This window comes from Microtus pennsylvanicus, chromosome 3 (assembly GCF_037038515.1).
Source record: "Microtus pennsylvanicus isolate mMicPen1 chromosome 3, mMicPen1.hap1, whole genome shotgun sequence".
In the NCBI taxonomy this organism is placed as follows: domain Eukaryota; kingdom Metazoa; phylum Chordata; class Mammalia; order Rodentia; family Cricetidae; genus Microtus; species Microtus pennsylvanicus.
Window position 1 is genome coordinate 82,165,857 of NC_134581.1, and position 72,089 is coordinate 82,237,945.

Genomic DNA, 72,089 nt, shown 5'->3' on the forward strand with positions numbered 1-72,089 from the left:
TGTGCTACCACACCTTGAAGTCACAGAGTTCAATCTCCCTCTGCCTTCCAAGTGTTGGGATTAAAGGTGTGTACACACAACAACTCTCTTCCTTTTCTTTTTTACTTTAAGAACTTTAACTTTTAGCTTGCATATATTTTTAACACACAGTAAATCATTTAAAATTTTTCTTTGTCTTTGACGCTCTCTTTACTGTATCTCTCTCTGTTTTTCTGACCACATGAGTCTTTAATTTACCAAGCAATATCAGTAGGACTAAAGGCTTGGCTTTGCCGGCTGGATCCTTAGCTTTCCAGCCTCACGGCTGAGGTACTGGCTGTAGCCATGTTTATAGCATTTCAAGGTCCCTGCCAACCAGCAAGCTACAACAGACAACACTCAAGTCCTCTCTCTGTAGCCGTCCCTCCTGCCTCAAACAGTCAGAGTTTGCCCTGGCAGGATGGCCCAGAAAGCCGGCATTTTTAAACGCGCAGCTTTTTTCCTGCTACGGCTGAAAACCGAAAAGCATGTGTTCAGCTTTTCGTCAACACCGTTTAAGTGTTTCGTGGCAGGACCTCTTAATGAGCTGCAGGTTTTGCAGCTGAAGCTGAGTCAGGAAGCCTCTCTTAGATGAGAGCGCTTGCTTGCCTCTAGCAAGCAGAGTAGACCCAAGAAATCGCTACTATCAATAAAACATGCTTTACTCTTTCCCAAGCTTTTTCGGGCTTTCTGTGGATTCAGTTGGCCCCTCGTCTGGGCGTCATTTGTAGTAGTAGGGAGCGGTGGCGGGGCTGCGTCCCCAAGACCCCAGCCACCTGGCTCCGGCTAGCTTATGGCCCGAAATAATTACACGGACACTGTATTCTTTTAAACACTGCTCTGGCCCATTTCTAATAATCTATGTAGCGCCCCTAGGTGCGCTTACCGGAAGATTCTAGCCTAAGTCCATCCTGGGTCGGAGCTGGGGCATGGTGTGCGTCTTCCCTGGAGCAGGTAGCATGGCGTCTCTCCTGCGTCTCTCTGAAGGCATCTGCTCCGGAGAGCAGAGCTGTGGAGTCTGAGCTCACTTCCTCTTCCTCCCAGCCTTCCCTTCTGTTTACTCCACCCACCTAAGGGTGGGCCTATCAAATGGGCCTAGCAGTTTCTTTATTGCTTAAACAATGAAATCAACAGATTGATATATGACACTCCCACATCAGGTCTGTACTCCATTTTTTATTGGAATTATTTGTTCTTTTGAGACAAATTTGAGTTCTTTGTAATTTTGGAGATCATACCTCGTCTGATATGGGTTTAGTAAAGATTATTTCTCATTTTGTAGACTGTCTTTTTTTCCTGTTGACTGTGTACTTTGCTTTACAGAAGCTTTACAGTTTCAAGGGGTCCCATTTATTAATTGTTTCTCTCAGTGTCTGTGCTATGGGGGTTATGCATAATTAAAGCAAAATCAAATTAAATAAAATTTCTGTGTAATTTAATGGATTATTTTCCAAACTGACATATCTTATTTGATATGTCTTCTATCTGTTGATATGTTTGCTTAACTAGAAACATTTTTAAAGACTTCAGATATATCTTTTATTCAGAGAAATCAGCTATTATTTAATACAATAATCATGCGAATATGTAGGCACAAAAGACATACTCCCTTTAAAACAAAAAAACAATAGTATATTTTAACATATGTTGAAGCTACAACACACCTAAGCTCAATTTACAAATCATGAAGAACCAAGGCCAGACTAGACAAAAACTACAAAAGCTATTCTTTTTCTTTAATGAAATGACATTAATAATACAAAGTAGGCATTAATACAGAAAAAATATGATAGATATGAAAGAATAATGTTATTTTTAACATGATGGTCATTGAAAAATCATGTGTCATTATGTAAACTATAAATTAAGCTGAGTTTCAACACATTATTTGTTTTAGAAATATATTTTAAAAATACAACTGAGCTCATTTAAATTCAAATTAAATGGCAAACCTGGAGTGTTGGAAATATTCAAAACTCAAATGATGATTGTGACTATACCTCCACAAAGATCTATGAGCAAAATATTAATGATAGAATCAATGAAGAAATATTCGGTTTATACATACATACATACATACTAAAATTAGGAAAGTGAAATGATTGGAGGAAAAACAGTGTATGCATAAGAAAAAATAAAACAAATGTACAAACCTAGATCACTAGGTTTGTGCACTATGGTCAAACATCAAGCACAAAGATTTAAGGTTAATACCTGCTCAAAAAATTCTGCTCAAAGTATTTCTAAGTGCAACTTTAACATCTTTGTTTCTCAAGCTGTAGATTAAAGGGTTCATCATGGGAACAACAGTGGGATAAAAGATTGAAAAGATTTTTCCCTCTTCCAGAGATCCTGTTCTGGAAGGCTTAAGATACATAAAAGCACAAGATCCAAAGAACAATAAGACAGCAAGTATGTGTGAACTGCAGGTGCTGAAAGCTTTATACCTACTTTCAGTGGAATTTAGTTGGAAGATGCTGAAGAGGACAAAACCATATGAGGTAAAGATGATGGCAGTAGGAAAAAATATGTCTTTTGTCCCTACAATGAAAACTTCTATCTCATTGACATATGTACTAGTACAGGAGAGCTGGAACAGAGGAAGGAGATCACAGAAATAATGGGTAATGATGTTTCTGTTGCAGAAAAATAATCTCAGAACACATCCTGTATGAATCATGGCATCAGAAAATGCTGTCAAATATGACCCAAGCAAAAGATAAGAGCACACCTTAGGAGACATGGCAACATTATACAAGAGTGGATTGCAGATAGCCACATAGCGATCATAGGCCATTGATGTTAGAAGATAACATTCAGAAATGGCAAAGAAACAAAAGAAGTAGAGCTGAGTCATACATCCCATATAGGAGATAATGTTCTTCTCTAATATGAAGTTCATCAGCATTTTGGGCGTAAAAACAGAAGAGTAACAGAGGTCAATGAAGGACAAGTTAAAGAGGAAAAAGTACATGGGGGTGTGGAGGTGAGAATTGAGCACAATTAGAATGATCAAAGCTAAATTCGCCAGTGAAGTTATAATATATGATGCTAGGAAGAGTATGAAAAGGGGTGTTTGTAACTCAGGTTTGACTGTTAACCCCAAGAGAACAAATTCAGTTACTATAGAGTTATTTGTCAGAGCCATTTTCTTTTTTAAGATATCTGAAGAAATGAAAAACTGTATGGTAAAATTTGAGGAACACACAGAGCATCTAATGATTATTTTCATCTATAAACATGAAGAACATGATGAGAATGTCTAGAAATAACCCACGTGAAATCAGTGACTCTGTTTCTGTTTTTTTGATGATATGGAGTTAAAATGTTTCCTCCATATTGGAGTCTATGGCCTACAAATATGCGAAGAATATCATAGACTTGTTTGTGGGTGTAATCTGATAGATTTACATCCCAGCAGGGATCCTTAACAACTGGACATGGGGAATTGTCCTGGCCAGGACATACTTTTTTCTCTTACCCTTTCTTTATTGCTCCATCCTTGGGTGAACACAGAGAAAAGCAAGACAAATGTCTTAAGAAAATTGATATGTGTAGAAGAATTGGAGATCTGTCCATGAAGAGGCAGCTTTTGTTGAAATCTGATGTCCAGTGACTCTGAACATTTCCTGCCCGATTTTATAGTGCATTCTCCTGACAAATGCAATCAAGTTAGTATAGAACACACCGTGGAGAAAAAAATCATATTATGAATCCTAATATTCACATCAATGTGACGTCACTCTGCAGTCAGAAAGCAGCAGTATTAAGTTGTACACCTTCATTATTTCTCGTAAGTTATAATAAGATATATGCAGCATGAGCAGGCAAACAGGATATCAGTTGGTGTAATTTATGAGAAAGTACATCAAGTGATGCTGTCAAAGGTGAAGAAGAAAATCCTGCTGTTTCCTCAACATAGTTATTCACTCTTATCCTGAATGTGAACTCCAGGCTCCAAATATTTTTTCTTTGATCCTATGAAATGTTTTTGTGCAAGGTTGTTTTCTCACATCACTCAGCCATATCTCCGAACTCTTCTGTATAGACTGAAATGCTGTTCCTTACTCCAAAATCTTTTCTTTTTATCATACTGGGCAATTATGTGATATCAGAAGTTTCAAATTAGTTTAATTTTATGATGCACTTGGAGAATAGAAGTCTCTAACTTCTCAAAGTGAGCAGAGCTTAAATATGAAAAGGCAATTAGTGTTCATATGCAGGCTAGAACATGATTCGTCCTTATTTTCATGTCCTTCTCTTTGGGGATCAAACAGCCTTTCTTCTTAAGGTAATATTGAACTTCTATCACTTAATCATCTTCATCTCTTCAGGGAAATCAATTATGTATGTGCTTACCTATCCTATTCCACCACTTAAATGGTGCAATACTGTGGAAATTACCTTTAGGTTTTCTAACTGGTTTATCAAAAATTGTTCAAGTAGCTAAGCAACATACCTCAGATATTAATGTCTGTTGATGTCTCTACAACCATTACAAATCATTATATGTTATTCTGAGAAGCAATCCCAAGATATTACATACATTGTGTCAGTATTCTAGCCCCTACACAAATTTCTCCATCTCACCCCAAATTTCTTCTGATGGGTGGCATCTCATCTATGTTTTTCCATTGCATGATACTATTTTTATGATTTTAAACTTAAAAATGGCATGGTTAGCAATAGGTTTTTCATATGCTTGCCATAGGAAAAAAAGAAACAAAAGTGCTGGAGAGTATTTGTTTTTGTTTTTTATCTCTTCAACACACTTCCCTAATATGAGAGTTTGGAAAAGTTATTTAATATGTAGGCACCTAGATTATTCTTTGTAAAATAACTATTATAAGTTAAGCATATATTTATTGGATTCTCTTTGTGTATGGAAAAAGAAAAGAGTTACCCCAAGATATTTTATGTTATTTGTGGCTATCGTGAAAGGTGATGCCTCTCTGATTTCCCTCTCTGATTTTTTATCCTTTGTGTATAGGATGGCTACTGATTTTTTTGACTTGATCTTGTATCCTGCCACTTCACTGAAGGTATTTATCAGCTGTAGGAGTTCTCTGGTATAGTTTTTGGGGCCACTTATGTGCACTATCTTATCATCTGCAAATAACAAAAGTTTGACTTCTTCCTTTCCAATTTGAATCCCCTTGATCTCCTTATGTTGTCTTATTGCTATTGCTAGAACTTCAAGCACTATATTGAAGAGATATGGAGAGAGTGGCCAGCCTTGTCTTGTTCCTGATTTTAGTGCTATCGCTTTGAGTTTCTGTCCATTTAATTTGATGTTAGCTCTTGGCTTGCTGTATATTGCTTTTATTAAATTTATATATGATTCTTATATCCAAAATCTCTAATGTCTTTATTATGAAGGAGTGTTGAATTTTGTCAAATGATTTTTTAACCTCTAATGAAATGATCATATATTTTTTCTTTCAGTTTATTTATATGATAGAACATTGATAGATTTTCATATGCTGAACCAGCCCAGCATCTCTGGGATGAAGCCTACATGATTGGTTCAAACTCCTTACCTACCAGGGAAATGCAAATAAAAACAACTTTGAGATACTATCTTACACTTTTCAGAATGTCTAAAATCAAAAAATACTAATGATAGCTTATGATGGATTGGATGGGGAGTAAGGGGAACATGTATACATTGCTGAACAAAATACAAACTTGTGCAATCATTTTGGAAATTAGTCTGGCAGTTTCTCTTAAAATTGGGAGTCAACCAACCTCAGGATTCAGCAATACCACTCTTGGGAATGTACCCAAAAGTTGCTCCATTATACTATTAAAAGCACTGGAGCACTGGACTGAGTTCCCAAGGTCCATTTGAAGAGTGGAAGGAGGGAGAGTATGAACAAGGAAGTCAAGTCCAAGAGGAATTCACTCACTGAGACAATGTGCTTGAGCTGGACTGGGAATGAATTAGTGTGGGATCAAACTAGTCCTTCAGAATGTGGTTGACATTTGAGTCAGACTGAGAGACAAATGACAATGGCACTGGGATTTGTCTCTACTGCATGTACTGGCTTTTTGGGATCCTATTCTTTTTGGATGTATACCTTGCTCAACCTAGATGTAGTAGGGAGGGCCTTGCACTTTCCACAGAACAGGGTGTCTTGCCATGTCTTAAGATTGGAGGGGACATGGGAAAGGGTTTGTGGAGGGAGTGGGGGGAAGTGGGAGAAAGGGAGGAAGTGGGACTTTGGATTCGTATTTTTTAAAGTAATAAAATAAAATAATAATGAATTCATTATATACATACATGAAATTATAAAACAAATCACTTTGTTCATTATGACAAAAAATACATGCTTTTTACAAGGAATCAGATAACAAATTTTTTTCATGGATGTTGCCATGAAAAAATTATTTAATTTTTTAATATTTATTGGGATGGAAATATTTTGGTGATAATATTATTAGTAGTACCAAATAAAAATAATTAAATTCATGTTTCTAACCCCCCAAATATACTTTGGTTTTAGGGACTCAGAGATCAGTAATATAGATATTTTGCAGAAAAGAATTTATGTGACTAGGGAAAATTTCCAATTTCCAAGGGGAAAAAGTTATAAAAATAAGAAAAAAAGAAAAATATGATTAGCACTTGCTTGATGACCTCTCTGTATTCAACACTAAATATTCCTTTCAAACATTCCACAGACATATCCCACTACTTCAAATTCCTGTCACTGTACCATACCATGTAAATTCACAGTGGCTTTGTAAACTGTTTATGGAAATTTCAATCTGAAGAATATTTTTTGTGAACTAGTTCAAAGTTTACACTTCAGAAGAGCAATAATGCAGTGTGACAACAGTTTGGGTTTTGCATTATTAAAATAGACTCCATCATAATTTATGGTTTAAGCTACCAGGTAATTAAAATGATAGGGCTTTTTGCAGCTGCAATAATAGAGAGAGACCTCAGCTTGGGCACTTGGGAGCCCCTCTAGGGTCAAGTCTCCTGCCCACCCTAAAGTGGGTCCCTTAACTAAGAATTGTGGTTCCGTGCTCCCCTATCCAACCTTCCTTTATCCTGATCCTCCTGTTTCCCCAAGTCCCCCCTCCTTCCCTTCTACCTTTTCTCTCCCCATCTCCCCTAACCCCCATCCCACCCCACCCCCAAGATCCCACTTTTCTCCCCGGCAATTTTGTCTACTTCCCTTATCCAAGAGGATAACTATATGTTTTTCCTTGGGTTCACCTTCTTACGTAGCTTCTTTAGATTCGCCTATTGTAGACTCCGTGAGCCCTATTTATGGCTAGAAACCAATTATGAGTGAGTACATCCCATGTTCATCTTTTTGGGTCTGGGATACCTCACTCAGGATAGTGTTTTCTATTTCCATCCATTTGCATGCAAAATTCGAGAAGTCATTGTTTTTTACCGCAGCGTAGTACTCTAGTGTGTATATATTCCATACTTTCTTCATCCATTCTTCCATTGAAGGGCATCTAGGTTGTTTCCAGGTTCTGGCTATTACAAATAATACTGCTATGAACATAGTTGAACAAATGCTTTTGACATGTGATAGAACATCTCTTGGCTCCCAGGTGCCCAAGCTGAGGTCCCCAGTTAGTTCCCTGGGCAGCTGAGGATAGGGAACCTGAAATGACCCTACCCTAGAGCAATATTGACGAATATATTGCATATCATCCTAGAACTTGCATCTGGCGATGGATGGAGATAGAGACAGAGACCCACACTGGAGCACTGGACTGAGCTCCCAAGGTCCCAATGAGGAGCAGAAAGAGTGAGAACATGAGCAAAGATGTCGGGACCACGAGGAGTGCACCCACCCACTGAGACAGTGGAGATGATCTACTGGGAGCTCACCAAGGCCAGCTGGACTGTTACCAGAAAAAGCATGGGATAAAACTGGACTCTCTGAACACGGCGAACAATGAAGGCTAATGAGACGCCAAGGACATTGGCACGCGGTTTTGATCCTACGCAATGTGCTGGCTTGGTGGGAGCCTAGCCAGTCTGGATGTTCACCTTCCTAGATATGGATGGAGGGGGGAGGACCTAGGACTTACCACAGGGCAGGGAACCCTGACAGCTCTTTGGACTGGAAAGGGAGGGGGAGAGGAGTGGGGGGAAGGGGAGAGGGGTGGGAGGAGGGGGAGAAGAGTGGGAGGAGGGGGAGAAGTGTGGGAGGAGGGGGAGGGAAATGGGAGGCTGGTGGGAGGAGGTGGAAATTTGTTTTTTTTTTTCTTTTCTTTATCCTCCTTTTATCAATAAAAAAATTAAAAAAAATAATAGAGAGAGAGAGAGAGAGAGAGAGAGAGAGTCATAGTACACTAATACAAGGGCAATAAGAATATACATAAAGTCAGGTATAAAATTGTTAATAAGAAACTGAACCACAATAAAACACATCTTGAGAATGATGAAGTGGATGACACAGCACACTTACTCTTTTAAAAACTGTATGACCAAGAAATCTCCCAGAAGTAAGAATATTATCATCTCATTTGTTCTTTGAGAGTTGTGTATATTGTGTTTTAGATTAATGAACATACATTGTTATTGAACCACACATTGTTCTCACCTCCTCTTCTTTCCTTCCCCTTTCCATTCTACCCTATTCTATGATCCCCATGTTTCCAATTTACTCAGAAGATCTTGTCCTTTTTGCATCCCATGTAGATTAAACCCCTGTATGTCTCTCTTAGGGTCCTTTTTGTTCTCTAGGTTCTCTGGAACTGTGAATTATAGGCTGTTTTTTCTTTGCTTTATGTCAAAAAGCCACTTATAAATGAGTTCATGTCATATTTGTCTTTCTGGGTCTGTGTCACCGCACTCTATATGCTGTTTTCTAGATCTATGAATTTGCTCGCAAATTTCAAGTTATCATTATTTTTTTCTGATATGTAGTAATCCATCGTGTAAATGTACCACATTTTCTTTATCCATTCTTCAGTAAATGGACTTTCAGTTTGTTTTCAGGTTCTGGCTATTACAAATAATGCTATTATGGACATGTCTGGCCACATGTCTTTGTGGTATGAATTAGCTTCCCTTGGATATAAATCGAAAAGTGGTATTTCTGGGTCTTGAAGTAGATTGTTTCCTAACTCTCTGAGAAATCGCCATGCTAATTTCCAAAGCACTCCTACCAGCAATGGAGGAGTGTTCACTTTGCCACACATCCTTCCAGTGTAACCTGTCATAAGTGTTTTTGATCTTGGCCATTCTGACATGTGTAAGATGCAATCTCAAAGTTGTTTTGATTTGTATTTCTCTTGTTGCTAAGGATGTCGAGCATTTCCTTCAATGCTGTTCAGCCATTTGAGATTTGTCTGTTGAGAGTTCTTTTTTAGACTTTATATATATTTTCTATGCTTATGAAGACACTCAGAGGAACAAAAAATTTTTCTCCACACTCTATCAGGTGAAAAAATGTATTTGAAATATCTGTATTAGTGATATGTCTAAGAACCATTGAACTCTTATTTAGGAAGGAGACTAAGCCATTCACACTGAGTTAAATTTCAGTGCTTTAATATGTGGTTTTATGAAAAGTGTGGCAAATAAATCTGGTCTGGATTTTAGTATCCAGCTTACCTACAACCAAATATCACAGTGCTTGAGACAAAGACGGAATATATCTGACTCATAAAATAAAATGACAAGTTAGTTTCCTTGTTGAATATTATTGCAGTATAGTGATTCTTCAGAAAAAAATTTAACAAGGCCTTAGAGGTGTTCATGTGTATGTTTTATGACATGAAAATTAACATATATGTCTTTTTGTGTTCTGATTTATGATTGTGACTTACTATTGCTAGAATTTGTTAGCAAATGTTACAAGATGCTAAAGTAGTATAATTTTTCTATATTGCATATAGATGGGTGATCAAATATGCAAATATGTACGTGAATCAAAATACATCTTCTCATGTAATAATCAACAAATATCTCCTGCAGATCTCAGAAACTGACAATGAACTTCATGGAATGTGTTCATAAGACACAAGGTGATATCACATGGAAGTGATATTAGACAAAAATTTCACAAATGCATACAGATTAAAAACATGTGTATATGTTCGCTGTATTTGAACTGTAACATTGGAAGTCACGCCAATTAGTGAAGAAGAATAAATCCTACAAAGTTCAGATTCAGGAATAAGAACACAAAATACATCCTTTTTTACATAGATGCAGACACTTTTACATCTATCTACATAGAGATTTAATTAATTGATTAAATAAATTAATACATGCTATATATATATATATATATATATATATATATATATATATATATATATATATATAATTTCACCAAAGCAAAACTGGAGTAAATTTCTACTTTCTTTTTAGACTAGTCATTTTTCTTTATAAACTAAAATTTGTTTCAAAGGTTCAGTATCTGAGTGAATATGATCTTGAAAAAGAAAAATCTCACAGATTTTTGTCACCTGAGTCTAGCAATCTGAATTCTATTACTGGGACCCTTGGAGAGGAGAAGAGTACTGGCAACAGATAGTATTCTAAGTTTATAATAAAATCACACAGAGAGGGAGAGAGAGATAGAAAAAATGAAAGAAGAAAACATACAATCTAATATAAATATATATACTATGAAAATGAATATATAAACAAAAATAATTCAAATTTATATCCCCCAATAAGACAAATAATAAGAATCCTGAAACAAAATATGCAAAACACAGAAAAACTCTATGTCATCTAACTACAGGTATATAAAATTTATATTTCTGATTAAAGAATTGTACTTCTTAGGAATTTTCTCAGAGCTACTTTAACATATTTTTCCTCAAGCTGTAGATAAATGGGTCACCATGGGAACCCCAGGAGTATAAAATATGGGTTATATTTTCCACTCATTCATAGAACCTGCTAAAGAGGTTTTGAGATACATAAATTCACTTGATCCAAAGAACAGAGAAAGTGCAAGTATATGGGATGTGCAGGTAATGAAGGCTTTGTATCTGCTTTCAGTGGGCTTCATTTGATGGATCCTGGATAAGTTGAAACCATGAGAAGTAAAATGAGAACAGTGGGTACAATAATGTCTTTTTCTCCTGCAATCAACAGCTCTAATTCATTGACACAGGGCTGGTGCAGGAGAACTGAAGCAACGGGAGAGGTCACAGAAATTAGTTATTGAAACTCCTACTCAGAAGGTCAGTCTCAGCGTGCTTCCAGAATAAATCAAGGCACCAGTAAATCCCATCAGATATTAGATATGCATAAAGTATAAGATATATACACAATGAGGGAGACCTGACAGTCTTATACAAAAAGGGATTGCAATATAGCCACATAGTGACCATAGCTCATTGATGTTAGCATATAAAATTCAGAAATGGCAAAAAGAGAAAAGAAGTTGTCGTCGGTCATGTATCTCATATAAGAAATAATGTTTCTTTTTAGGAAGAAGATCAGCATTTTTGGTATAATCACAGAAGAAAAGCAGAAAAATATAAATGACAAATTAGAGAGGAATAAGTACATAGGGATGTGAAGGTATGAATTAAGGACAGTTAGAGTGATCAAAGTCAAATTCCCCAATGTAATTATCATGTACATTATTTAGAAGAGTAAAATCATGGGTATTTGGAGACTAGGCTGTTCTGTTATACCCATGAGAACAAATTCAGTTACTAATGAGCCATTTACCAGAGACATTTTTCTGTGTGATGATCTGTAGAGAGAAAATAAATTCATGAATTTAGAGAAGAATACAGAATATTCAACAATTCCTGTCATACACAAACTTGAAAAATACACTGGGAATGTCTTTACTTGGACAAAGTGAAACTTTCCATTTTTCCACAAATAAAATTCTTTCCCACATATTAAAGTCCTATCGCCTTTATCTAAAAATGAACAATATCAACATCTTAGAAATATGAGATTAGGGCTCTCATAGACTAGCATGATTGCTAGAAAACTAAGAAGAAAAAATTTCAAATAGGATGAACCAGTACACATTGCTCACTTCTCTTCTTGTTCATCTCTGCATTGCTTCATATTCTCCGTGATACAGGGGTAAGCTATAGTACCTGTGTCATCCTCTCATACATATTGGATTGCAATAGTTTTTTTTTTTAATGAACACTATTTCTGATAAAAAACAAACAAACAAAACCACAAAGTTTATGAGTGTTTTGAATAATGTCACTGTCTCAGGAAAATTCATATATATTTTCAGAAGAATTGGCAGTTTCTTATTGGGAAAGCAATTATCCTTCTCTTGGAGACTTGGAATATTCCTTCATATTTTTCTAAAGTATCTTGTGAATGTTAGGATTCTACAAAGTGAAGACAAAATTGTCACATTAATGGATTCTAAGATTCCTCTCAATGTGAGGCTACTATACAAGTATGTAAAGTTATACGCTTAAGAAGGAATTACTGTATAATCTCACTGTATGTAAAATTTATGAAGCATTAATATATACATTGAAGATAAACACTAAAAAGAAATCCCACACTACCTCAGAATTGAATATAATAAAGCATTATTTAATTAGGGATAGACTCACAGATCACAGTTCTTTGTATGAACCAGGAACAGGAACTGAATCCAGCAGCAGAAGAGAGAGTGACTGCATGTTTTAAGTCGGCGTTTATAACATAAGAGGCCACACCAAAGTGGGTTTGTATCTTAAAAACTATTGACTAAAGGAGTTCCGACAATGCCTACCATTTTGTTTAAATAAGGGAGTTCTAAGCCTAATATGAAATTATATCAATAAGAAAAAATATCAAGTATAAAACTTAGAATCACAATCAGCATAAACAATATCAAGCAAAAACATATGATAAATGTTTCAATAATTATCCTATCCTAAGGAGTCTAAGTATTGTACTAGAAATAACTTGGTCAAGTCATAAGAGAAAAGCAACTATGATTATCTAGTCTTCAGCCCCGTTGAAGACATGAGATGGGAAATAATATTACTTGAATAAAGAGGAAGTGCAATCAAGCAACTTCCAAATTGTGCAACAAATGACAGAGACAACTGGCTACCTGGGCAAACACCCATAATCTCATTTGCACCATTGGAGAAGCCATTTTGACAAGGTCTAGAGTAACTTACAGACCATTTTCAGAGGCAACAAATTTTTCAAAACTATCTTAACCTATCTTGGCAAGATTTGACAATTTTTTTTCTGGTATCTTGCTTGTCCTGTCTGAACACTTTGTATTTGGTCAGTGGTTGAGACATGGTTATTTCCTTGCCCAATGGCCAATATTGCCAAGAAGCAAATAATCTCCAAGTGGAGTGTCTTCATTGTTCAACATTCCCTTGGGTGAAGATTTGTGCTGCCAGGAACAATTGTGTCTCATGTCAACAGAACCCGAAGTTATGTAAATGCCGTGTTCTACAGCTCTTTGAAGTTTTTGAAGATTATCTATCTATGCAGAATATAATCTCTATGTATCTAAGGAACCTGATTAATCTAATTATAAGTATGACAAACATGGATAACTATTGGTCTATAATTCTTAATACATATTTAGCTTAATAACTAAGACTTCACATTAGAATATTAAACAATCTTTAAACAAATATGCAACAAATGAGGACTATGACCTCAAAATGTAAACAATGTCTACGTATCTTTATCAGATATAGAAATGTATAGTGCAATATTATAGCTAAAATTGTATCAGTATACAAAATGTCATAAGCAGAGGTAGAAGCATGCATGAGTACAATATGACAAAATAAATTTGCATAGGTGTACAAATATTGTAAACAGAAATAGGAGCATATTCACTATAACAAATAAAATTTTAATTTGTATCAATATACAAGAATCTGTACTAATGTATACTGCCTATAAATAGTTTTATTACTCACTATCATTATTAGTGTAAGCTCACAATAATCCTCCTAATATCCCCATTCAATTTCTCTTTTTTCTTTTGCTTTTTTTCAAAGAGATTCCTGAGCCTACATAAATTCCACCCTAATCCCCAACCTTATACCAGTTATAATCAACTGCTAATTGATGTCCCTAATCCTGATGAAAAACTTTTTTGGGAGAGAGGTCATCATCTTAAGAATTGCTTTCAAGTATCATGGTGAAAATATTCTTTCTATGGGATCCTATGAAAGTAAAATGATGGTTAAGTTTCAAGATTACTGTCTGGTATAATTGCACAGAATCTCTGAGAATTTGGTAGGGTTTCTCTGAGTTCCTATTTAGAGTGCTGGCCAGAACTTGTCAAAAGGTGGACCATTTCAGCTAATCAAGCGGGAATCATTTTGAGCAGCTGCTACTCAAATCTGGTCTCATAGTGGTTCTATCAGCATCATGACATCATGTCAACCAGGTGGAGTTGTTTTGTGGGGCCACATTTTCTTTCTGGAAACTTAAAAAAAAATATTGCAGGAAAATTCATTGTTCATTGTGGAAAACTTAAACATTATTTATCTGTAGGGCCCTGGTCTCCCTTATTCCTGTGGTGCATTTGTGGGGACAGTTTATAATCTACCAGCTAAGCTTCCTGCGTGTTTCTGTGCTATGCCTGCCCCGCCTGGTGGTTAGCTGCAGGGCATTCACTCCATTGATAATATGGTAATTTCCCACCTGCCTGGGCGGAGATCCTTGTGCTGCAGTCAGGTAGATAAAAACTCCCCCAACGCTGAATAAAGTGGCATTCGGCTGATCTCCTTCCGAATGACCCTGGTCTCTCTGTGTCTTCTTTTCAATCTCCAGGCCCTTGCCCGACTCGCGTTCGGTACAGTGGCGCGCGAACTGTACCGAGGGTGTAACACCAAATCGGGTGTTACAATTGGAGGCACCGCTGGGATGATCATCGGCAACTAGACCCATCTGCGAGATCGGGAAGTAGGGTCCCTGAGAGGTCGCCCTCGGGAAGGCTGGCCAGCAGGTAAGAAATTGTGTGGCGAGGGTGTATTGGTTATGGGTGCAAGTTATTCTGTTCCTGTGTTAAAGGGCCGGTTAACAGGCCAGTTGTTAGGTCTTTTGGAAAATAAAGGCACCGGTATTAAAGTTGAGACAGCACAAGAGATCATTAAGACAGTTTTAGAGTTTAGTCCCTGGTTCGTACATGCAGGGGGTTTTAATATTACTGATTGGGAGCAGGTAAAGGCTGATCTTCAAAATGCACTGAAATCGCGAGGGCCACAAGAATTTCCCATGACGATATTTTCAACTATGGCGCTTGGTCAGAGATGCTCTTCTCAGTGATGATGTTAAAGTGAAAGAGCAATTAGAGAGTTTAAACAAAACCCTTGAGGAGATTCAGGAAATAGAGTCTGTGAGTTCTATTAAGAGTTTTGAGGAACAGAAAGTTACAGGAACAGGAAGTAATAGAAAGGATATAGAAGAAGAAGAAGAAATTTTAGAAAAGGAGATCGCACTGATAAAAAAGAAGTTAGAAAAAGAGGAAAGGAAGGAAGCAAACGGAGATGTCTCCATGAGACCGCCTCCGCATAATCCTTGCACTACTGCTTCTGCCCCTATGGACTTAGAGGCAGAAATCCGAGAGATCCGGGACAGGTTAAATTATCTAAGTGGAGAGAAGCAGATTTATCCTGTTGTGGAAAAGATTGATCAACAGGGACAGAGGACCAGGCAACATAACCCTCTGGCTTTTAAGGATATTAAGCAGTTAAAAGAAGCAGTTGTAGACTATGGAGCTCATGCTCCTTTCACTGTAGCTTTATTGGAATCCTTTGCAGACCTCAACCTTATACCAAATGACTGGATGCAGCTTTGCAGGGCTTGTCTTTCAGGGGGAGATTATTTGTTATGGAGAGGTGAAATGCAGGAAAATTGCAAAAAGACTACAGGCAAAAATGCTGAAGCAGGTTTCCCCCAGAATAACCTTGACATGTTAACTGGTGAAGGACAATATGCTAGCTTAGAAGCACAGATTGCTTATGATCCTGCTATTTATGCTCAGATAGCTGCAGCGGCCGTTAAAGCTTGGAAAACTTTACCTAACAAAGGATCACGAGAACAGCTTTCAAAGATCCTTCAAGGATCTTCAGAACCTTATTCTGAGTTCATTGACCGCCTTCTACAGGTGGGAAGCCTCATTTTTGGGGATGTGGATTCAGCTATGCCAGTCGTTAGACATTTGGCCTTCGAAAATGCAAACAAGTTCTGTCAACAAGTCTTACGCCCCCATAGAGATGGAGATTTGAATGATTTTATCAGATTATGCAGAGACATTGATGGCACCCATGTGATGGGCCAGGTCATTGTTTCTGCCCTCAAGGAAGGTCAGGGTGGAGCTAGGCCTAGAAATTGTTTTCAATGCAAAAGGTCAGGACACCTCAAAAGGAACTGCCCTGCTGGTAAAGGAGCAATTAATCAGCCCAGAAGATATCCAGGTGTTTGTCCAATATGCCATAAGGGAGTTCACTGGGCCAACGCCTGTCACTCTAAGACGGACAGTCAAGGAAATCTTATCCCCAGGTCAAAAAACGGGGGGAGGGGCCTGCCCCGGGCCCCCAATACACAAGTGTACGGGGCCATGAGCGGAGCAGCGGCTCCCATCAGATTCATTCCTCAGAGAAATGCCTCACTGTCAGCGACCTTGTACGAGGCACCTCAGGAAGTGCAGGACTAGATCTCTGTACCTCCGCCCGAGTAGTGTTGACCCCACAAATGGGTGTGCAAGCCTTGGGGACTGGAGTATTTGGACCTATCCCAGAGGGTTCAGTAGGTATAGTTTTGGGTAGAAGTAGTTCTGCGCTCAAAGGAATCAAAATTTTACCAGAAATTATAGACTGTGATTTTACTGGAGAAATTAAAATTATGATTGAAGCTGGTATGGGAGTCCTTGTCATCCCTCAAGGAGCGAGAATAGCTCAATTAGTGCTTTTGCCCATGTTTCGCTCTACTAATCCTTTCTTTAAACAAGAACGAGGGGACAAGGGATTTGGCTCCACAGGATCCCCTGGAGCTTATTGGGTTTCTAGTTTAGAGAATCGCCCCACTCTTACTTTAATAGTCAATGGGAAAAGGTTCCAAGGCCTTCCTGATACAGGGGCTGATTCTTCAGTGATTGCTAAAAGGCACTGGCCTGCAGCCTGGCCTCTACAGCCAGCCTCTACTACCTTGCAGGGAGTAGGAACGGCCAGTTCTCCAGAGTGCAGTACTCAATATTTAGATTGGGAGGACGAAGAAGGCCATAAGGACATTTTTAAACCATTTGTCCTGGAACACCTTCCTCTTAATTTGTGGGGAAGAGATGTTTTGCAAGCTATGGGAGCAGTTCTGACCACTGAACCTGTGCAGCGTATGCTATTGAAGCAGGGCTTTGTCCCTGGTCAGGGTTTGGGCAAAAATCTGCAGGGGGATGTGCAGATTTTAGCAGACAAGAAAATAATACAACAGTCACCTGGACAGCGTGCAGGGTTAGGAAATTTTTCCTAGGGGCCATTGCAGAGCAGCCAGAAAGCATTCCTATAAAATGGAAAACTGAAAAACCTGTTTGGATAGCGCAATGGCCCCTGAGTAAAGAAAAATTACAGGCTGCTCGTACTCTAGTCCAGGAACAGCTAGAAGCAGGACACATAGTGCCATCCACTTCTCCCTGGAATACCCCTATCTTTGTTATTAAGAAAAAGTCTGGTAAATGGAGGTTATTGCAAGATCTTAGAGCAGTAAATGATTGCATGGAAATTATGGGGGCAACTCAACCTGGGTTGCCTCAGCCTGTGGGTATTCCTGCAGGATATTATCTTTTAGTTATTGACCTGAAGGATTGTTTTTTCACCATTCCCTTGCATCCAAAAGACTCTGATAAATTTGCTTTCAGTGTACCTTCTATAAATTTCAAAGAACCTTACAAGCGCTACCAATGGGTAACATTGCCCCAGGGTATGGCCAATAGTTCTGTAATTTGCCAAATGTTTGTGGCACGGGTTATTGCCCCTATTAGGTATAAATATTCTCAACTGTATATAAGTCATTATTTGGATGACATCCTATTAGCTGGACAGAACCCAAAAGTAGTCCTTGAGGCTTTTGCTGACTTGCGAGAATGCCTAGCACATGCGGGGTTAGTTATTGCTTCTGAAAAGGTACAACAACAGTTTCCATATCAATACTTGGGGCATCAGCTGTTGCAGACAGGAGTAAAACCGCAGAAGGTTACTCTTCGCCTAGATAAACTACAAACTTTGACTAGCTCTGGCTTTGCCAAATTTTGTTCTGAGTTTTCAATTTCTCACAAAACGGGTATACCTTATAATCCTCAAGGACAAGCTATAGTGGAGCGAGCGCATCGTACGCTCAAAGCCTATTTGCATAAAACAAAAAAGGGGGAATATGGTTCCACCCCCAGAGATCATTTATCTTTTATTTTATACATTTTAAATTTTTTGACTGTTGATGCTCAATCTCATACTGCCGCTGACAGGCATTGGCGGCCAGATTCTTCCGGGATGCCTCATGTCAATTGAAAGAATCTATCAGATGGCACCTGGCATGGTCCAGATCCTGTACTGGTGTGGGGAAGAGGGGCTGTTTGTGTTTTCCCGCAGGATGCTGACAATCCAATATGGGTACCTGAGCGGCTGGTGCGTGCTGTGGATTTTCCTGTCCAGAAGCCTAAAGACAGGACAGAGCCGAGAGATCAAAGAGATTCTGGCTTGTCAACTGAAGAGTTGCGGGTTTCCTGAGGAGCTGGCTGCGGTGGTCCGAGTGCCAAGGATTGTTCCTCGCCCTTCTACCTATCTATATCGGCAGCCACAGCTGTTACTGCCACAGCAGCTAAGCTGCTGGATTTTTCATTAGTCAGTCAGTTGCTTCCTGCTAGCACAAGGATACCTTCTCAGGACAGGTTGCAAATGCCGTTGCCATCCAAATTGAGCTAAATTTACAAATGAATATTGCAGTTAATTTTGCTTTTGGTTGTGGTTAAAGACCACTGCTAGATGTTACAGTAATAAGCTTATTGCTGTTGTTTACGGACCCTGAGGTGTACAATTTACAAATTGGCTCTTAAAATTATTCTAGTTAGCTATACCAGGGTTATTTTCACCAGCGCTGAGACCTTACTTAAAGGGCTCCAATTTGGGCAGAATTATTAAGAATTGAGCAAGCACAGTCTCCTTAAAGGATGCTTACATATGCTGGAGCATCATCTTCATGGTTATGATGCCAGAGCCAAAGGCAAGCTCAGGTCAATGTTGCCATGTGGCATGTCCTCTTAGCTATTGCCCCAGAGAATCTTTCAGCACAAATCTGGCTGAACTCGGTGATGGATGACTAGTGAGCCAAAGACGGGAAAGGCTTTTGGGGGGCTGCCTCAACCTAAGACAGGAAATGTGTTTTGACCTGGATGCTTTCCCATGACGGGTAAGGGGTATTGCCTGACGTCCAATGCCACCCAAGACAGGCCTAGTCATAATTTATACAAAAGGGGGACCTGTAGGGCCCTGGTCTCCCTTATTCCTGTGGTGCATTTGTGGGGACAGTTTATAATCTACCAGCTAAGCTTCCTGCGTGTTTCTGTGCTATGCCTGCCCCGCCTGGTGGTTAGCTGCAGGGCATTCACTCCATTGATAATATGGTAATTTCCCACCTGCCTGGGCGGAGATCCTTGTGCTGCAGTCAGGTAGATAAAAACTCCCCCAACGCTGAATAAAGTGGCATTCGGCTGATCTCCTTCCGAATGACCCTGGTCTCTCTGTGTCTTCTTTTCAATCTCCAGGCCCTTGCCCGACTCGCGTTCGGTACAGTGGCGCGCGAACTGTACCGAGGGTGTAACACCAAATCGGGTGTTACATTTATCTAGACATATATTCAATGAAAGTTATGATAGAGATTAAAATAGGTATGGAGATGAAATAGGTATGAAAGTTCTTCTTTCAGTCCCATACAGGATGGAGCCTAACATGAAACAGAAACTCTGAATTTTTCCTTTAACAACATGCTTGAATTTATAGAAGAATAGAGCCATCATCCAACTTCAAAGCCAGTTTGATTTCTAAGTGAGTCAGTACTGTTATTCTAGTGGGCAGCGTGTGTGTGTGTATGTGTCTTTCTGTGTGTGTATTCAGTGACTTTTACCCCCAGATGACCTGTCCTCTTAAGTCATCATTCTCTTTACTTGGTGATCCTATCTGGATAGTTTTATTTTTCTCTTTAGGCATCTATATATGGGTATTTTCCTGCAGAGACAAAAACAGAACTGTGCACCAGTTTCCTTATGAGGTTTCCTTACCACCTGTATCGTTGTCAACTCTGGATGAGCCATCATTTCTCTTCCGCAAGAGGTTTCTCTTTTTAAAACTGAATCTTTATTAATTTTGATAGTATCCATAGCTTTTCTTCTCCTGTGAAAACAAGACTGACACCCCTTTCCCAACATAGAACATCTTCTAGTTTCCATTCTGTGGTCAATACATCCTTGAAATACAACAGCTGATTTAATTCAGAAGATTTTAAATTATCTAATGTCTTCCTCCTGCTGTTGTTTCTTTCTCGTTTGTTTTAATCAAATTTAATGTTAATAAAGCATTTTGCAATCTATTTCTGTGGGTATTTTTCATTCCTTTCTGTTTGTTTAATATATCCTTTTAGTTTGATTTGATTTTTATATAACTGCCTGACCTATAGGATTTTTTGGTATTCCTATAATATGCTTTATAATAAGCAAAAAAAAATGTTTCATTTTCTTAGAGACATATGCTGGATCATTATCTGTCTTTATTTGTGCAGGTATACCCATGATGGCCATAATTTCTGATAAATGGGTGGTTACTGAATTAGCCTTATCTGAGCTCAAAGCAGTTACCTACTGATTGACTGAATAGGTGTCAATGGTGTCATATTTTAATTTTCAAAAATCTGCAAGTTGGAACACATCCATCTGCCAGATTTAATTTCTTTGATTACCCTTTGGGTTACTCCCTGCTGGTAGCAGTGTTTGGTTATAGAAAAAGCAAATACTTCTGAGTTCAATTCCCAGCAACCACATGATGGTTCACAACCATCTGTAATAAGATCTGGTGTCCTCTTCTGGCCTACAGAGACACATGCAAGTATAATGCTGTATACATAATTAATAAATAAATCTTTAAAAAAATTTAGATGAATCCTATGCCAGAGACTTAAATAAGACAGTGAACTTCCTTCATATTTGTCATAGTAAAAAAAGAAAGGGGGATGAACTTTTGAAAGGAAAAGTGATACAAGTTAACAGAGATTTTTTTTTATTGGTATTGAACCTTGATAATGGTCGTTCTAATACTCATTTAACTTATGGCTACCATGAAAAATTTTTATTCACTTGACACTGGGCCATCAAACTACGCATACAGAGTTACTTTTACTGTACTGTTCTTTGTTCTGGAATGATGTCTTATGGATTTTTCTGTTATGCATACCTTGTATGAAACTATTTGGTTGCATAGATAATATATACACTAATGTTTGAGTATTTTACATTTTAAAAAAGCATCTAAAAGCATACAAGTTCAAATAAAGGAATGAAACTTGGAAAAAATGCAAACAAGTGAGCAGAGTAAGGCTTTGCTGTAAAATTTGGTCTCCTCTGCCCATGTGTTGCAGGCTACTTCACACTTTCTCTTCTATCAGTTTCAGCGTGGTAAGATTTATATTGAGGTGTTTAATCCATTTGAACTTGAGTTTTGTGCATGGTGATAGATATGGATCTATTTTCATTCTTCTACAGGTTGGCATCAAGTTATGCCAGCACAATTTTTTGAAGATGCTTTCTATTTTTCCATTGTATAATTTTAGCTTCTTTGTCAAAAATCAGATGTTCATATGTTTGTGTATTAAAGCCCAGGTTTTCAAATTGATTCCATTGGTCCATGTTTCTGTTTTTATGCCAATACCAAGCTGTTTTTTATTACCATGGTTTGGTAATAGAGCTTAATGTCAGGGATGGTACTACCTCTAGAAGTTCCTTTATTTTATAGGAATGTTTTGGCTATCTTGGGTTTTTTGTTTTTCCGTATGAAGGTGATTATTGTTTTTTCAAGGTCTGTGAAGAATTGTGTTGGGGTTTTGATGGCGATTGCATTGAATCTATAGATTGCCTTTGGTAGAATTGTCATTTTGACTATGCTGATCCTACCAATGAATCCAAGAGTATGAGGGATTCTTCCATTTTCTGGTATTCTCTTCAATTTCTTTCTTCAAATACTTGTCAAATAGATCTTTCACTTCCTTGTTTAGAGTTGCCCCAAGATACTTCATGCTATTTGTGGCTATCGTGAAAGGTGATGTTTCTCTGATTTCCCTCTCTGCTTCTTTGTTCTTTGTGTATAGGAGGGCAACTGATTTTTTGGAGTTGATCTTGTATCCTGCCACATTACTAAAAGTGTTTATCAGCTGTAGGTGTTCTTTGGTAGAGGTTTTGTGGTTGCTTATGGTTGAAAATAACAAAAGTTTGACTACTTCCTTTCCAATTTGAATCCCCTTAATCTCCTTATGCTGTCTTATTGCTATTGCTAGAACTTCAAGCACTATATTGAAGAGGTATGGAGAGAGTGGACAGCCTTGTCTTGTTCCTGATTTTAGTGGAATGGCTTTGAGTTTCTCTCCATTTAATTTAATGTTAGCTGTCAGCTTGATGTATATTGCTTTTATTATATATAGGAATGAAATTTGTATCACTAATCTCTCCAATATCTTTATCATAAAGGGGTGTTGAATTCTGTCAAATAGTTTTTTAGCATCTAATGAAATGATCATATTTTTTTTTCCTTCAGGTTTAAATAAATCATATAAATTATAATGGATTACATTGATAGATTTTTTTATGTTGAACCAGCACTGCCTCTCTGGGATGAAGCCTACTTGATCATAATGTATAATTTCTTGGATGTGTTCTTGAATTCGTTTTGCTAGTATTTTATTGAAAAATTTTGCATCAATATTCATGACTGAGATTGGTCTGTAATTCTCTTTCTTGGTTAAGTCTGTATGTGGTTTTAGTTTCAGGGTAACTTAGCTTCATAAAAGGAGTTTGGCAATGACTCTTCTGTTTCTATTTTGTAAAACACATTAAGGAGTATAGGTATTAGCTCTTCTTGGAAGTTCTGGTAGAATTCTGCATTGAAACCATCTGGTCAAGGGCTTTTTTTGGCAGGGAGGTTTCTGATGACAGTTTCTAATTCCTTGCGACTCATAGGTCTATTTAAATTGCTCACCTTGTCTTGATATAATTTTGGTATATGGTATCTATCTAAAAAATTGTCCATTTCCTTTACATTTTCCAATTTTGTGGGATACAGGCTTTTGTAGTAAGACCTAATGATTCTATGAATTTCTTCAGTGTCTGTTGTTATGCCCCCTTTCATTTCTGATTTTGTTAATTAGGATTTTCTCTATTTGCTTTTTGATTAGTTTGGAAAGGGTTTGTCAGTCTTGTTGGTTTTTTCAAAGAAACAGCTCTTTGTTTCATTGATTCTTTGGATTGTTTTCTGTTTATATTTTGTTGATTTCAGTCCTCAGTTTGATTATTTCCAGTCTTCTACTCCTCCTGGGTGAGTCTCCTTTTTTTTCTAGAGCTTTCAGGCGTGCTGCTATGTCACTAGTGTGAGTTTATAATATAATAAATATGTGTCAATGATATTTAAAACATATTATCTTGCAAAGACTTAGACATCTGACAAGTGACTGTTTAATTAAAATTATTTAATGCTATATCGAGAGTTGCATTTAATTTAACAATAATTTATAAATGGGCTCATCTATTAAACATGGGGATGTTAAAGTGTAGGATAGAAGACATGATATCATACTCATATTTTATTTTGAGTATAAATAATACCTATATACTAAAAGGAATCCAGGCAACCTCGTGTAGTTTTAAACAATAACAAGAATCATTCATATTTCCAAGCATAAGGTCTATAGTGAAAACAAAAAAGTAAAATAAAGTCTTCCATATTATAAAAAAGGAAAATAGCTAAAGAAAATATTCTATCCAAATTAAGGAAACAGAAAATCTTCTATAAAAGTAAAAACTGAAAATAACAGACCTCCAATTTTCCCTTCCATTGTAAAAATATTATATGAAATATAAAAACAATAAATCACAAATTCTCTGTTATAAATATAAGCAAATATAAATTCTTATTAAAACACTTTCTTGCTCAGAGTGTTTCTTTTTTTTAAATTTATTTATTTATTAAGAATTTCTGCCTCCTCCCCGCCACCGCTTCCCTTTTCCCTCCCCCTCCCCCGATCAAGTCCCCCTCCCTCATCTGCTCGAAGAGCAATCAGGATTCTCTGACCTGTGGGAAGCCCAAGGACTGCCCACCTCTATCCAGGTCTAGTAAGGTGAGCATCTAAATTGCCTAGGCTCCCCCGAATGCAGCTTTAAAATCTTTGTTCCTTAAGCTATAGATTAATGGATTCATCATGGGATATACGGTGGTATAAATAATTGAAGATATTTTTCTATTATTTGTCGGTCTAGCTGAGTTGGGCTTGAGATATATAAATGCTCCAGATCCAAAAAACAGAGACACAGCAATTATTTGGGAACGGTAAGTGCTGAGGGTTTTTGACCTGTTCTCCTTGGACTTCATTTTGACTACGTCAGAAAGGATCAAGCCATAAGAGATAAAGATGATGACAGTGGGTACAATGATGTCTTTTCCTGCTACAATAAATATCTCTATCTTGTTAACATAGGTGCTAGTGCAGGAGAGCTGCAGCGAAGGGAGGACATCACAGAAATAGTGGTGGATGGTGTTCCCATCACAGAAGGTCAGCCTGAGGACACAACCAGTGTGGATCGTGGCACCAGAAAACCCCATGAAGTACGAAACAAGCATAAGATAGGAACACACCTTAGGAGACATGACAATCTTCTACAACAGTGGATTACAGATGGCCACATAACGATCATAGGCCATTGATGTTAGGACATAACACTCAGAAATGACACAGAAACAAAATAAGTAGAACTGGGTCATACAACCTACATAGGAAATAAAATTTTCTTAGTACGAAGCCCATTAGCATTGTTTGCTTAATTACATAAGAGTAACAAATATCTACAAAGGATAAGTTAAAAAGGAAAAAAAAAATACATAGGGGTGTGTAGGTGAGAGTTCAGCACAATGAGAATTATTAGAGCCAAGTTCCCCAAAGCTGTTATCATGTACATTACTAGAAAGAGTAGGAACAGGGGTATTTGGAGGTTGAACTGTCCTGTTAGCCCCAAGAGAATTAATTCATTGACCAAAGAGACATTTGCCATAGCCATTTTACTATAAGACATCCTGTGAATTAAAAAATAAATGGTGATGTTAGAGAATCATGTAATACCATGATTGTTTTATAAAACTGTGAACAAAGCTGTCATATCCTACGTTGATTATAATAGAAGTCAAGGGGAAAGGGAAAAGTATGATGTCAATAACAGCCATACCCTTACATCATCTCAATATTTTTTGTTTCATATCTTTTCCAATGCAAACAGAAGCTCTAGTAATCTGTTTTTACAATCCATCCTGACTGAGGTCTGATGAGTTAGAAGCATGAACCCTGTTTCAAATATAAAACAAAGGAACCAAAATTTAGGAAAGTTGAGAATTCTGCTACAGTCCCATTAGATTTCATGTGATAACTGCACATGCAAAGTGAACTTGTTATTTAAGCAACACAACAAAGGTTACTACTGACTGAGAAAAAGACTCTGCTTGCTAGTCTAGGACATCCATCTAGAATTTTCCCTTGAGGTGTAGAACTTTAGAAAATGAGAAGAATATGCAACAACTCTAATTCTTGGAGTCTATCAGTGTGAAGTCACCATATTAAAAAAACATATTTGAGGATGTATTACATGAAATGCACTTTATGTGCATTCTCAGTTATAATCACACAAGAGAGAGTATAAATCTTACTGCTAAAATGCATGTAGTGAAAAATATATGATTTGGATCAAAGTGAAATAAAATTCAATTATCTAAAATGATTAATTTCTAGACTTTCACAGTGTTAATGAAAGTCAGCAATGTCACATTATATATCCAAATTTCCTAACGTGATACAATGTAAAAGAGTGTTCTCATTACATATGCATACACAAAAGGTTACCAATCTCAAAGGAAGCATGTGTCAGTTAACTTCACTGAAAAGTTATTTCACAATAATTTGAAACAAAAATTATATATATATATATATATATAAATTTATATATATAATGGAAATGATATAATTACATAAACATAAATATCAAGTTGCTTTAAAGATCAAGAAGGCAATATGACTATTTACAAAGTTTATCTATTTCTTATTATTGTTATTTATTGTTGAGGTCCTTGATGAAAAATTCCAGGCTCTGTGGCACTGATTCTCTTTATTCTAAGAGCTAGTGTCACGGCATATGTTCTAATTCTCCAAACTTGCTCATAGTTTTCATTGGTACTTTTTAGCCCATTAAAGTATCAGAGGAAAGTGAGTATATTGCCTATTGTCATACTATACCCTGAGAAAACTGACACTTCAGATGAGTTTAGTATCATAATATACTTTACTATATGCAAGGTAGAATCTTACTCAATAATTCCCCAGAAACAGACAGCAGATATAGAGAATGAGCCAGTAGCACTTTCTTTACTACATTATAATGGGAAATTCAGATCTTGGAGATTTGAGTCATGCACACAGTTCTCTATGGAGTTTGTACATTATCTGTGCTTGAGCCAATTCTGAACTCTCATCTTCAAATCACTTCCAACTCTTCAGAGATAGCTATTCTTTTGGTTCTTTCTCTCATTGTTCAGTCTTCTGATAATGCTACCTACAAGCCACTAAATATTTGATGCGAAATATAACAGTAGATATAGTAACATAGTTTAGGCCTTATGCCTTAGAACATTTCTTTTCAATCAGGCTGTTTTTAAAGATATGGATCCTGTAGAAGTGGAACTAAGTACTTCATATACACTAGGCAATTTCTCTACCACCAAACTAATTTCCTCAGACTTCAAAATCACTGTTTTTATACTTTCTGTAAATTCCTGCTTGAATATCAATTTCACTCTTCTTAAACACCACACAGAAGTGACTGGCTCAGCAATTTCTACACTTGTTGTAGAGAAGAATGAGGGCTAAAAACTTAAAAGGTCTCTGTATTGTTCCTCTCTAATTCACATCCTTGCTCTGATAGTTAGAAGAGGTTATTGAACATCTCTGTGTGCTTCGGGTTATGTTTTGGAAAACAGGAATTATCAATGGAGGCCATCTGTCCCTACAATGTTTTAGTGATTTAGAAAAATAATGGGAAAGAGATTAATAATGTCCTGCCTATGGAAAAATAATGGAATATAATATATGTGCTCCTAGAGTTATGGAAAGGCTATGTGTAGCCCAGGCTGCCCTCAAACTTGTCATACTTCCTACTTCCACCTCCTTCAGGAAACCCTACTAGACTGCACCACCGCAGCTGGCAAGATGCTGTGCATATTAATTCATTCCTGTTTCATAATATCCTAAATTGAAAAACTTTTAAAATGCAAACAAAAACAGGTTTATCAACACCCCATAGATTACTGGATTTAAGAGGGTATGTTTGAAATGTGTACACAAGAGCTTTATTTTGGATCTATAAATATTAAACACCAAAGATGGATGTTGCACTGCTATTACTTATTCAAATGAGGCACATTTTGAAGCATACTTGTAACATCTATTAAATTGTAGAAGAAATATATCTGGAAAAATGTCATCCTATGTTTTACATTTATGGATTTGTTATACACAAAGCCTGTTTTGCAAGTCATTACCTAATGAGGGGTATTGCCCCCTTGGGGTTCAGAGAGAATGACATGGCAAAGACAGGGCCTTAAGAAATATGAGAGTGAAATGAATTTTGCACTATGTACTTTTTCTCTACATCAGTTTCTTTATTTTTCTTTCTTTATTCTCCTGCTGTTTTGCAAAGTTTCCAGCTTATATACACTTGCAGTCAACAATTCCCTGGCTCATTGAAACACAAAGTTCCAAGGTTATATGGGTAGGATTGGGGGATGGAAGGCATAGTGCCCAGTGATAAGCTTGGAGACAAGGATGCCCTGTCAGCAGACTTGGCAAGTGAAGAATTGGCATACCCTGTGTAATAAACCTGGTAGACACCTGTGACTCTAAACTTCTGTATAGCTGTAAAGTTTTCTTTAAAAAAAATGTCTTTAGTCTAGTTGAAATTATTCTCAGGTGAAAATGAACTAGTTGAGTGAAGTTAGTTAAAGCAGTAAAGAAGGTTTTTAAGTGTCTACAGTCCTCATCGGACAATAGATCTAGTTGTTGAGTATAATCTAGTATATTTTCTATTTGTCAGTTTTATACAGTTAAATGAAAAGCCGTCTTTCTGACCATCCATAGATATATGTGGCCATAGATTGAGATGCAATCATGAAATTACATATACACATTACTTAAAAATGCATAATAATAGGAACATATCATATCTTTTATTGCGCTAATGGAATTACAAATGAAAGCAAAAGTTTTCAAAGTCAGTGACACCCTGCTGGCCTTTCTGGGCAAGATTCCTCTATCTCATATTAATTTCTTTGGTGGGTTGACATCAGAATTATTAGTTGCTATAAGCTATAATTGTGTTATGGCCCACAATATCTTATGGTAAATATTCCTGACAAGAACATTATGTTCTTCTATTAATATTGTCTATAGTTTACATATGGACATCCATATTCTGTCAATGTTCAGTATATTGAGTAAAACATATGAAAATTTCTGTCAAGCCAGTAGCCAATTCTTCTAATTCCAGCACTCTGGAAACTAAGGCTTGAAAATGTTTCCCAGGCCAGTTTATCTTGAGTACAAACTGTATCTTTCAACTAGTGTTTAACTTAGCAATAAAATTCCTGCATGACAGAAATAGTACTGAACTGTGCTACTGGTATGAAGTAGCAGATTGTTGTTCAGTGACAAGGTTTTCATGGGGTAGACCATAAGACGAGAATATAAAAAAATAGAAAATCTTCCTATACGCCATTCCTTATTCTGTTTCAATGTTATAGTCTCATATTTCACTGATATTATGTAAAAATGTATGTCTATGCACATATATTCATAAACATAAACTAGACAGATATTACTTTATAAGTTTATTTTTAGGGCTGACCATATGACAGTGAATAACTTAGAGTCCTCTCCTCTGAAAACAAAACGATTACTTCCACTTCCAGCATTCTTTAGTCATCCATCTGTTCACTTTCCCCCTTTCACTATATTTTAGGAATTTATTTATCATTTGTGGAGCATAGCTAAACTATACCATGTTATGAAAATTAATGTGTATATCTTTTTCTTTGTGAGTCTATATTGGTGTTAAAAAGATATAATTACGTTTGGTTAGGTTCTTGGATACTATAAAATGCTAAAGTAGAATGAATTTTTGTCTATGTTGTACATAGAAGTCATTTTAAGTCTGTTTTAATAAGTAAATGAGTTAAGGGACCAATATAGACTTCCTTATGGCATAATCAATAAATTCTTCCTTCAGAGCCAGCAACTCATTTAGTAAGAAACTTCCTATACGTGAGTATGCTACAGAGTTAAGAAGCAGGGCCCCTGCACATTCACTTATACTATGTACCTATTGAATAAAAACAGGATTTGAAATCAGTGTTGTATTCATATTCTGTCTAGAGAATAGCATTGGAATTCATATAAATATAAGTTAATCTAAGAAGAAAAGTTTACAAAACTAAAAAGTAATACAGGAAAGACTACAATGCCTATTCTGACTTCATCAGCCTTCCTGCAGAGTGTATGTGCTCATGGCCATTGCAACTAACACTGGCTCTGAGGAACAATGGAAGCTTACTTGTGGAAGTGGTAGATTAATTAAATTCAGAATTTTACCAGCAAGCTTCCTTTGCTGACTTTTTATAGGAGATCCACTTTGTATTATAGACTTGAATTTCATCATTTCCTACTAAAGTAGAATTATCAATACCCTAGTAATAATTTGACTAAAGTAGATTCCATGTCTTCCAGTGTAACTCATAGTTGTGACAACATCAGTAAAATTATCTTTTTTAAAATGTATATTCTCTAGTCAATTATACACTATTAAAACGAATAAAACCTTGGCTTTATGACAATGGATAAACTAAAGTAGACAAGGTAAAAGATACAGGGCCTCAAATAGGTACAAAAATCAAGCAAATTAACAATGTTGAGAGCAGAAAGCTTGAAAAATACTTACAAGTAACATTACCAAAACATAACAGGTTTCATTTAGGAACATACCAGTATATGCATATATGTATGTAACAACAATTAATAATAAGAAATAACATGATTAGAAAGAGATCAAGGAGGGGTATATGGAAGGGTTTGAAGAAGAAAGGAACTTGGGAATGGATATAATGTGTGATTATACAGCAACCTCAAAAATAAAAGAATATTAAAAAACCATTTTGGTTTAAAAAAGAGAGAATGGGAAATAGTTATAAAATTTGTGACTCAAGTGAATACTTTTTGAAAATATAAATACATAACAAAGATTAATTTAAGTGCTAAATCAAGTAAATTTCTTATTTCAAACTTATCTTCCTTTGATATTTATGAAGAACATTTATACATTTAAAGGTTATTTTTATAGAGAAACCAAAAATGTGAAACAACATTATAGGAATACTTGATTTTCTCAGAAAACAAAAAGCAACCAACTATTTATTTTTTAGGGCATTTTGCATTTTTTATTTTCAAAAGAGAGTTATAATCCTGTTGAACTCACTTTTGCTACCTGAATAATAATGAAATTCATCCAGAGTTGCTTCTGTGATTAGTGTTGCAAGGGTCTCAATGAATTTTACACATATTATTTTCTTATTAAAATGTACTTTTATTCAACTAATTAAACAATTTACTAAAAACTGATATATGTATATATATATATATATATATATATAATCAAAAGAAAAAAATGTTTCCAAGTTAACCATTTTTTTAAACATACTAAACTTAAAAGAAGAGACACTTCATTTGGTCTTAGCTAAAATGCCAAGAAGCTATAACTTAAATATTACCTAACTCCTCCAATAAAAGCTGAGCATACAGTAAGAGTCATTCAATGGAAGCAAGTCACTACTGAAGTACTTCTTATAATTCAATATGTTTGATATTTAAACAAGGCAATTAAGACAACAAATGACTTAGGATTAATTTTAGAAAACTAAACCAATACTAAATGGAGAGAAAAAAGTAATTGAAAACAGTTCATACTGCTACAATTATGACAGGGAAGACTTAAGAAATGACATCAGATGTGTCTTGTTTAAGTCATGTTTTGTCTGTTCTTTTGTTTGTTTTCCTTGGTTTGGTTTTGTCCAACAGAAATATTATTTGTTTGTTTGTTTGTTTTATATGGGTTTGGTTTGCTTCTTTTTCCTTTGACTTTGGATTTATCCATCAGAAACATTAACAATCCTCCCTCTTAACTTTTATGAGTTTTTAATGGAAAGCGTAACCAAAGCTTCATCAACACTTAACGGGATGGACTGTGGTTAAAACTCTATAAAGAAAAATCAAATCAGATAAGCATTATGTTTAACTTTAATATGTCATTTTCCACACTGACATATCTTTTTTGACATACCTTTGTAGCCCTTGATATGATCCCATAACCAGAAACTTTTAAAAAAGACTTAAGATATAGTATTTCTTCAAAGAAATCTGCCCCAGTTTAATACAATCATCACCCAAATATGCAGGCAAAAAAGACATACTCTCTTTAAATCAAAAAAGCAACAGTATATTTTAACAAATGCTGAAGCTACAACATGCCTAAACTCAATTTATGCATCAGTAAGAACCAAGGCCAGACAAACCAAAATTTACATACACTTCTCTTTTCTCTTTAATGAAATGACACTAATAAAATAAAGTAGACAGAAATACAAAAATAATATAATAGCCATAAAAGACTACAGTTAATTTTTTAACATGATGGTCGTTGAAAAATCATGTGGCATTATATAAACTATCAATCTAGTTGAGTTTCAACACATCATTTGTTTTAGAAATATATTTTAAAAATACAGTTGTTCTTACTTAAATTCAGATAAATGACAAACATAGAATGCTGGAACTATTCATCACTCAAATAGTGATTGTGACTGTTCCTCCACAAAGACCTATGAGCAAACTATTAAAGTTATGATCAATGAAGAATATATACACATATATTTTAGGGAATATATATATATATATATATATATATATATATATATATATATATATATATATGTGAACAAACTATTAATTCTATGATCAATGAAATATATGTATAATAATGAGATTAGGCAAGTAAGATTATTGGAGGAAAAACAGTGTATGTGGTAAGGAAAAATAAAACAAAATGTAGAAATCTATATTACTAGGTTTGTGCACTCTGTGGTCTAACAACAAGCAGAAAGAGGGTTAATGCCTGTTCAAAAAATTCTGCTCAGAGTTTTACTGAGTGCAACTTTAACATCTTTGTTTCTCAAGCTGTAGATTAAAGGGTTCATCATGGGAACCACAGTGGTATAAAGGATAGAAAAGATTTTACCCTCTTCCAGAGATCCTGTTCTGGAAGGTTTAAGATAAATCAAGGCTAAAGATCCAAAGAACAATAAGACAGCAATGATGTGTGAACTGCAAGTGCTGAAAGCTTTAAACCTGCTTTCAGTGGAATTTAGTTGGAAGATGCTGGAGAGGACAAAACCATATGAGGTAAAGATGATGGCAGTAGAGACAAATACATCTTTTGTCCCTACAATGAAAACCTCCAACTCATTAACATACGTGCTGGTACAGGAGAGCTGAAACAGAGGACGGAGATCACAGAAATAGTGGTTGATGGTGTTTCTGTTGCAGAAGGATAATCTCAGAACACATCCTGTATGGATCATGGCATCAGAAAATGCTGTCAAATATGACCCAAGCAAAAGATAAGAGCACACCTTAGGAGACATGGCAACATTATACAAGAGTGGATTGCAGATAGCCACATAGCGATCATAGGCCATTGATGTTAGAAGATAACATTCAGAAATGGCAAAGAAACAAAAGAAGTAGAGCTGAGTCATACATCCCATATAGGAAATAATGTTCTTCTCTAATAAGAAGCTCATCAGCATTTTGGGTGTAATAACAGAAGAGTAACAGAGGTCAATGAAGGACAAGTTAAAGAGGAAAAAGTACATGGGGGTGTGGAGGTGAGAATTCAGCACAATTAGAATGATCAAAGCTAAATTTGCCAATGAAGTTATAATATATGTTACTAGGAAGAGTATGAAAAGGGGTATTTGTAACTCAGGTTTGACTGTTAACCCTAAGATAACAAATTCAGTTACCATAGAGTCATTTGTCAGAGCCATTTTTTTTAACAGAATCTGAAGAATTGGGAAAACATATGGTAAAATTAGAAAAACACACAGAGCATCCAATAATTATATTCAGCTACAAAAATGAAGAACATGCTGAGAATGTGTAGAAGTAACCCACATGAAATCAGTGACTCTGTTTCTGTTTTTCTGATGATAAGAAGTTAAAATGCCTCCTCCATATTGGAGCATCTGGACTAATCACATGCGAAGAATATCATAGACCTGTTTGTGGATGTAATTTGATAGATTTACATCGCAGCAGGGATCCTTAGCAACTGGACAGGGGAAAATATTTTGGCCAGCACATACGTTTTTCTCTCTTCTTCTTTCTGTATTGCTCTATTTTCTACCGAACACAGAGAAAAGCAAGACAAATATGTCAAGAAAATTGACATGTGTAGAAGAATATAAGATCTATCCATAGAGAGACAGATTTTCTTGAAATCTGATGTCCAGTGTCTCTAAAAATTTCCTGCCCAATTTTTAGTACATTCTCCTAATAAAACACAATCAAGTCAGTATAGAACAAACTGTGGAAAAAACATCAGATTAAGAATCCTATTATTCACATCAATGTAAAGTCGCTATGCAAGTCAAAGCAGCAGAATTAGGTCGAAAACCTTCTTTATCTCCTTTATATGTTTGATTACAATAGGATATATGTATCATGAGCAGACAGACAAGATATCATCAGTTGATGGCATTCATGAGAAAGTAAACCAAGTGATGCTCTCAAAAATGAAGAAGATAATTCTGTTGTTTCCTCAACATAGTTATTTACTCTTCTCCAGAATGTGAACTCCAGGCTCCAAATATTTTTTGCTTTGGTTCTAAGGATGTTGCACAAGGTTGTTTTCTCACATCACTCAGCCATATCTCTGAACTCTTATGCATAGACTGAGATGCTGTTATTTATTTCAACAGCTTTCTTTTTTTTATCACACTGAGCACTTACTTACATGACATCAGAAGCTTCAAATGAGTTTAATTTTATGATGCATTTGGAGAATAGAAGCTGTCTCTAACTCCTCCAAGTGAAAAGAGTTTAAATATAGTAAGGCAATAAGTATGCATGTGCTGGCTAGAACATAATTCATCTTTATTTGCATGTCCTTCTCTTTGGGGATCATGCAGCCTTTCTGCTTAAGGTATTATTGAACTTCTATCACTTAATCATCTTCATCTCTTCAGGGAAATCAATTATTTATCTGTTTACCTATTCTATTCCTCCATTGAAAATGGTGCAATAACTTCCGGCTTTATAACTGGTTTAACAAAAACTGTTCAAGGAGCTCAACAACATACCTCAGTTATTAATGTCTCTTGATGTTTTACAAACAATTACAAATCATTGATTCTCATTCTGAGAAGGAATTCCAAGATCTCACATACATTATGTCAGTGTGCTACCCCTAAACATATTTCTCCATCTGGCCCAAAAATTCTTTGATTGGTGGCATCTCATATATGAATTTAGCATTGCCTGATACTGTTTCTATGTTTTTAAAATTAAAAACATCATTGTTAGCAATAAGTTTATTTATATGCTTGCCTTAGAAAAAACTGGAAACAAAAGTGATGGAGAGATTTTTTGTTATTTTGTTTTTGTTTTTTATCTCTACCCCACACTTCCTTAATGTGAGAGTTTGGAAAACTTATTTAACATGTCAGCACCTAAATTATTCTTTGTAAAATAAGGATTATAAATTAAGCATATATTCATTGGATTCTTGTTATGTATCTGATAGTATTAATCTCTAATATCCATTTCATCCCCTTAATTCTGTCCTTCCTACAACTGCCTTCCTAAAGTTATTGTCTTTTTTAAATTGAAAATTTACAGGATAAATTCTAAAAGCAGTTTCACCCTTCCATCTCCTTCTTGATCCTTACCCGCTCCCCAACCATCAGAATACATGGCTTTTTACTATCTCTTTAGAAAAAAAATAAAAAAGAACAGAGTTAAAAAACAGTGAGAAAGCACAAGACAAACACGCAAATGCACACACACACACACACACACACACACACACACACACACACACACATCCAAACACACACAGACTAAAAAGCAAATCCATGGAAACACAAAATTGTAATCCATAGTACACAAGTAAAAGACCACCTAGACCAAGAAAAAATGCTGAAAAAATAAATATGAGGCAAAAAAGATCTACAAAAAGACCACGGAATTCAAATTGTGTTCATCCTCTACTATGTGGCTTATTTACCCAATGAAACTTCATTCGAGAAAACTGAGTTATCTTTTACAAACAGCTGTCAACTGGAAATAGCTTCTTGGTTTGTGATAGATTTCCCCCTTTCAGAGCTGGGACCCTGTCTAGCTTGAACTTTTACAGCCCTTGTGCATGGTGCCATAAGTCCTTCTGAGTTCAGACATGCTTCAGTCCTGTTGTGTCTGAAAGACATTCTTTCCTTGGTGTTTTCACCCCTTGTGACTCTTACAACATCTATGCCTCCTCTTCTGTAGGGTTCCCTGATTGCTCAAAGAAAAAAGTTATTGAAACCTTCCATCGAGAACCGAGTGTTTCAAAGTATCTCACTCTCTGTTCATTGTCCAGCTGCGAATTGATGGGGGAAGCTTTGTTAACCAATCATCTCTAAGAAGTAGAACCTAGTCAAGGCGTGGCTACTTAGAGCCCCGGAAGAAAAACTGGGATGGACCAGGTGCTCGCTCTCTCTGGGTAATTCCCGTGGGACACAGCAGAGCTTGGACTTCCCGTTTTCATGGCTTGAGTTTCCCTTATAATAAGTAAAAATATAATTGTTTATCTTCAAGCTGAACTGGTTATTTCACAAACTGAGTTAATATTTACAGAGAGTCTCTGTATGAATTCCCATCTGTTATAAAAAAAAAATCAGCTCTCTGAAAATGACTGAGCAAGACACTAATCTACGGGTATACAAGAATGTCATTAGAAGTCATCTTATTGCTGGGTTTCTTGAGCAGAACAACGGCAGTATTTAGATTTCCCTAGGTCCATAGCCTCTCTAGCCTCAAATACTTAGCCACCAGAGCATTGTCAGTCATGGACTCCATCTCATGAAGTGCTCATTAAATACCAAGAGAAAAAGGTTGGCTATTATTATAACATTTGTACAATTGTTGCAACAGTATCATTGTAAATAATTGGTTTGTAGCTAGGTTGTCTTTCTGCTCCGGTAGATTCCAGAGTAACTTTCAGTGCCAGGAACACTAATCAGTAGAAGTGAGGACACTAGTGTCCCTTTATTTTGCTTGACTCCCAGGGTAGCCTGTGTGAACATACGTTTGACACTAGTCTTTGCAGTCTGATGGTCTCCTCAGTAGATATGAAATAGAATGGAGCGACTACTTCTCTTCTACAATCTATTGCTAATAGTTCTAAGGACAGAGACGTAAGATTTATGATTAAATAGCATAGCCATGTGAATGCCCAAATAAAGTATTAAAAACTGATATGAGTTTTGATTTCCTTTGCTGTGCTCTGCATTTTATAACAAATATAGAAAATAGCATTTTTTAGACCTACTTCATATCTTCTGGCTCTTACATGCTTACTGACTTTTTCTTGCTAATGATCCCTAAGGTTTAGAAAAGGTGATGATGTATATGCCCTGTTGAGGATTAAGCCAGTTACTCTCACTTATTCAGCACCTTGATCAGTCATGTCTCTGCATTCACTACCATTCATTGTAAATGGACTTCCTTGATTATAGTTGGTATTAACATGTTAACAGTGTAAGCTTAAAACTTTATGAGTCAATTTCACACCATGATAATTTAGCTAAATAGCAATAAGATTTTCTCTAGACCTTAAGATTCTCCCATCCATGGGTTCTATAAATATATACAATACAGGGCTTCATTCACTCCTTGTAGATTGGATCTTAAAAGCAGTGAAAGATACTGGTTATCCCTGTAACTATGGTAGAAGTGGACAAAACATGCTTGTTATTCAATCCTGGACTTTTATATGCTTGTTTATTTGCATAATCGCTGTGGTTCAAAAAATACTTAACATACTACAGAAATGGTATTTTAAAATAGACCTTCAGTATGTATTCATCTTCTGTGATTTAACTCTACAGCTGTTCATTGACAAGTTCCCATTCTCCCTTCCAAGCTATGATTAATGATCACCTCCTTGTTCTCTTTCTCTATCTCTTCTACTTCTTCTCTTTTCTTCCTCCCCTTTTTTCTCATTCTTCTTCTCATTATTATTATTATTGTTGTTGTTGTTTTTGCTATTAAAGCAGAAAATGGTTACTGAATATGCAGAGGACCCAACTGCCTCAGAGTATGTGGTTTAATATTCTTTGCAAATATTAGCGTTAACAATTTTATGACTCACATAGGAAGAGATGCAGCATGGGTTGTGGCTTTATTTTCATGTTTTGTTTATAACTCTTGAAAATGTCAGTAAATGATCACTTTATTGGTTTATATGTTTAACACATTACAGATTTTAATTTTAATATTAATCAATTAAGCTTATCATGAAACAAGGTTAGGTTATTCCACAGTAGCTCCATTCAAGGGGAGTTAAAGTCTTATTTTGCATCAGAAGCCCCCATGGAGTGTCTGTGGATGAGTTCAAGCCCTATCTTTGGTTCCTCCAGAATTAAGAGTGAACTCTTCATACCTTGCCCGTTTCTTTTTCTCCTCCATTTTACAGAAAATTTAAAAAACGGGGAGCTCTTACTAGAACTCCCTAAAGTTACAAGAAGCTAATCGCATGTAATTTTATGAGCTAAACATTGTGATCTAGCCCAAGGAGCTTCATACCCACTTATGAAGAATCAAGTCTCCTGAGTCTTATGCAATCAAGACTAGAACACACTCTCCCGGATTGATAGTTCAGAGTGTTTTGAATAGTCTTGTAAAACCTGTTTGGAGACTGAGGCAGTGTGCCTGTTCTAATGGGAGCTCAACAAATCCAGCTGGACCACATCTGAATGAGCATGTAATCAAACCGGACTCTGATTGTGGCTGACAATGGGGGCTTTCTGAGAAGCAATTGATAAAGGCACTGGGACTTGTTTTTATTACATGTTCGGGCTTTTGGGGACCCTAGTCTATATGAATGTACAGCTCCCTAGACCTGGATGTAGGGGGTAGGGCCTTGGACTTCCCACTGGGCAGGATTCCTGGCCCTCTCCCAAGCAGGGCTGAAGAGGGAGGAGGGGTGTGGGAGAGCTGGAGGGGATTGGGAGGAGGGAAGGAAGTGTAAATAATGGAATGGAAAAATAACAAAGAAAAAAAAAAGAAAAAGAAAAAGATAGTTCCGGGACAGAGTCCGAAGCTACAGAAAAACCTTGTCTCAAAAAAAAAAAAAAAAAAATGTAATGTATAGTTAAGAAATACAGATTAATAGATAGTCATCTTTAATAGTCAAACTTTTAATTATGTTAGTTAGGCTTTCTAGATATACAGAGATATACTTTAGGTATATAATATTCAACATTTCAAAGACCTACTGAATATGAAATAAAGAAAACAACAAAAACAAATAAACCATTTGGAGATCAGAGATAGATAGTTCTGTGGGAGCAACTCATTTGTCAGCTCTTTCTATTATCCATTCATGAAATTACAGTGATGATTTCATTGTAAACAAATGGTCCAAAGTGGAAAACATGTCCCGTCAAGAATATTTACATTGTAGCAAACACTTCCATTCTTATATTATTAGTTTATCTACTATGCTGTCTTCCATTTGGCTGTTTTTTGTATCATAATAACTTGTCTACACCATCTATATTATCATTTAAAAATTATCTATACCTAGCCAATGCGATAGAGTAATGGAAATGGCATTAGAGTTTTAGAAAAGATTTTACTCTGAGATATTCTCCTATAGCAAAGATTGTTCAAACATGGAAATGGAGATTAAGACACACCCAAAGAAAGGGTAAGCATGTCACAAGAAAGTTTATGGAAGTTGAAATTTAAAAATAATATATGTTTATGAAAATTTCTTAAATAGCAAAGATGTTATGTTTTATCATTATATTTTTTATATTCTCTACTGAGTTTCTAATTAGGAAATTTAGTCTTGACAGAGTCAAGAATTATTTAAAACTTTGTTCTTCCTGAGCTTCACTCAAGTGTGGCACAACTGAATGCTAAACCACACTTCATATTCAATTCTGGTGTACTTTCTGAGAAACCAACAATTACAGATGGAGGCCTAAATCGATGAGAATTTATTGTGATAACCAATGTTTTGGAAGTTGCCCCTATGCCAGATAGATACTGGGACACCTTCAAAGAAGCCTTCAATTTTGTGAAAACCTCAGTCTTCTTGATCAGAGAGACCATATAGACCCCAGAAATTGGATCCTATCCAAAGTTAATTCGTCCAAGATGTGTGTGTGTGTGTGTGTGTGTGTGTGTGTTTAGGAGGGTTAATACAGATGGAAATATCCTCAGTGCTTCCAAGGGAAGAAACATTTTCACCTAGATCTTGATGCATCCCAACTGATGGATTAAGTTGTAGAAGTAGAGTGAATAACACTAGGCAGTCACAATTGACCTTAAGAGCAAAGGGGATGTAATTAAGTTATGGGCATCAGCATGGTCTCAAGCACCAGCAGGTAAAAAACAAGCAACACAATGATTTATAGTAATACTGATCAATAACAACCTTAACTGGATGAAACATTAGAAAGGGCAGAATGACTCACAATTTATAGACCTCCTCATAAAACTCTGAGTATGGGCTACTAACATGCCCACGAGACAATTATAGACGAGCCAACAGCAACAGAAAAATAAATTCCATTATTTAGGTGGCCAAAGGTTATAAATTTAGCTTACATTTGTGCTCTTTGGAACTTTTTCACTGGGGGCAGTTCACTCGTGCTATTTAGTGATTGCAACCTCATACTATTTCCCTTTCTGTTATTTCACCACTGATTTTTACCTCAGAAACATTCACTGGTATATTACTGTATCCTTTTTTTTTTCTATGGTGATTTAATACAATACATAATGAATTTGATCACTTTCACACTCTCCTATACTACAGTCTCTCAACCTCTTTTTCTCTTGCTGAAACTATTCTTTCCCGAAGTCTCCTTCTTCCTCCTTTTAGGTCACTTTTTTTGTGTGCCTCACTGAACTTAATAGTGGTTGCTTGCATGAGCATAGGTGGAGGGATACATATTGTGCTCATGGAACAGTAGATAAAGGTAGCTACAGAACTGAAAAAAGTGATTCCTTCTTCTTTCTTATTAATTCCCTTCTTGTTACTTATTAATTCATTAGTCTCTTAGTGAACTATGAGAGGGCATGAACTTCTCACATACATATTCATGATTTAATGTTGAAAAATCTAATCTTATGCAAATTACCAGTTTCACTGAGGTCATGAGTGTCAGGTTATGCCCAGAAGACACTGTTTATAACACTCCTCCCCATCTTCTGGGTGTTATATTGCTTCTCTTTCCTTTTCTGAAGTGTTCTGCTTTGGTCCTGATCCAGATTTCTTGTCTATGGCACAACACTCATTTTATTCATTTTTACTTCAATTTCAAGCATGTCTCTGCATTAACAGCCACTCACATTCAAAAGAAACTCTTCTGATGAAGACTTAGAACAGCACTAATCTATAAGTATTTAATCATCATATATAATCACCAGCATATTTTCTTAACAGTACAACTGATCAAGTATCTAAGAGCAAGGTATATAACATGGAATTTTCTAGGATAAACTTGACCAGTATGTTCCTGGTTCTCTCCCTTGGTTGTCATTAATTGGTGTAACCGTGTTTCATTTTTTTTGCACTTTACATCTTAAAGTTCTTAAAGTTTGTCTTCTAAGTCACATGGCAGCTCTATGTGATAGATACAAGATCCCAGGCAAGTCCTTCTACAAAATCCAAAGCATCCTTTCTCGCTGACAGATGAATTAGTTAGAGAGTTTTGTGGCACATCTCAGATAGGGGAAGCAACATTCATCAACACATATGTAACAGAAGACTGATCATCACTTTTCAACTCTCCCCAAAAATTTCTTGTATCACAGCTCTCGGTGGACGGATTAGGAAGGAGAGCAAAGTTTGAGAGTATGGAAAAAAGATTCGCCTGGGTCAACCTAGATATATGGGGGAGGGCTTTGCTCCTGCTTCAAATTGTTGTGTCAGACTTAGTTGATTTCCATGGGAAGCCTTACTGTTTCTGAGGAGGAGAGGTGTGGGAAAGAGGTGGGGTAGAAGGGGCGGAAGGAGTGAGAATGGGTATTATAGACAGATGATAGATAGATAGATAGATAGATAGATAGATAGATAGATAGATAGATAGATAAAATAAAAATACAAATTTGCAGAAACACTGGAAATTATTTCCTAGCAAGGATATATACAAGGGACAGAGAATTCATGGGAGAGTTTTTTGCTCTGTAAATATTTTTTACAGGATAGACCTAACCTATGGTCTAGGACTACTGAAGAGCTCTTGGATTTTTTTCCAGCTCACTAGGTTACTCTCACATCCTGAGTATATCTTGTCTTTCTTTATTAGTCTGTTTATTTTTTAAATTCCCTTTATTTATATTATAATTCATACATCTCTGATCCAATTTTTTTCTTAGATACAATAACATATAAATCTCAACTGGTACCATAAGATTCTGATCTATGCCGCTATTATCCTGAAATCAATGGATCAACTTACCAAAATCAATCTTTTATTTCTCTGTGAGTATTCACTGTGTGTACATGTGCATATATGTGTATGGTGTATGTGTTGGACGCTATACTGACAAGTTGTCGTGAGATTGCTGAGAGTAGATTCTAAGAACTGTGTGGATTGCCCTGGTCCCACAATTGAAATTGTTAAACTCCTGTCCTCCAAAACTCCTTGTCCTAGATCAGGCTAGTTCCCTTAGGCTGAAACAGAAAATGAGGAAGAACAGAAAACAGCTAAGGGTACGAAAAACAATGGGCTTCTTAGAACAGTTACAAAATAAAACATTTTCAAGCATGGTTATTATTCCTTATCCCATGTTATAAAAATATCCCCAGTAAAAAGGAAGCACTGGAAGCTTTTTCATATACATTACTCATAGGGACATTTGGATCAGGAATTCCAGCATGGTATACATCAAGGCCTCTCTAGTCATTTCTGTCAGATTTTGTAAACACCCATGTTGTTTATGTTTTTTCTTTCTATCTGATATTTGTATTTGGTCTTTCACTTATCAGTCTCACCCATGGATATGTTGTGCTCTGCCTAGGACTCTAGCTTAGGAACTCCAGTTGGCTGCCTCAACTTGATTTGCCTAGACATTTCTGAAAGATGTGATAAGTTCCAGATTTGAGGATGTTTTGCTGTCTACCTGCTGTCTGTTAATTATTCTTTCACTTTCTCATGTTGCAGACTTACTAAACTCACTCTTTTGCAGTCTAATATAGATTATTACTCTGGAAAGTACAGATGTCTTCCTCCATTTACTAGGGAGACAGTGTTTCTCACTGAGCTTGGAGATCATTCATTGTCTAAATGGGCTCCTGGAGTTTTCTCACTGTGTCTGCTAATGCAAGGATGAAAGGAAACTTTATCTTATACATCTTATTATATAGACTCTGAGGAACCAAACTTATGTCCTCAGACTTATACATGACAATTTACCTACTTAGTCATCACCCATCCAAAAACTTTTCTGCATTGAGTTAATTTTCACAGTTGCAGAAAAGAAAAAGAAAGAAAACTTTTGGAATCATTAGTTTTAATCCTGTCTGTTCTTGTCTAATACTTGTGTTGTGCCTGGCAAGGAACTATTTAGCACAGGCTTGATCTCAGGACTCACAGCCGTCTCACAAGCTGTTTAGAGATTAAGTAGAAATGCTTATATACTAGTATTAGTTAAGCCAAGGTACTTAGAAAATAAAAAAGGTAGTGTGTTCAAAAATATAAACAGAATTTATTCAAGATATCCATAGCAGTTCTGAAATGAGAAATGTTTGGTGTTTATATCTCTCTGTTATATTGATATTTATTTTCAACTATCATCTAATTCCTGCTTTTAGAAACATAAAATTTACTAATATGGTCCTGACAATCATACAAGGAAAAAGTGAATGAATATCAGAAATGAAGATCTTTAATGTAGACAGTGCCCAGAATCAATGTTAGATGTTTACTAGAAATTCCATGCCACATATTTTATTGTAATTTCCCACTTTGTAAATAAATAAAATAAAAGTAGCAATGTAGAAAACATTCTGGGAGATATCTTTGTAGTGTTTCTATTGCTGGTACAGGACGTCATTATTACAGCAACTGTTGTAAAATAAATTCTTTAATTGGGACTGTGATACAGTTCAGATTTTCATTACATTATCATCACAGCAGGAAGCATAACATCATGCTGGCAGACATGGTACTAGAAAAGTTCTAGATCTGAATCCACAAACAGCAGGAAGAGACAGGGAGCCATTAAGACTAGTTTGAGCATCTAAAACCTCTAAGTTCACCCCTAGTGACACCATTTATACAGCAAAGCCACAACTCTTCCAATAATAACACAGCTCCTAATAGTGCCTATTAGCCTATGAACCCATCTATGCAAACTAGGGAGACCATGAAAACATATCACACAAGGGATGATGGAGACAGAAGATCAGATGCGATGAGACTTAGAATAGACAAGCAATTTCACGGTGATGTCTTTTATAGTTATGTCACGAGAGGAAAAACATAAAGACAAAACCCAAAAGGTATCTAAGCCAATAAGAAAGTGTTGGAATACACACAAATATGAGCCTGTTCCTGTTGCTGGGGTTTTCTGTTCCACCAGGTCCCCTAGCCGTTTAGTCCCAGAGAAAATCACGCAGAGGACTACATTAGTGATAAACTGATTGACACATTAGCTCAGGCTTCTTATTAACTCTTATAACTTATAGTAGTGCTTTATTCTTATATATGTTAGCCATGTGGCTCTGTACCTCATTCAGTAGGGTGGTCACATCTTGCTTCTTCTGTGGCAGAGAAAGAACTGTGTCCTCTTCCCAGAATTTTCCTGTTCTTGTCACCCTGCCTCTACTTCTTGCCTGATTGTCCCGCCTATGCTTCCTGTCTGGCTACTGGGCAATCAGTGGTTATTTAAAATATAATTGACAGAATATAAACCATTGTCCCACACCATGTTCCACCTTGTCTGGAGGTCAGAAAGTTTGAGCTTATTTTTACTCCTTCAAAGTTGTTGACAACAGGTGTGGCTACAAAAAAGGTTATCTTGACCTAGGGTATGGTTACTTATTGTTTTGGACATTAAGATGGCCCATAGAGGTGGATATGCTCCACCCTCACCAAAGGTAAGAGAATCCAAGCCTATTCTTTCTCGTTTATTTTAAAACAGGAGGTTTGACATAGGGAGTGGCTGCCTTTAGAATACTTGGTCTTGGATTTGTTTACTGCCCAAACATCAAATACTTTACTCAGGAAATAATGGTTTTATGTCTTAAATATTGAAGAAAGTAACTGTTCTGATTCTTCTTTGTGTCATGTTAAAGTAGTCTTTTATCACCACCCTTTTTATGAGGGTATAAAAGTATATGAAAAATTAACACAGGTGAATTCTGTATTCAGTATCCATAGAGTTGCCCTCCCATTACTATCTCATGTCTCTGTATTTATTTCATATCTCTGTTCATTTTAACTAACATTTCTAATCCTCACTCCCCTACCCTGGACTGTACTAACTCGCTGTAGCAGAATCCTAGCAGAAGTCAACCCAAACGGTAGCTTATAACAGATGCCACCCTAAGTGGAGCTTTTGACAATGGCAGTCCAAATATGCTTGCTACAAGAAAGTGAAATACTAGGTGGTAGCTAGAAAACTTCCTTGTTTCATTGGTGACAGCTTCATCAGTCGAAGTTAGCAGGAGTCACAGGTAGTTTTAGGAGACTATTGGCAGCTTCTATTAGCATGGGGATAGAGTCGCCTACAAGGAATGGGAAACAAGAGTCAGAACTGTGCAACCATGGAGGAGAGGTAGAATATTGCTTAGCATTACTCAACTATTAATATCATCTCCTTCTGCCCTGATTTAGCTTCTTGTAGTACCCCAGGTTCTTCTCCATTTCTTGTTCTGATAGTCCTTTAGGCTTTTCAGCCCATAGAAACATAGCAACAATGATACAATAACATGCAGGAATATTTACTGCATATCTAGGGCTAGTATTACTTAACTACACATCCACATCTATTTTCTCTTCTCAGCTTTGTCAACCACCAAGTACATATTTCATCCTAATCTTGAAAGGAAGGATTAGCAGAGGGAACAGACAATGCTGTATGTACATCTCTCCAGTACTCACCTTCTGCTACACATACAGGCATAACTTTTGAGACACAGATGGAAAGAAGGGAAGGTAGGGAGGGGGTTGTGTAACTATCTGCATGGTCATCAAACCAGGCCACTGCCTTCCTTTCTAGAAGTTACCACTCACACAAGTCTTTACCATTGTCAGGCAACCAGAGGACAGCCAGAACTATGGCCAATATTGAGGCAACCAGAGGACAGCCAGCACTGTGGCAGATATTGAGGGGTCTATATGCTGAAAAAATAGAAACTTCTGTGATGCTTCAAATAAGACAGGACTTCACTCAAGAGGAATCAAAGAGATTTACTATTGCCTTCTGCTTTATTCCCTCATTTGCTGCAACATGGAACTTCTTATCCCACCCTTATCATGCCAACTGACAGAGCCCCAAGACATTTTATAACCATACAGAAAAAGAGTAAAATTGTAAATCCAAGTGTAACCATCATTACATGCTATAAAACACCCAGTGTATGGATAATTAGATTGTACTCACAGAAGAAATTGTATGTTTGACTTCTTTTAATGTATTTTGATTATGTAAATTTCCTTGTATCCTCACTTGCCCAAAAACAAAGATATCTAGTGTGGAACTTGGTGTTCAGTGTTACCAACTGTTGACAACATTTTTTTACTATTTATTTTTATGAGATTATAATATAATCACATTAATTTCCCCTTCCCTTTTCTCCAGCCAAATTCTCCTATATTCCTCTCATGGTTCTACTTAAAATTCTTAGAATCATTTTTGATTATGTTTACATGCATTAATTTATAATCATATATATGTGTGTGTAATTATAAATATATTTATTTACACACACACACATGTATTCCTAAATGCAATACTCTCAGTCAGTATAATATTACTTGTACATAATTTCAAGTCTGACCATTTGATATTAGATAACCTAACGTGTTCTTCCCTGAATAAGACTATTTCTGCCTCTCTAATCATTCCTTATTTTTAATATATAAAATTACTAAGTGGACTGACATCATCTTTGCCTTAGATTATATCACTGTATATTTGAGAACTAGTGTACTGAGAGAAGGTGTCCAGATCTAGTAGAATCTGTGCTTATTCTTGTTGAGGGTTATCTGTTCTAAAAGAATTAGAGCAATTCAAGCATTAACCATTAAAGGGTGAAAGCAAAGTACATGTAAAAGGCAAGTTCTTTCATTAAAATGGAAATTAAAATGGCTTGTGTAGAAAAAGACAAGGGACAGAACTAAGGTAGTGGATTATGAAAGTCAAAAGCAGAGTAAACATCTTAGTTAAGAGACTAAAGAAGATTTTTACTATTATGCTAGTAATAAAAATAACAATAATGTTTACTGTAAACATAGGCACATACAATTTAGTGGATACTAACTCTGTGTTCCAAAAACTGCTGAGTCATTCATTCATAAAACCTAGGTTCTTTGAACAGGGCCAAGGTGGCTTTCTGCATGGTTGTCTGCCTGCCAGGTGTGGTCCTTGGGCTGCCTGTAAGGTCTGCTACCAGGGCAGAGATTTTCCATGCTGTGTTCATCTTTGTCTGGTCCCTAGCAGTCAGGCAACTTAGAATTAGTACTAACCAGCGGAAACCTGAATGTTTAATTAAAGCATTGGCATTGGTATGACTCTTGGTAGATATTGATGCAATATGATTTCTACATGGTGCTCTGAATGTCAAAGTGAAATTATATATATATATATATATATATATATATATATATATGTGTGTGTGTGTGTGTGTGTGTGTGTATGTGTGTGTCTTTGTGTGTATACATATACACACATATACATAGGTTGTTATTTCTATTGAAAAAAGCAGATCTGCATTTACAAAGTTGACATGGAAACACATCAAAAAAATCTTTTTTCAGGTGTTGTTCCATGTCTGTGTTTCTAATCTTTAGAAAGATCTGATCTCAATTTGCATTTGCTTCCTAAGAAAGCCGCTTCTACTAGTTGGAATTGAGCCCTCGTATAAGGCTTTATGGTTGGCTAATACAAAAGTAGGGAAAATTTCATGTGGGGTGATATTGTTTTTATAACAAAGTTTATTTGGAGCTCAGAGCACATAAATAGCCACAGGTTAACATTAGAGACCAGACAGTGAGGATATATATCATAATGATATCACTGGGTAGAGAGGAGGTGATAAGGTGAGGAGGAGACAGGCTTGGCCCCTTTTTGGCTGAGAAGTTGTATGAGGTAAGGTGTGACTTTGACTTCCTCCTTTGTCTCTTTGGTTTTTGTTGTTGTTGTTGTTGTTTGTTTGTTTGGGGTTTTTTTTGGCATTTACCCTGATATCTGGCTGAGGGTTTTTTTTTCTTTTTATTAAAAATTTCCACCTCCTCCCCTCCTCCCATTTCTCTCCCCCTCCCCCCACTTCTCCTCACCCTTTCTCCCCAGTCCAAACAGCAGTCAAGGTTCCCTGTCCAGTGGGAAGTCCAAGGTCCTCCCCCCTCCATCCAGGTCTAGGAAAATGAGCATCCAAACAGATTATGCTCCCACAAAGCCAGTACATGCAGTAGAATCAAAACCTAGTGCCATTATCCTTGGCTTCTCAGTTAGCCCTCATTGTCAGCCACATTCAGAGATTCCAGTTTGATCACATGCTCCAACAGTCCCAGTCCAGCTGGCCTTGGTGAGCTCCCATTAGATCAGGGTTCACGCCTCGAGGTCCTGACTTCCTTGCTCATGTTCTCCCTCCTACTGCTCCTCATTTGGAACTTGGGAGCTCAGTCCAGTGCTCCAATGTGGGTCTCTGTCTCTATCTCCATCCATTGCCAGATGAAGGTTCTATGGTGATATGCAAGATATTCATCAGTGTGGCTATAGGATAGGGCCAGTTCAGCTACCCTCTCTTCTGCTGTTCAAGGAACAAGCTGGGGACATCTCCTTGGACACCTGGGAACCCCTCTAGAGTCAAGAAATTATATGTTTGACTTCTTTTAATGTATTTTGATTATGTAGTGCTAACAGGGTTTTTATTTATTATAAGACCAATTAGAACTAATGTCTCATTCTCCCCCAGGCATTTTCAGCCTATTTGTTTTTAAATTTAATTCCTGTGTGTGTGTACATACATGTGTGTGTGTGTGTGTGTGTGTGTGTGCGTGTGTGTGTGTGTGTATGTGTGTTTGCACAGACTTGAACATGCCATGGTGCCTGTGTGCTGGCCAGGGAATATTTTATAGGAGTCAGTACCCTTTTTCTTCTGTGTAGGTCCATTGGTAAAATTCAGGTGATCAGGCATGTGCTTCTACCCACTGAATCACCTCCCTGATCCTCAATTTTTATCTTAATTTTAGATTATAATTGAAATTTTATTTCATTTTAGAAATCATATCATTCACATTGTCTTTCTGTCACATTCTCCATCAAGATTCAGACAGGTTGAGACCAGAGCTGCAGAAAAGAATATCTCTAAAGATTGGTGCAGGGCACAGAGATCGCTAAAGGTCTGGACTTGAATCTGCGAAGTTTTCCAGTTACTTTGGTTCATTGCTTTCTACTTTTCTGAGCATATGAAGTATGTATCAGAAACTTATGCATGTTTATAGTGTGCCAAGCATCATTACTGTAGATATTTTCTACTCTTATTTGCTACCATATTGTTCACTTCACAAAACACATTGCTTATCATTAACTCTCAAATTGAAGAAAACTAGTTGCCAAGTATTTTTTGGTGCATTTTCATAGTTTCTGCTAATAAGTAATTCAGAATTTTCATCATGTACCATTATGAGAAGTAGCTCCATTAAAATTTATTATTTATTCTGAAATAATTACAATAGTTCATAATGTATTTTTTCCCAAATTCACATTTATTTCCAGATTTACTTATGACAACATGTTTTTCTCTATACCTTTCACTGAAATCCTTTAAGAAACTTTGAAAACAATAAATATACAAAAAGAACCAATTTTTAATAACAATTCCTTATAATTGTTTCCCCATGCCTTAAATAAGCAGAAAAACATTAACATGACTTTAAATACTTTAGAAACTATTTTTAGTTTGAAAGTAAGTGTCATATATGCTTCATTCAGACATGTCCATTAGGATTTAGCTTCTAGCCTTAACCTAAAGATCACTGCTTTTTTAAAACAGAGAGAATTGTACACCAGGGAGATGAGAGTGTCACACAGGGAATAGAATGAGAAATTTTAATTGCCCTTAGTTCTTCCCCATCACTCCACACAGCTCATGCTAATGATAGAAAATCTTGAGAGGATATATACACATATATACAATGATTTAATATATATTTATGTATGACACCTCTCGTTTATCAGTAATTCCAATAATATCGATAGCTCCAATAAGTGATTTGCAAAGTTAGGACATGAATCATGACACTTGACTCATAATATGTGAATTACTGAGAACTTGAAATCTATGTCCTAATCCACTGAGTAGAAGAGAGTGGGGAGGTTTTATTTTAAACTATCATCACCTACTATAGAACTGTTTCATGTGAAGGTCATTGACTCAAAAAGAACTGGGACAGAAGCTTCCAAGTAGAGAAAAGGTGAGCACTTGAATTCAGTTTATCCTAGCACTGTTCCACATCAGAAAAAAAACAGACTTTCTGAAACCCAATCTTTAGACATTATAGGAAAGTAACTGTAAATGGTCACTAATATTTTGATGAGATTTTTCAGAAGGCAGGAAAAGAATTATGTTTAACTTTTAATGTTTAAGTTAGCTTAGATATTAACACAAAGTGTATCTAACTGGCTGTACTATGTTCTCTAGGGCAATATAATAAATGCAGCTTCCCATGTAGTACTGGTAAGGTAGATACTAGGTATATAATTAAATTTAATATAGACATTCAATTTGTCTGGCTAGGTTTAACATATAATGCTATATCTAAAATGCAACTTTAAATTAGCTCAAAGCACCAAAGAAGTCTGTATTTTGAATACCTATCTCTTACCTCATTTAGACAGCTTGTTTACATCAATCAAAAATATAAATTCTTCAAATGCTTTTGTGATTTTTATAGAACTATATTGTATATGAACAACATAATTTTAACATTTGACTTTGAATATTAGGCAACCAAACAGCCTACCTCCCTCTCCCCTTCTAGATTAGTAATCTCAGGAGGAGTGGGGGCTCTGTGTTATGTTTCTCAACCTACTCAATGCTCGAAACATTTTTTTCTGTTTGTCATTTTTGTTACTATAGATTCACATTTTTATTCAAATAATATTTTCTTGAAACAATATCAACCTGAAAGTATTTATAAATTATTTTCTATAAATTTTATAATACTTTTGCATATAGTTATAAACTAACTTCTTATAAAAATATTTTATTCAAGATAAGCTGCCAACTTGAGGAGAAACTTTAAATGCTTCTTGGGTTTACACAACTATGAGATATTTTCTCCTGCATTCATACGTAAAGCCTAAGAGTGTAATGTACATAGGAAGATTATAAATATTTAGCAAATCTTTTTGTCAAAGATTTGCAGAACTGTTAAAAATACAATTTTAAATTCTAATTATAGTTTAGCAATTTCATGTATGTGGTGGTTTGACATTACTAATTTATTTTAAAAGAATGCAATTTTGTTTTATTCTCCAAAGCAAAGTTTATAATTTGAATCAATATAGACAAACTCGGAACACAATATACAAACAAAATTAAGCAAAAAGGTAATGAATTATTCTGCTTAAATATTGTTATACAGTAAAAAGCATACAAAAAAGCTTACAATGGAAAAGAAGCAAGAAAGATAGGAAGAAGTGATCAATATGAAATTCTTAATTTGGAAAGGTAAATTAAAATACATTCTGTGTAGTGCACTGCCTATCATTAACAATTAGACATTTATACAATCAAAACCTAAGAGGATACATCTCAAAATTAAGCACTCTAAATGAACTATAAAAGTATACAAGGAACATTTAGGAGATCCTTGATTGTTGTGATATCATGAGGGTTTGAATATTTCCAAAAATATTTACATTATAATTCATAACTGTAGCAAAATTATAGTTATGAAGTAGCAATGAAAATCATTTTACACTTGGAGATCACCACAACATGAGGATCTCTATTAAAGGGTTGAAACATTAGGAAAGTTGAGAAACACGGAAAAAGGGAGGCTAAAATGGGGGGGGTTGTTTACAAAGGTCAAAGACATGCAAGCATGAAGGTACTGCTGGAGGACCAGAAAACAGTAGAATGTACAGGAACATGTAAGTATTGAGATCAATTGGTTTTTTGGGATTGTCCAGTCACCGATGTCTAGTGTCAATTCTGCAGTAATATAGTAAGACATAATGAAACTTGGAGGATAAAAACCTTTATTTTCCAGCATAAGCTTTCCAGTCAGGTAATGGAGAAAATTAGTAAGATGGTCAGTGAAAACAGACAGAACTTAGGAAGCATGTGTTTTAGAATGTGCCTTAATATGCTATATGTCAGAATGTCACAATGCCACATTGTACAATGGTTAGTATATAGCGAGCAGATGTTTGTTTAGCTCAAGTCTGTTGAGGCTTGGAAGTTTAAGGTCCAGAAGCCTCCTCTGACCTGATGCTTAATTGCTGACTATAATTTCTGAGTTTTTTTTTCAGAGGGAAGACACAGAAGAAGAGCTTTAGGCTATGTGTCTACTTTCCATTTTTACATTCTAGACAGAAAAAGGTTTTATTTTGTACTATTTTATTAGAGATATAAACACTCCCTGTGATTGCATTAATCAATGAGTGAAGAAAAGAGTTGCTGTGGACTGTGAAATGAGAATTGCTTCAATATTGAGAAAACCTAAATCTTTGCTGTATTTTTAATTAGGAAGTGAACACCAGCTAGACAATAGATAGAAAGGGCTTCTAGCCAGGTGGAAATCTAGCAGTCTGAGGTGGAATCATTCTATTTCTCTACTCTATTTTTGTTTTAACCTTTATAACACATATATTATAATATAGCATATTTTAAAATATGAATTTTCAATGCAATTTGGTATTTAAATATGTTCATTGAATTATATAACAATCATCAGGCTCTAGTGTAGAATATGTTTATCTCCATCCTAAATAAAACTCTGTAACTATGAGCAGTCACATTAGTCCTTCCCCATCCTACAATGCCTTGAAGACATTAAGCTGTTTTTGTCTGTATGACTAGCTTGTTCTTGATGCTTCATATAAATGGCTTCTGGTGATCTGTTGCCTTCCATTGTTGGTTACTTTCAATTACAGTTTTTCTGGCTCTTTGAAGACATGACCCATTAATTAACTTTAAGTGTCTTTATTGTAGAATAGTGTACCATTTTATGAAAAAATTATACCTATCTGTTCTTCAGTAGATGAACATTTGGGGGGCTTTCAAACTTATGATGTCATAAGTCCTTCCATTTAACTAATCCTGTACAAATTTCCCAGGCTGCATGATAGCACCACAGCTTTTATTTTGAAATGTTTTAAAGGTTTTACTGGCTGTACTATTTTGAAACACTACTCAAAAACATACAAGGACTCCAATTTTTTTACATCTTTCCAATACTTACAGCTTTTATTGCAATCATCCTGATCAGTGTGAAACATTAATTCCCTGCAACTGTGATTTGAATTTCTTTAACAGCAAATGATAAAGCACATTGTTTCCAATGCTGCACCTCCAATGGAAAAATGACTCTTCACTTCTTCTGGGCATTATAAGTTGCATCATTTTACCTTTAATTGTTAAACTGTATTAGTTTTTATTAGTTTTATGTAAAGTCTGTTCCTTGGACATCTAATTTTAATCTCTTTCCATTGGTATGGCATGTTTCAAGACCTTATGTAATGTTCACTTTACTAAATTTTGTAAGACAGCCTCTCATTTTAGTAACTTAACCAAAAAAGGTTAGCAATTTCAAATTTGTAAGGCTTTGCTTAGGCTTTCCCTCAATATTGATATAGCTTTATCTGTTATATTCCAATGGCCCATTTTGAATTAATTTGATTGAATGGTATGAGAAAGAATAACATATTAACAATAAATATCTATCTACATATATTGTGCCATATAATGAAAAAGAAAATATTTCCACATTGATTTAACACAAGGCTCTTATTCCCAAAGTTTATAGATATAAGCTTCTTTCGGGAATTTCAAGTTAATTCCATTGTTGGCATAGTATACTTATGACAGTACTAAACTATGCAGAATATTTCAACATTGTAGGTAAATTCCAGAGGGGAGAGCTCTAGGTCTACATCATCTCGTTTTAATTTATTTCTGATTTTCTTGGATTACATAATTTTTCATGGGAATATAATAGTTTATTTGCAAGGAAATTAAAAAAAACAGGAAGTGTAGAAGTTGACAGGGATCTCACTAAATTTAAAGATTGATCTGGAAAATATTTCCACTGTCACAAATATTTTTACTGACTCATGAAGCCTGTCTTTTTCTATATGTTCTTAATTCTTTTTCACAGAACTTTATGTTTCTAAGTTTAGTGTCTTATACTGCTTTCATAAAATGTCCATATATGTAATTGTAATTTTTAGTAAAATACTAATGAATGTAATGGTTTGCAAGTTTTCAATTGATATCCAATTCTAACATTTACTGACCATTTAAATGCTTCTTCAATTTTCCTTACATATTAATTGAATTTTTCTCTACAGAACATCATATTAATAAGAGGTAGAAATAGTCTCTTTTCATTCTGTATAATTACAGGAGCTTTATATTGAGTGCCTTATTCTAACTAGAAGCTACACTGCTATGTTTAATAAGGGTGTCAACATTGCTTTATTCATTAACGTATGGCAAAATTTTTCCAGAGGATTGGTTGGGAGTTCCTAGATGATGTTGATATCTTAATATAAAACAATATTTATGACATAGACATGATTAACAGCTAGAAAATTCCATTGAATTTATTAAATCTGTTCTTTGGTTGTTCTCGGCACACAGATAGACATATATATATATATTAAATATATATTTCTGTGTCTCGTGTTAAAGTCCTTAACAGGTTACATGAATAAAGAGCTGTTGAAAACAGGAAACACCAGAATAAAAAGAAGTTCAATGTCAGACATCAAGCAGATGTGTGATAAATAATCTTTTCTTCACTACCTACATAGAACATCTAAGGTGAAATGGTAGAAAGAAATGACTCCATGGTGACTGAGTTCATCCTCTCTGGGTTAACAGACCAACAAGAGCTGCAGTTACCCCTGTTCCTCCTCTTCCTTGGAATTTACCTGCTCACAGTGCTGGGGAATCTGGGAATGATCATCCTGATCATTCTCAGCTCCCACCTGCACACCCCCATGTACTTCTTCCTCAGCAGTCTGTCCTTCATTGACCTCTGTTACTCCACTGTTATCACGCCCAAAATGCTGGTGAGCTTTGTGGCAAAGAAGAATATCATCTCCTACCCAGAATGTATGACTCAGCTCTATTTTTTCCTTGTTTTTGTTATATCTGAGTGTCACATGCTGGCTGCAATGGCATATGACCGTTATGTTGCCATTTGTAATCCTTTGCTCTACAATGTTACTATGTCTTACCAAGTCTGTTCCTGGATGGTAGGTGGTGTATATGGCATGGGCATCATCGGAGCAGCAGTTCATACATTCTGTATGCTAAGAGTGGCTTTCTGTAAGGCTAATATAATAAATCATTACTTCTGTGATCTTTTCCCATTGATGGAGCTTGCCTGCACTAGTACTTTTATCAATGAAGTAGTACTTCTATGCCTCAGTGCTTTCAATATTTTTATTCCAACCCTGATCATTCTGTGTTCTTATATCTTCATCATACTTAGCATCCTCCGTATCAAATCCACTGAGGGCAGATTCAAAGCCTTCAGCACCTGCAGTTCCCACTTCTCTGCTGTTGCCATCTTCTTTGGTTCCTTGGCATTCATGTACCTACAGCCCTTATCAGTAAGCTCCAAAGACAAAGGGAAAGTGTCCTCTGTGTTTTATACGACTATTGTGCCTATGCTGAATCCCATGATCTACAGCCTGAGGAACAGGGATGTCAAACTTGCTCTAAATAAGTTATTTCTTAAAAAGAAGATCCATGTGTAAATAAACATTAACCATAGGAAAAAACACATCATTTACAACCAATACATTTTATTTTCCATCCATCTTTCACATTTTCTCCTGAAGTCTTCAGCAGCAGCAATGTTGTTTCTCTGGTTTATACCTAGAATAGATTCTCCTAGAATAAGGCACTTTCTCATTGATTTAGAAAATTCTAGACTTTGTGTTTCTTGTGAGCTCCAAAGTCTTTCACTATGTTGCATTACAGAGATGAGTGTGGAGATTTCCAAGTAGCACATAGTACCCAGTGAGTTGTATTAATCTGTGCCCAAAAGCATAGCACTAGAACCTTTATTCCTTTTCCTAGCATCAATGTTTAAACTTGATTACCTCACAACTATTATTTCATATGAATCCTCCAGTAGGCACCAAATATTGGTGGCTTTGTCTTTAGCTAGACTTCAAAGCTATGACAAGACCCATCTTTGATATGCCTCTTCTGCCTCATCTTGCAATATCAGAACTATGAATAAGAGAACATTTGTGTTGACAAAAGAAGTCCTTGAGTTTCTATAATCCTTGATTTCTCTTCATTTTTTTCTATTATCTCAAACAACTCTATATATGCATATCTATAACAATTGTTTGTTTATGTTACATGGCATGTGGGTCACTTAGCATGTACTATTAAAAATAATACATATCATTAACAGTTTTGATGATTGACAAGAACATGAATGGGACAGAAATTCCCAAGTTGAAAAGTACGACTGTATGAATCCAATTTATTCTAGCACCGTTCCACGTAAGTAAGTGTCACACCATAATAAACTCTATCTCTAGAAATTATAAAAATATACTCCCAGTAGCTGTAAGTGGAAAGGTATGATTGTCTGAATCCAATTTTTCCTAGCACTGTTCCACCTAAGTATGTCTCAGACCATAATAAACTCTATTCTCTAGAAATTATAAAAAATATACTCCCAGTAGCTGTAAGTGATCTCTAATATTCTACAGTGGAAGCTCAGAATAGGAAAAATTATCTTTTTCCTCTTTCAAGCCAAATTTTTTCTAGATCTAAAGATATTCTTATTTTGTTGTTAACACAAAAATGAAACTCATTAACTGTGTCTGTCTCCTCTCTGGTAGCAGAGTAAAAATTCATCCTTAATTCACATTATTAGTCATGTAGAATATATATATATATATATATATATATATATATATATTACCTAGATGTAAATATTTAATTTTTTGTGGATAATTTTTGTTCATGAAACTTTGTATTAGAATATATTGTCAGAATAAATCAATTCAAAAGGTGGTATTTATCTTGTTTTCTTCATTTTAGATGTATTGTTTGTTTTAATAAATCATTTAAGCTTATCTGTATAGCTTATGAATTTTGTCAATTCATAATTTTCATTTTTTGGTTTTTTGAGACAGGGTTTCTCTGTAGCTATGGAGCCTGTCCTGAACTACTTCTTGTAGATCAGTCTGGCCTCAAATATACAAAAACTGATCATATTGTACGTAATAAATATTTGGCATCAACTATATAGCATTTCAACTTTAATGATAGTTTTGGAAGATCAACAAATAAAACTTCATTCAGTGAATAATTCTGGCATTTTGCTGAGGAGCATTCATCTCTAAGAGGCATTAGAGGTTAAGATAAGAGAGGAATTTAGACATACCCTACTATGCCAAAGACACACATATATACATGCAATTTGCATAAAACCGGAAGGATCTTCCTTTAGAAGCTGGGCCAGAATCAAACTTCAGAAGTCGGTCACCTATATATATAGTCAGAACACTACAACTGCTGTCAGAACCACAAAGACTATGAATGGCTCACCACAAAACACTGTACTGAAGAGAATGGAGCTTCTGTGGTAGGATAAATGTTTCCTGCATTTTGAAGGAGGCAATTAAGACAGAAAAACCCGTCAACTAATTATTGAAAACACTCAAATCTACAAAAGGATGTGCGTCTTTGTCTCTTTAATGTTGTTGGAACTGGAACAGAGTATTATAGTCTAGGTAAAGTACAATGACCAGCAACATGTTTGGATCAGTTGAGGTAGAGGGATATCTAGGATCAAAGACCATATCTACTGTATACCTTTTCCCTGCAATAGGCTGTGGAGGAAGTGCAGATATCCAAATAGTGCAGAGATATCTAGACTCATCCTTCACAAATGTGGCAATTAATTTACTTGTATAAGAACATTAAATTGATAACTTTATAAAAATATTCTACTTATAACAACAATTCTCCCTAGACTACTTCAAATCTGTACACTATTATATTTGTCTAAGTTTCTAACTTAGACAATGGGTAACACATCAAATCCATTGGAGCATGAAAACTCACTTTTTAAAAAAAAATAATTTATCTATTTAGTTTATATTCCTGCCACAGTTTCCACTCCCTCCTCTCCTCCAAGTCTCCTCTCCCCACAACAACCCTTATGTTCCCACCCCTGATTATCTCCTCCTCCATTTTTGTTTAGGAGAAGAAGGGTTTTCCATGAGTATCAACAAAACAGTAGCTGTCCATATTCTAATGACAAATGGGTTGAGAAAGGCATCATGAAAACAACACCCTTCACAATAGCTACAAATAATATAAAATATCTTGTAGTAACTCTAAGAAAACAAGTGGAAAACCTGTATGACAAGAATTTTAAGTACGAGAAGAAAAAATGTGGAAAAGATCAGAAAATGGAAAGATCTTCAATGCTCATGGATCAGTAGATTTAAAATAGAAAAAAATTGTCATTTTACCAAAAGCAATCTGTAGTAAGAGGAGGCTGCTTATTGGTTCCTGGTCACTTACCCCTGAAATAACAACACAGAGACTGTATTAATTAAATCACTGCTTGGCCAATTCACTTTTGCTTCTTATTGGCTAACTCTTAAATCTGAATTTAACCCATTTTTATTAATCTGTGCCTTGCCACTTACCCGGTAAAGTTCTCTCTGGCTTCAGCAGAATTACATGGCTTGTCTCTAACTCCACCTTCTTTCTCCCAGCATTCCTTTAAGTTTTCCCAGCCTAGCTTTGTTCTATTCTATCATGGGCTCAAGACAGTTTCTTTATTAACCAATGGTATTCACAGCATACATAGGGGAATCCCACATCAGCAATCTACTATTCAGTGCAATCAACATTGACATCCCAACACAATTCTTTACAGTTCTTGAAAGAGCAATACTCAAATTCATATGAATAAATGAAACAAAACAAAAAATAGGATAGTTAAAATAATAAAAGAACTTCTGGAAGTATTGCCATCAGTATCATATAGAGCTATAATAATATAAACAGCATGGTATTGTCATAAAAACAGACAGGGGAATTCATGGAATGGAATCAGAGACCCAGATGTAAATCCTCACACTTAAAGACACTTGATGTTTTTTAAATAGAAGCCAATATTATACAATAGAAAAAAAGAAAAACACTCACAGAGCAGCCAGGGTCCTCTCAGTCTGGCATGTCACACTGTCATTTAAACCATGCCAATCTGAGTGGCCTGTGCAACCACCTATGGCACGGTGATGTTCATTCCTGGGTTGTTACAAAGAACCTTGTTACAAAGAGCCATATCAGGGTCTATGGTCCTCATGCAGTCAGGTCCTGTGTTGATATCTGTTGCCAATGGTACAACCAAAGTCTACTTGGATGCCCAGGGTCTGGACCTCAACCTGTGACTATGATGTTGTCTGGGGGGCATGCTGCTATCAAGGCCATGACTATCTAGGTGGCCTACACTGCTATATGAGGCCATGGTGTCATTTAGACTCAGACTACCGCCATGGGCCATGTCTGCATCAGTGGACAGCAACATTCAGGGTCTGGGTTGATGTCCTTATCTCCTGTTGCCATTTGAGACTAATTGGATGCCTGGGTTCTGGACAACCACCTGAGATCATGAGTGTGTCTGAGGTCCTTGCTGCTACAGGGACCATACTTATTCGGGTGGCCTTTGCTGTCACCAGGGCCATGGTGATATCAGGATCCATGGTGCTTTGGAGGGCATGTCTAAGTCCATGTGTATGCTGAAGATGGGGATCTCTGATAATGATCATGGCTTAAAGTATGACATGGGGTAATAGGAACTATTTTTGTTGAAATCCAAGGGTCATGCTGTGCCAGTCCCACCCCTCACTGTTCCTAGGATAGCTGGTGCTGCCTGTCACTGGGCAAGAGTTAGCCACAAACTAACCATAGAACCAATAGTGGTGACTCATGCCTTTAATACCACCACTCATGACTCATGCCTTTAATCCCAATAATTGGGAGGTAGAGAAAGGAAGTGATAAGGTGGAATAGATGATCTCAGCCTTTTTGGACTGAAGAATGAGAAAGAAGCAACTGGTGGTTGCTCCTGGTTTGCTGATCTTCCAGGTTTTTCACCCAGTATCTGACTCCAGGTTTTCATTGACCATGAATAATTAGATTAATGCTTCAGTGGGGATGCACAAGTGTATGCAGGCACATATGTGTTCAAGGGCATGTGAATATGTACTTAAATGACTCTGAAAGCAAAATATCATTATCAACCAAGGCATTTCTGAGCTATGAGCAAGAGATGTTCTTATGTATTTATGCATCAACTTCCTTCAGCAATGTCATTAAATTTTCACTGTACAAATCTTTAAGGTCATTGATTATAAATAGAATAATAACTCACCAGTTTTTATTTCTTGGGACTTATGGTATCTGGAATTATTAAGTTCCTTATTAAATATTAATTGTTAGCAAGTAGAAATGGAAATCAATGTGCTGGGGATGCAGCTCAGTGGTAAAATATTCACAAGCACAAGTGAAGCCTTGGGCTTGACCCCAGACTGTAATCATAATAATTCTCCTAAGAAGCATTTGAAGGATTTAATTAAGAAAAGTTTTAACTTAGGTAACAGAAGTCATTAAAATGAAGTTCCAGATATGGAATAAGAATATACTCCCCACATACAGCATTAATATAAAATATTTTTTCACTTTGCAAATCTATTTACTGGAGTGAATATTGTCTTCCCTCCTTTAATAGACATAACTGAAAACTATCCCTTAGGTGTGGTGAACCGGTTGTCTCTGCCTTAGACAAGTCTAAATTGCTCTACAGTTTTATATTATATGTGTAGGTTTGCTTCCATGAAATCCATTTTGCACCAAAAGTGCTAATTACATACAGTTAGGACAATATGCTTGTTCACTGTTCATATAAATAATATCCTAATCATAACTTTGTAACACATCTAATTGTGAAAATCAGGATATATACAGGAGTATATAAATATTTATATGTTTACAAAAACATACACTATATAACATTTTGATGAAATGAGAAGTCTAAATAAAATATGGCTAGCTCCCCGAACCTGTATTCCTCCTTTGGGATTTTTGCAGTACTCAGCAGGGATTAACATATGGAACCCCAAGGATTAACATATTAAGCAAGCACTCAGCATTGACAACTTTCTTCAGCTTTTGTCTTATGTAGAAGTTTGCTAAATTACTCATGCTGGCCTTGACTTACTGAGAGCTTACTTTGTCAAGCATAGACATATAGGCACATACTTTCCAATGATTATTCTATATACCAATCACTTACCCTGCATTGTTAAAGTAATTTCTTGGCTTCCTTTACAATTGCAGGACCTTAGTAAAGGCTTATTGTCACCATATTGCTCTAGTGAGGAGAAAGAAAAAGTGGAAAGGGCATAATCTTGTGTTAGAATAGTGTTATTTTTGTCTTGACCTGTTCTTGGACCTGTCACTGCAACAAACTCTTCTGTTTTACAGAAGTGTTCACAATCATCTCTGTCTGATGTCATAGGCATTTGGACATGCATATGTTTTATTGCGGCTCATAATGTTACACCCTTATGTTAAGTGGAATCATTTTGCTTAGACAGAAAGAGGTTTGTCTTTTAAAAGTTCAGAGAATTCCACTGTTCTCCCACATATTTGTGATGACAGCCTCTATCTAGAATGAAAGGTCTTTTAATAGTTACTGTACTTTTTCATTTTTTTTGAATAATATAAAATAACTACTGGATATAAACGCTATTGTACTCACATTCACAGAAGAGAAAAAAGTAGCTCTTTAAAGAATATGTGTTATTAAAGTCTTTTTCCTTGATACAGTTATTGTGCCAACACAGTTCATTTTGATAATATATATGTTGCTAGAAGGAGGCCGCTTGTTCGTTCCAGCTGCCCGAAATCAAAATAACCACACAGAAACTTTATTACTTAAAACACTGCTTGGCCCATGAGTTCTAACTTCTTATTGGCTAACACTTACATATTAATTTAACCCATCTCCATTAATCTGTATATCACCATGAGGTCATGGCCTAACAGCATAGTTTCAGGACATCTATATCTGGTGGTGGATACATAGCCTCTGTTTGACTCTGCCCTTCTTTCTCTCTGAATTCAGTTCAGCTTTCCCCTCCTACCTAAGTTCTGCCCTATCAACAGAACAAGGTACTTTCTTTATTCATTAATGCTAATCACAGCACACAAAGAGGACTCACACAATATATTTAGTTTATTTTGCCCAGAAATTTCATACGCTAATCTCATATGAAATTCAACTATAATGGAATGATTAACTTGTCTCATAATCTTCCTTTGGGTTAAACTTTTTTTTTGATTGTCTATTAGCTTACACTTTTTAACCTTTCCAGAGAGATGGTTCAGTCCTCGTATTTCCAGGAGCTTCCAGAAAAGATAAAAGAAGCCATAGAAACAAGCATTGATTGCCCGCCCTGCACTGTCTATAGATTTCTTCCGAATTAGTGTCTCAATGACCACTTGCTCTTTATTCCTTGACTTAGCTGTCTTCACTCTACTTGGATTGAACAAATATAACCTGTCTTCAGTTTTCAATAAAGCAGTCTTCATTATTCAAAACACTATTACTTAACATTCATTGTTGGTGTTAAGGATAATGTGAGATTAATAAAGCTAGGGAACTATTTGCAATGCTCTACAGAAGAAAGTTAAGATTCAGATAATAATATGATTTCAGAACGTCTCAGTGAAGCTTTACAGGCAAATGCTTTTATTTACTCATTGTCTTCTTATTTTTTTCATTTAAAAACTTTTGTTGTTACCCTTTCTGCCCCAATCGTTCATGAATTATTAGGCACTTAAAACATTCAGATTATTTTCTGTTTTGTAGATGAACTCAAATCCCTACTGTAAAACAATGAAAAAAACCCAAAAACCCAAACCAACAGAAAAAAACAACAAGAATAATCCAAAATAAAGTGAACACTGCAATAGATCTAGATGAAGATCTCCCCACAAACCATTGTAAAGATTCAAATCTATAATATACACTTATGTTCATATTTCCTGAATACTAACTGTATATGCAAAAGGTAAATGAATTAAGAGCATCCTTTAAACCTGGAACAATAATGATACTCTACAGTTTTCATTAAGCTATTGATTGCCAATAAATCAAATCTGTCACACTGGCATTTGAAAGAAATACGTTAGTTTCCCCTGGAGATGTAAAGAAAACAACAGAAGCAAATGTTTGAATTACACATTTAAAGATATAAATTCAAAATGAGGAACCCACACACCATGGAAACTGCCATCATAGTGTTCCTTTATTTGACCATTTGAACAAAATCTTTAGAAAATAAGAGATAAAATGTTTGTAATGAATGGGGCACAACGTGTAAGAACTTTCTGTGATATTTAAAAATTTTTGTATTTAAACATATTTAATTTTACATACCAATCTCAAAACAATATGCCAGTGCCATGATTTTTATTAAGAAAGAGAAAAGAAAATGGAGAAAATGACAAGAAAAATGAAGAAAGCAAAGTCTGGAGATAGAAAAATCAAGTCTAGGGGAATTAAATATCTTTTTATGACAGAAAATTGAACAGATTAGGCTTCACAGCTACACCAATACATTCTGCATTTCAAAAACAAAAGGAAAAAAAAACAATAGCAACAAAAAATTAAAAATAAAGTCAAATACTTTCTAAGGAAAAATAAGAGAGGTAAAGCCATCTGCTGAAATACTACTCATACATAGAAATTATCTCTGTGCCTGAAATAAGAGGCATAAAGACAGCCATGTACAATCAAAAGTTCCTGCTGCTCACACATTTCATCAGGGCAACTTTAATATCTTTGTTCCTCAAACTGTAGATTAAGGGATTCATCATGGGAACCACATTGGTGTAAAGGACAGAAGAGATTTTTCCTTCATTCACAGACCCAGCTGAGGAGGGTTTGAAATACACAAATGCACCTGAACCAAAGAACAGAGAAACAACAATAATGTGGGAGCTGCAGGTGCTGAATGCTTTGGACCTGCCCTCAGAGGAACTGATGTGGAAGATGCTGGAAAGGATGAAACCATAAGACATAAAGATAGTTGAAGTAGGAACAATGATGTTGATGCTCCCAGCAACAAGAATTACAAGTTCATTTGCATATGTGCTTGTGCAGGAGAGCTGGAGCAAAGGAGGAATATCACAGAAGTAGTGGTTGATGGTGTTGGCATCACAGAAGGTCAGTCTCAGCATGCATGCAGTGTGAGCCACAGCATTAGAAAATGCAATGAAATAGGACCCAAGCATAAGTTTCAAACATATTTTAGGAGACATTACAATATTATACAACAGTGGATTGCAAATGGCCATGTAGCGATCATAGGCCATTGAAGTCAACACATAAAACTCAGAAACAGCAAAGAAGCAAAAGAAAAAGACTTGAGTCATACATTCCATGTAAGAAATTATTTTCTTCCTTAATAAAATGTTCATCAGCATTTGGGGAGTGAACACAGAACAATAGCAAATGTCTATAAAGGACAAGTTAAAGAGAAAAAAGTACATAGGAGTGTGGAGGTGAGAATTCCTCACAGTCAGAATTATTAAACACAAATTTCCCAATACAGTGACCAGATACATTGATAGAAACATAAAGAACAAGGGCATTTGAAGTTCGGGCTGGTCTGTTAATCCTACAAGAATGAATTCTGTCACCGAAGAGACATTTACTAAGTTCATTCTTCTCTACGGAAATCTGTGGACATAGAAATTAGAGCTACATTAGAAGATGACTCTTACTAGTCATGGGTATCTTCCTACCTGTTAGTTGTAAGTAGGGAATGTTTCCTCTATCCCAGATTAATCAGATAGAAACAGCTGTTGCAGCCACAAAATATTATCTTAAGTCAGAAGTCCACTGGTACCAAATTTTAATATTATTTATGAAAAAGCAAGAAGAATAATCTGATAAGCATCTAACCCTCCCATATCCTGTTTTCCTTCACTAGAACCCTCCATCCAACCTTAAAATTTGGAACAGATGCCTGGACAGTGCAATGCTGGTTGCTACTGCAGGTTCATCTTTGCTGTGATATGATGAAAAACATGTGCCTAATCTAAAAACAAAAGAAAAGGAGAGTCATGAAGAGAATATTTCTTGTTACCTTGTAAAAGAGTCATGAATCTGAAATACTTGAGTTCTGCCCATGCAAGTGAACACCACTAGTGATGCTGCAACTCCATGGCCAATGCCTCTTAACCCACTCTGATTTGTTTGAACGATTTCTTCTGCAGGTTTCATGAGCTTCATTTTGCATAGGAAAAGGAAGACACTTGCTGAAGCCCAGCATATGTAAAGAGACATTAAGAATGTGGAATTTGATGGAGGGGGAGTGGATAGTACCTTAGAGGATTTGGGGGACAGGTAATGGAAATTCGAATATACTATATGAAAAAATCTCTTTAATAAAACAAAAATTAAAGACAACTAATATTCATTTTAAAAAAGACAGAGGAAAGAAGGATGGATATTAGTATACCTGGAATTCAGAACTCACGATTTTCAGTTCAATCCTTAGAGCAATTGTATTTTCCCATTTCCCTCTTTATCTGGATAAATATTTCAGATTCAAAAGTTTTAGGTTTTTTAATTTAAAAAAGATATATACAAGACTTAATTCACTTGGACCAATTTCTGAATTGAAGAACATTATTTGCGATTAAGGCTTTTCTGGAAGCAGAGAAGTGCCCTTTAAATTCAGGATGTCTGTGCTTATAGGCAGGGCAGAAGAATGTCCAGGCTCTTCTTCAGAGAAGAGCATTTATATTGAATTAGGAGTGGGGAAATTGTGTTACACTCTTCATCATGATCCTTATTTCCTGGGAGACTCACAATTATACTCATCCTTTCTTTTTCCTCTAGAGACCATGCATCCACCAGTGTAGGTATAGGGTTTAGACTTTTGCCTCCCCAATTATCTTTGTTTCTGAAGGATAATCTGAGTTTTGTGTTTTATACACACATATATAGGCACAAATATGTAAATTAATCTGATCTCTTTATAACAAACACCATGTTTTTCCTTCTTATTCTTAATATTCTTAATAGATTTTATATGCATACATATATGTACATGTAACAGAAATGTAAGAGGGAAAGTCTTAATAAACATTGGAGTGCAGAGATTAAAAATGAGATATGAGACAATATGGAAGAAATATGCACAATGAGTCACAGGTTTTATATGACTATCTTATGTCACATATTATTTAAAATGAATATATACAATGCCAATTCTGAAGATTAATAATGTTAAGTGCATGTTATATATTTAACATCACTGCATGTACTTTTCATATATAAAAACTTCAAGTACTTTTATCGAATTTAAAGCATTCAAAGTATTCAAAATAAGCTTTTCAATATTTGATAAAATACAGACTTGAAAAATGTTTTCATTCTATTAGGAAGACTTCAGACAAACATTGTACACTTGAAAGCACATACAAATAGCATATATTACAAATATATAGCTCACAACATGCAATAAAAGGAACATTAATCAGGACGCAGAAGTTTTTGTGTTTTCTAAGCTGAAAGATATTTTCTTTTGTCTCTGCATAATCAATAAAATTGTGACACTTAAAACTGGCCTTTCTACTAGGAATTAAATTATATATAACAACAATGAAGTAGAGTGACAGATGTTTGTCTATTATAAATCATTCCAGACTTCTATAAATTTCTCATATTCTCATTTATTATTTGGATATATGTTGCTCCACAGCTTTTGACTGGATAGTTTGGTTTTAGTTTATCTAACTGAGACTGTGCGACTTCTTTAAAAATGGCAGCTTCCTAGTTTGCCAGCACAAATTGTTCTGACTCTTTGAAGAAGTCCGGTTATGGAGCATTTAAATGGGTTTTATGAGCAGAGTGCTACAACTCACTTAATGGTAACACAGTCCTGCTGCCAACAAACCCTGGATCTGGGGCAGAGAGAATGACTTTCAGGGCAATGAACAGACTTCCTCCAACATGTTGGACTGGGTGGAGCCAAAAGGCAAACTAGTCTTGGCCTTAGTTATGCTGTGGCTTCGCATTTTAGGAAGCGCTCCTGGACAGGAAAGAATTACAGATATACAATAAAAACAGATTCAGATGAAAATGACCTCTAAATAGATCACAGTGTGTTTAAAAAATGTACTTAGGCTTGGGACAGAGAAGAAAAAGAATACAGCTAGCTGCAAAAAGAATTAAATGGTTTATTAAAATAATAAAACACAGTCTTTAAAGATACAGAGTACAGCAGTCATAGATTAAAGAAATAAAGATAATAAAATAAATATTTAAAAGTAATAGAGTAAAAACAAATAGGCCATGTAAAGATGAAATATGCACAGAGAATCTGGATTATGTATATTATTGTGTTTTTGAATTTTTTGACTTTAAAGGAGCTAAGTATAGAAAAATATTTCATTGTATGGGCTGCTAAGCTAGACCAACCTATATACTTTAAAGGTAATTTGTCTTCAAAATATGGGTCTAAAGATATGTTGCTTTGGAAAAGATGTTGTTCTTTTGTTTCCACAGAGGATGAGAACCTGTGGACTCCTTCCAGATTAATATGATTTTATGGTCTAAGACCCTCAAAGGTCACCGTGAACATGCCCAAAAATTACTTTGCCCAACAAAAAGCAGGAATAGTTTGGAGAGAACTATGCCCAAATTGCCTAAATGATTGTTTATAAATGTTTGTTTACATTTATGGGGGGATCTGCTGTAGAGATTTGCATTGGTATGGATCTTGGTTTATTGGATACCAATTTTAGGTCAATTTTATTATATGTATATTTCTGCTTTCAGTTAAGGTATTGTGTTTGTATAGCTCATTTAAAAATGTAATGTATAATTAAGAAGTATAGGTTAATAGATAATCATCTCTAATAGTCAAGCTTGTAGTCATGTTAGTTAGGTTTTCTAGATACATAGATATATTTCAGTTAGCTAATCATTATTCAAAACCCTTTGAAGATACAGAATATGGCATTTAAAGTGTTTAAGAATTTACAACTTTTCATGACAATGAGACACATCCATTCCTGGCAGCACCAATTACTTCAAGAGAAAGATGGGCATTGAAGACGCTCCTCATGAAGTTTGTTAGTCATTTGGCTAAAAAAAACTGCTCTTGCCTGAACTGCTTGTTACTATAACTGTATGAACTAGACATGTAGGAACCACCGAGAAAAGACTTCTGAAGTTGCCTAAAGAAAGGATGTTCCTTCAGGGTTCCTGCTTCATCAAAGAGACTGCCAGACATTCTGCAGGATACAGAAGAATGTGACTGAGAAACGCCAATACAAGTGGAACTGTCTTTGACATTTCCTGGTTTGTGGAAAATTCTTCTGGATACTATGTGGCTATGGGCCTGTATACTGAAGATGGATGCCCCAACAGTACAGAAGAACTTTGGGTGACTCTTCAGGCAGTGAGATTTCTCTGTTAATTCTAGAGTTTCGGATGTTGCTTAAAATGCACTTCCTGATAATTTAGGCAATATTGGAGTCTTTGGTGAAGTTTAAGAATAGAAATAGTTTGCCTTAGTCATGATAAAAGAGAAAGTAGATATAAATATTGTAACTATAATTCTTGCTTGATAACTGTTTTGTTATATGTAATTTTTCTACGCTAAAACTAAAACCTTTCTTCTTATTTAAACAGAAATGTGTAGGTGATGAGGGAATCTCCTCTGTATGCTGTGAATATCACTGATTAAAAAAGAAAGTGTCTTAGACCTGTGATAGAGTAGAATAAAGCTAGGCAGGAAAAACTAAATTTCATGCTCAGAGAAAAGAGACAGAGTTTAGAGAAACCATGGAGCCGCCTCCAGAGGTGGGTGAGTACTGAAAGAAACTATCAGAAATTGGGGGCAGACGGGTTCATGTGAAAACCTGGTACAATGGAATCTCCCAGAAACCTACAAGGATGACACCAACTAGGACTCCTAGAAATAGCAAATGTGTCGCCTGAACTAACCATCACCTGTGACTGGAGTGGTGCTTAGCTTAATTGTCACCACAGAGGTCTCATACAGCAATGGTGAGAACAGATGTAGATCCACAGCCAAACATTAGGCAGAGTTCAGAGAATCCTGCAGAAGAGGAAGAGAAAGAATTTTAGAAATCATATGGTGAAGGACACCATAAGAAACCTCACATAATCAACTAACCTGGCCTCATAGGGGTTCGCAGACTGAAGTGACAACCAGGGATCCTACATGGGAATGACTTAGGCTCTCTGAATATATGTTATGTTTCTGTACGTTGGTTCTCTTGTTGGACTCCTCATGGGAACAGAGACTGTCTCCAACTCTATTACTGGCTTTTGTGACCCTATTTATGTTGTAAGGAAGCTGCAAGTATGTTCCCTGCCACCGTCCACTTGTTTTCCAGCCTTCTAGACTCCCAAAATAACCATACAGAAACTATATTAATTAAATCACTGCTTGGCCAATTACTTAAGCATATTGCCAGATAGCTCTTACATCTAGAATTAATCCATCTCCATTATTTTATATTTTACCACAAGGCTCATGGCTTACCAGCAAGGTTTCAGTATACATAAAGCAAAGAATAGACCCAGATTTTGAGATGGTTGGCCTGGGCAGGACACAGTCAGTTGAAATTAGAACAATGCGCAGGTGTCAGGAAATATGTTTGATGGGTTTTTTGTTGTTGCTGTTGCTGACAGTTTTTCACCTATCTTAAGTTTCAGGTATTTAAATTACTTACATATTTGTGCTTTGATACTTTCTGCTATCATAGTAAATGCAAAAGAAATATTTTCAGTTACATGTCTCCATTGAATCTGATGCAGTTCAACAGATTGTGGGTTTTTTTTTTTTTTGATTTTTCGAGACAGGGTTTACTTTTATATATTGTGTATTTAAAAAAAACATTGGTAATATTTGCCTATGAGATAATATGGCAGTTTCTTGTTTATGAGACAGAGAAATTCCACAGTATTGAGAAAATTCTGATAGGTATATTTGGCATAGATGAAGAAGTACCTGCTGAATGTGTCCTGGTGGGAATAAAGATCTTCCAGGAAAGTGAAAAGTAAGTAACAGGTTGCAGTAGCTGTTTTTTATGTTCTACGTGATGCCAGTATTATTTTGTTGCATTTGGAAATTATAAAAATTTCATGTATTACTATTATGGGTTTGTGTTTGTTTGTGTTTTGTGTGTGTGTCATATGCAAAAACGTGATATATAAGTGTTTGTGTGGGGGTTAAAAATCAACTTTGTAGAGATGGCTTTCTCCATCATCTCTGAAGTAGCTACATGGATTAAACTCAGGTTACCATGCCTGTGGGGTGTGTGCCATTACCAAAATAATTATTGCACTGGCCTGTGTTCGTTAGGTTTAGAACACATTTACTGTAGCTGATAAATTTGAAAAATCAGTTTTTAAATGCAGGTTGGTGTTTTTTATATTCATGAGTTGTGCAAATATCACTGTAGTAAGAGATTCATGTAGTTGTTCCTGGCTGCTCAGCACTGAAATAATCATAGAGGAACTATATTATTTAAACCACTGCTTGGCCCCTTACCTGTAGCTTCTTATTGGCTAACTCTTACATATCATTTTAACCCATTATTTTAATCTGTGTATCACCACAAGGTTGTGGCACACTGGCAAGCTTTCATTGTATCTGTCTCTGGCAGCAGCTGCATGGCTTCTCCCTAACTCCATTCTTCTTTTCTCCCAGCATTCAGCCTCACTTTCTCTGAATACCTCTATTCCCTGTGCAGGCCCCAGACAGTTTCTTTATTCATTAACCAATAAAAACAATACATAGACAGAAGGACCTCACACACTATTTCCCATTTTCTGTTCATGTCAACATAGACCTGATGCATAATTGGAACTGGGGCAATGTACACTGCTCAGAGGTAGAGAATGGACCTCTTCCACTGTGTCGTACTGGGTGGGGCAAGCAGGAAGTACCATATATATTCTAGTAATGGTGAAGTTTAAGTTTTTAAGAAGTGCTTAGCAATTTTTTATTGAGAAAAGGAGAAAAAAAAAACAAGTTTCCACCTCCTCCCGGCCTCCCATTTCCTTCCCCCTCATCCCACCCTTCTCCCCCTCCTGCCACCCTTATCCCCCTCTCCAAACTCTTCTCCCCCTCCCTCTCCAGTCCAAAGAGCAGTCAGGATTCCCTGCCCTGTGGTAAGTCCTAGGTCCTCCCCACTGCGTCCATATCTAGGAAGGTGAACATCCAAACTGGCTAGGCTCTCACAAAGCCAGCAGATTACATAGATTCAAAACCCTGTGCCATTGTCCTTGGCTTCTTATCAGCCCTCATTGTTCGCCATGTTCAGAGTCCAGTTTTAACCCATGCTTTTTCAGTCACAGTCCAGCTGGCCTTGGTGAGCTCCCAATAGATCAGCTCCACTGTCTCAGTGGGTGGGAGCACCCCTCGTGGTCCCGACTTCTTTGTTCATGTTCTCCCTCCTTCTGCTCCTCATTGGGACCTTGGGAGCTCAGTCCAGTGCTCCAGTGTGGGTCTCTGTCTCTATCTCCATCCATCACCAGATGAAGGTTCTATGATGATATGCAAGATATTCGTCAGTATTGCAATAGGATAGGGTCATTTCAGGTTCCCTATCCTCAGTTGCCCAAGGAACTAACTGGGGACCTCGGCTTGGGCACATGGGAGCCCCCCTAGGTTCAAGTCTCTTGCCAACCCTAAGGTGGCTCCTTTAAGTAAGAATTGTGCTTCTGTGCTCCCCTATCCAACCTTCCTTTATCCCAATCCTCCTTTTTCCCCCAAGTTCTCCCATCCTCCCCTTCTCACTTTTCTCTCCCCATCACCCCTAACCCCCATCACACCCCACCACCGAGATCCCAATTTTCTCCCCGGCAATTTTGTCTACTTGCCATAGCCAAGAGGATAACTATATGTTTTTCCTTTGGTTCACCTTCTT

The 72,089-nt window shown here is 36.1% G+C and overlaps 4 protein-coding genes and 1 pseudogene across 4 annotated transcripts; 1 reads left to right on the top strand and 4 right to left on the bottom strand.

Annotated features, from left to right (window-relative positions):
* Nucleotides 1–2,236: 2,236 nt before the first annotated feature.
* On the bottom strand, nt 2,237–3,166 carry LOC142847144 (olfactory receptor 8B3-like). The gene has a single exon (XM_075967874.1). The coding sequence runs from the start codon at nt 3,164–3,166 to the stop codon at nt 2,237–2,239; it is 930 nt and encodes a 309-aa protein (XP_075823989.1).
* A 20,970-nt stretch (nt 3,167–24,136) lies between these two features.
* Nucleotides 24,137–25,274, bottom strand: LOC142847145 (olfactory receptor 8B8-like; annotated as a pseudogene).
* A 7,204-nt stretch (nt 25,275–32,478) lies between these two features.
* Nucleotides 32,479–33,408, bottom strand: LOC142847146 (olfactory receptor 8B3-like). Its single transcript, XM_075967875.1, has one exon. The coding sequence runs from the start codon at nt 33,406–33,408 to the stop codon at nt 32,479–32,481; it is 930 nt and encodes a 309-aa protein (XP_075823990.1).
* A 21,454-nt stretch (nt 33,409–54,862) lies between these two features.
* Nucleotides 54,863–55,807, top strand: LOC142847147 (olfactory receptor 8G50-like). The gene has a single exon (XM_075967876.1). It carries the CDS (start codon nt 54,869–54,871, stop codon nt 55,805–55,807), a length of 939 nt encoding a protein of 312 aa, XP_075823991.1. The 5' UTR covers nt 54,863–54,868.
* An 8,092-nt stretch (nt 55,808–63,899) lies between these two features.
* On the bottom strand, nt 63,900–64,832 carry LOC142847148 (olfactory receptor 8B3-like). Its single transcript, XM_075967877.1, has one exon. The coding sequence runs from the start codon at nt 64,830–64,832 to the stop codon at nt 63,900–63,902; it is 933 nt and encodes a 310-aa protein (XP_075823992.1).
* Nucleotides 64,833–72,089: the final 7,257 nt, after the last annotated feature.

Excerpts from the sequence above, each read along its gene's own strand:
- LOC142847147 (XM_075967876.1), top strand. The coding sequence starts at position 54,869 with ATGGTAGAAAGAAATGACTCCATGGTGACTGAGTTCATCCTCTCTGGG.
- LOC142847148 (XM_075967877.1), bottom strand. The coding sequence starts at position 64,832 with ATGAACTTAGTAAATGTCTCTTCGGTGACAGAATTCATTCTTGTAGGA.
- LOC142847146 (XM_075967875.1), bottom strand. The coding sequence starts at position 33,408 with ATGGCTCTGACAAATGACTCTATGGTAACTGAATTTGTTATCTTAGGG.
- LOC142847144 (XM_075967874.1), bottom strand. The coding sequence starts at position 3,166 with ATGGCTCTGACAAATAACTCTATAGTAACTGAATTTGTTCTCTTGGGG.